Below are 72,089 nucleotides of genomic sequence, written 5' to 3'. Positions count from 1 at the left end.
AAATACACAACAACATCAACAAACAAGTCTATCTAGTATACCACAAACTACACCTCTAGCTACTATATCACACACACCACCGATATAATGGGGAAGCAAGAGAGACTCCTCTCGGACTTCTACAAAGCCTTGGCGATAGCCCCAAATCTTGCATCGTTCTAGCGGACCCGGGAGGATTTGAGAATCCTCCAAATATTTTTAATTTGTTACCCGTGTTTCATGGTTTAGACCATGAAAAACCTTACCAACATCGTAGGATTGAACAAGTCCTAACAACATTCCACCATCCTACGGTTGGTTGAACAAATTAAATTAAGGGTATTCCCTTTCACCTTAGCCCGATAAAGGCGTCTTGATTAACGCCCAAGCGCCCTAATTACGTGGACTTCGTGGGCTAAACTTGTTCAAATTGTTTATGGAACATTTTTACCCACCCCTAAAGACGGATGAGATGCTTTCCAAGATTCATTTCTTTTCGACAAAATCCTCATGAATCATTTTCGAGGCTTGGAACCGTTTCACCGATCCAGCTTATAGAGTGTCCACACCATAACTTAGCAAAAGACACGTTAGTTAGGTGCCTTTTCAAAAGGACTTCAACATCACCATAAAGAAGTCCTTGACATAATGAATGGGGGTAGTTTCTTAAGTAAAGGAGCCTCGGAGGCTTATAAATTTTTAGAGGATCAAACTAAAGCGAAATAACAAGCGGGGGTAGTGATGATATCCCGCTCCATTAGTTCTTCTTCCACGATTAAGGCTACCAAGATGTTTGAGGTTAAATCGGATCCACGAGCTTAAAACTCTTATTGAATCCCTCACTTAAAAGGTAGATGCCATATCTGTACAACAAAAAGCCAATCCGTTATGAATGTAAATTCAAATCCATGTAGTTTACGTTGGAGTCCCGAGCATCCCTAATCCCACGTCCTATAGCCTATGAACAGGCTTGTTCCATTAATAGTGAACCTAACGCCCTTGGAGACAAAATCCCAACTTCCGGTTGGAGAAATAACCAAAACGTCACACCTCGAGTACAATCATCAATATGTTAGGCCACGCAGAGCTTTAACCAAGCTCCACTCACGACAAGGGCGGTCGGGGTAATTTTAATAATTATAACAACCAAGTGCAACCTCGACAAGGTCAAGCACAAGGTCAAGGTAATTATAATAATTATAATGCTAATAGAGGTATCGTTCGGTAAATAATAACTATCAAAATCCACTGATAAATAATTCACGGAAATAGTTCGATGTAACACCACCCGTGACTACTACACCCACACAACCGGATCGTCTTGACACCTTTATACAAGTGAGCCAAAACTTTTTCAAACCATGGCTCAATCCAACCAACGGCGGCTTCAATCCGTTAACTAATTTAACCCAACGGTTGGCTCAAGATAAAGCCCAAACCAAAGGTGTGTTTCGTAACGCATAATACCTAATCCTAAAACAACAAACCACGCCTTTGAGGTAACGGATAATACTAGTAATGAATTTGAAAATGTAGGTGAGATAAATGCCATCACCACTCTCGGATTAGTGGTTGATAACAAAGTAACTATGCCTATAGTTACCCCCACCAAGACCCTCCCTACACCTGCTATATTACTAGATCTTGAAATAGAAACTGAAGAGCCTACCACTGTAGAGGTACCGGTTACAACCTGACCAAAAAGAAAAGAAAAAGCTACGGTAAAACATCCGGTGATACCATTGCTAAATATAGACAGCGAAACCACCGTTTCCACAAAAATTAGCCATGTTAACTAAGGATACAAATTATGAGGAGATTAGGGATGTTTTTAAGAATCTAACTATAAACCTTCCCTTCCTCGGAAGCTATTAAAAAGCTACCACATCATGCTAAGTTTCTTAAGGAATTGTGTACTACTAGGCGTAAGACAAATATACCAAAAGGCGCCTTTTTAACAAACAATTCCCAACCTTATCTGAACATAATGGAATTGTTAAGTACAAGGACCACAGTCGATCTCATCTGAATGCACCTTAGGAGATTCCTATCGACGACCGCTTTATTAGACACGGGGGGCTAGTGTTAACTTACTCCCATTTTATTTGTACGGACAAATAGGTCTAGACAAAATGCAACCCACTAAAATGGCGTTGCAATTAGTCGATCGGTCTATTAAGTACCACAAGGGTGTAGTCGAGAAATGTGCTTGTAAAAGTCGCGGGATTTCTACTATCCGGCTGATTTTGTAGTCCTCGATCTGAAGTCGCTAACGACTCTGTCCCGATCATTTTAGAAGCGTCCTTTCTTGGCAACCCCAATGCGCTCATTAATTGCCGTGATGGTTCAATGTCCATGTCTTTTGGCCATCTTCTTGTCGGTGAAGTCAATGTTTTAAAACAAGGACCGCGATTACCCGATTAGATCTATGGATGGAGAGGTTAGCATGATCGAGCTTTTGCTTTCGAGATTATTTCAACAACACGTTCCATGATGATCATATGCCCAAAATTCTTTCCTTTGGAAAGTCGGACTCCAACATTTTCATTCCTACACTAGTCGATACACATATTATTGATGAGGGGCCGGGATAGATGACTTTCTCAAAGATGTAGAGGGACTACCATAGTAATGTGGATATGACCAATCTAGATGAGGAATTTGATGAGTTTCTTCGAGTAGGTGAAAATTCACCCTATCAAGAACTAACTTGCACAACAACCACCTCGATGCCCCTCCTTCCACCCTTTCAAAGGAACCCCGAGTTTGCACTCGATCCTGTTGTTTCTTCTGTGCTTCATAATTTTTTAAATCCTCCTAGCAAACGGATACTTCAGAAGGACAACCTATTTGACACCTTCATTTTCAGAATTGAGGCGGTCCTACACACCTTGATGAATGAGTTCGATGCTAAAACCACATCCTCATTGTGTACAAGCCGCCTTTCTAAAACTTATCCATATCTACCATATTCTCCACAACCATTCACTTTTCCACACTTATTTACTAGAACACTCACTCATTCAAAAATGAAAAATAAGGTGCATGATAGGTTACACAATAGGGTTATCCAACTTCGTTTGGATTCCACTAGGCTGTGTCGTAGGAAATCTTGGTGTTTCATTGTATTTGGATATGTTTCCTCGGATATTTATTTATGGAATGATCCACAACTATTTCGGTTGTTGATATATGATCAACTGCATGTTCATACATATGTTTTAGATAAAGTCTCGAGTATCTGACTATAAACGACTCAATTTCTGTGTTTGGTGCATTTCCTTTCATTCCGATATATTGGTGAGTGCACCATTAAGGTAACCGGGCCTCTATGGAGTGTGTGGTACTGTAAGTACCGGATCCTAAGTCCACGGTTCACATAGTTCACGTTTTCCACTCTTGCATGTTTTCTCGGATTTTTGAGTCATGTCTCTCTATGGTGTGAATTATGTCTTTATTGCTTATTGTTTTTCCTTCTAAAACTAAAATAAAAAAATAAAAAAATAAAATAAACATAGTAATCTATGAAGTCTCTCGAATCGACTTTAAAAGACCATTATCTAAAACAAATTTTCTAAGCTTCGTTGTAAAAATTTGTTTGGGGGTCAAGTGTTGTGTTTCGTACTAAAATGTTTTATGTCCCATTAGAGTTGCTTAGGCCGTTTTATTGTATTACGATTCGGATTGACATGATCTATTCATTTAGATTTCATTCGTTAAGCATAACTTACGTCATGCACGCACTTCGAGGCGTTTTCCACTATCTCATATGTCATCCGAAGTCGGAATAGAGTGTTTTATGGATCATTGGATAGGAAATTCTCTCCTGATCATTTCCATATCTCATTCGCAAAAATCGGACATGTAACGAAGCGGGAATTTTGATTTGAAATTCGCGAAAAAAATCGAAAAATCGAAAATTTCGATTTTGGGCTTGGGCCCTTCAACCCACCAGCCCCATGGAGGCCGGCTTCAGCTCTTACATTCTCACGCAACAGTTCATCTTTTCCATCTTCCACCGCCATCAAACCACCTCCAAACCTAGAAAAATCAAAATTAAAAAGAAATACCATAAACCCACGCCAAAAATCAAATCCCAACCCCAAATCGACTTCAAACACCAATCAAAACAAACTCCACCAATTTAACCCAACAAAAACGACCAAAATTTCAAAATTTGTTCTTTACCGCCACCACTCCACCACCACCACCATTCTTTAGGTCGGTCAAGCTAATCCACCACCACCACATCATAGTTAGACCCTCACCCATTCCAAACACTAGATGGCTCAACGCCGAATCATCTGCAGGGCGGGTTTTCCTCCGGACCATTTTAAGCCCGTTTTTACGGTGAAAATGGCTAGTAGAGACTGGAGTAGTTCGTGGTACTTTCGACCGAAGACTTCTACCACGAAGACTTGGTCCGACGGTTCTACAACACCGAGGAGTTGGAGGAGAGTAGGATTTTTGTGATGGTAAGGAAGAAGAGAAGGGAGTTGACTACGGATTTGTTGGTGAGATTCTAGGCATTCGCCTAGAATCCATCCGGAGGCCACTCTACAGAGAGCCCCAGTTTGGCGGGGTAGAGCCGTTGATGGGCGTTCTCGTCATCAATGGGAGTTACAATCCAAACTCCCATTGTGTCGCCCGGGCATCCACGAGGACCAACCAAATGGCTCTGACCCGATGGATTAGTCCGGAATGTCCTAGGGAAGGTCAAGGTCGGTGACATCGGTCCGACCTGCCTCCACGTGTTATGGGTACTCCGGAGCGCAATGCGATTTCTGTATCCCCGGTTTTTTCTTTGAGCATGATCGGGGGGTCGGAAGGTCTTTGGCACCTCTCCCTCGTGCTTATTACTAAGATCATCTTTGAAGATGAAGGCAACTCCGGCTTCGAGAGGATTTACATTACCCCCCCGCAAGAACCCGCGTATCTATAGGGAGTGTGTCCAACAAGTCTGGTTGAGTCGAGGATAGAGATGAAGAGGATGGTGGAGCTGGGAATGAAGAGGAGGCCGGGGACAGCAGGGATGATTCGGGAGGAGGATGAGGAGGATGGCACTTGCTTTGATACGGATGCCTTCCGAGGTGTTGGTTCGATCTTTGGCGCATGACTATGCTACATAGGGGCATCGTTCACTCAACACTCTGTCTCGAGACCCTCCGGACTCGACAGGCGACCATTCACCACAACCGAGATCCGCACCCGGAGGAGGATGAGAGATGGGAGCGGCGAGGGCTGAGATAGAAGCCCAGCCCGGTTCAGTAGTAGATGCTAGCACGCTTCCCACCTCATCTGAGACTCGCCTCGAGGACCAGCGGCTACTAGGCATGGCGTCGTCGGCGAAGGGCGATTTCTTCTTGCCGACCTTTCGGAGCCCGGAGCCACCACTGAAGTTCAGGCTCCCTCCGCCACCAAAATGGGCGAGGGTGTTTAGAGAGGATGAGGAGTGATAGTCTGTTATTTTGTTTTATAAGTTGTTGTTTTATTTACTTTTGTTGTCTTTATTGTAATGTAACTTTTATTTCATAATGTGAATCTTGTAGTGATACTCGAATGACATTTTAATATCGGGGTTTATTTTCACTTTGAGTGCTTGTGTCATATTGACCACACCTTCCAAACTTGTTTGGGGTGGTTTGATTATTTCAAGTGTATTTTTATAAAAACCCTAGTGTTAGAATTTTCTATACTGGGAGTAAGGTGAAAATATGGTAGTTTAGGCATATCGTGATTGAGAATCATTGTAGGATGAAATCTAGATTAAATAGGTACATTCAGTCATAAAATCCAAATAAGAGATCTTGGGTTTGAATTAGAATCCGGAGACGAGTTGTTTCCGTTTTCGAGTTTTGAAATTTTAGGATTTCCGAAACTGCCGTAATTAGTTTTGGCAACTTTCCGATCCATTCTAGCAACTTTAAACCTATATAAACTTGATACAATCTATCCTCACAACTCACACTACACCTAAACTCCATCACTCACCCTTCAAACCAGCGATTCCCATCGTTTCACTTCATTTTCGCAATTCAACTTCGGATACGCCGCTGCTAGTTGAAGGCCTTTCAGCGCCTACAATTCTGTCGGAAAAATTTATCGAGGCGCCGCTTCTAGTCGAGCGACCAGCTAAGTTACTGGAAATCAAAATACAAAGATACCGCGCCGACTTCTGGACCAGAAATTTCCGGTTTAAGCGCGTAGTATCCGGATCATTCGCAGCTATTCCAAAGCGTAATTTAGAGATGACATCTCCAATATTGATACCGAACAGTCTTTGAAGATTTGTTCCAAAGCATTACTTACGGTGCTTGGTTTCAGCGAGGTGATCACATATGTTGGTGGGAACCTCTTATGGTAAGACCGGCTGAACTTTATTCTCCAAAGACTTGCATCTTATTTTTATAATAACTGCATTTTCTTTGAGAGACCGGATGGAGAACAAGTGTTCTCCATCAACATTGACGATGAACCAATGGAGATTACCGTGTTCTTGCTAGCATTTGTTCTTGGACTTGCTATGCCCGCTTGAGATACAAGACCCATGGTGCTATTGGTCGATAATATGCATGTCTACACTTATGAGTCTTTGCACGAGGCTTATGGGGCAGGCATTTTCCGTATTGAGGACCAAAGGGACTATAACGCGTTGCCCTTGGTAGCCCGTCCATGAACATAGGAACTGTTATGTTTTGGATTATGCTAAACATTTTAGGGGAATGGCGCGTTTTCTTACGTGAATGGCGCCACTTGCGCCGTTTTCCTTGCTTTTAGCCAATGGACGCCCGTTCTATGACCTTCCCAGGACTTTGATGTCTAGTTTAGCACGAGCCTATACCATGAGGCATAAGTACCTTCTTATGCCCGCTTTTAATTTCACGTATTATGCTATGTTTCTTTCCTGTTTTTGTACACGCCACGGATTGGATTAAGGTAGACACGGTCGCGACCCACCAATAGTATTATCCGATCTTTCCGTGCAATGACTTGGCATGGGTGGCGGATACAACCTCACCAGGTTGCACCCTACACCCCATCGGACCAAGTGGCACTTAATAGGTTAGCAACCATAGATGATAAATGGCGTGAAGCCCCGCAAATTATCATAGCATGGCAGATCGCGAAGGAGCCTCACTTTTTATAGAAGTAGAGGATGACGAAGATGACGAATAACAACGGAGTGGAGGTAAGTTTTAGTTTCTCATAGTGTCCGCTATGTCCCAAGCAATTTAATTATGTTAACCCCATAATGGGTGGAACTCTTATAGAGTTAAGCGTCGGTTTTATTTCCTATATTAGTATCGTTCTAACATTGTTTTGCAGATGTTTCAATTTCACGCTTTCAATGGTATTTTTCTTACCCTCTTTATTTACAATGCTTTGAGGACAAAGCATGCTTCTTGTTTGGGGGCATAGAATCACGTGTAATTAAGACATCTGTTAGGATATAGATATATATAATATGCATTTGTTTTCTAGTTAAAATTTCAAAAAATTTAAAAATATAAATAAATAAGTTTATGCTAAACACTTAGGAATATTGGTATTGTTTTCTTTTCTCCATGCTCTTAACAATCTAGAAGTCTCACATAGTTGTTGCATCGTAATAATTGTTAGAAACTTAGGTTAATCGTGGGTAATAATCTTTGCATCTATCTATAAATATATTACATGAGTATCTATGATTGTTAGCAGAAGTTTTCTCAAATCTAGGCTAGAGTACTTATTCTACAAATCCTGTGAGAATATAGCCTAAAGCCTTATATGAAGCCAAACATTTGAGAAATGACACAAGGGAGAAGTAAAATCCGGATAGAGAAATCACACGTCCACTTGCTTGATCACTAAACCATATCCTAAGTGAGAATTTAGGCCGCTTTTGGATCGATATAGCCGAAATTCAAACCTATGAATTATTTTCCGCTAGTCACCACTCTGAGCCTTTTCTTTAGCCTTCCATACACCACAATTCCTTTACCCCATACAAAACAAAACAAAATAAAAAAAAAAAAGAATAAATCAACCTACCCAATTTAGAATAAGTCCGAGAATAGAATGAGTGAAGAAAGAAGAAGAGAAAAAACCCCGTGGTAAAACAAAAATTGTTAGTTGCTTCAGAAATAAAAAGAAAAGAAGTTTCCATCCAAAGAAAAGAAAAATAGAAATAAAATAAAACTCCAAAAAAAAAAATAGAATAAAAAGGAGTCAAAAGCCAAAGAAAAGAAAAGAAAAAATATGGCTAAGGATGGAAACAAAGTATAGAAGCAAAAAGAAAATAACAAGGTTTTCTCTAAGTTACATAATAATGAAGACTCTATTATCTCAGACTTGTCCTTTGAATATCCATTTCCTTCCTTCTTAAACCATCTCCTAATCCCCGTAACACCTAATAAAGACCTCTAGCTCAATTAGGAATAGGTTAGTGTGATAGTAAGTGGCGATGTGTTTGATTGACCCCGCTTCCTTGTTGTCATGGAGATTGTAAGGTAAAGTGTGCCCACTGCATTAATCGGAGTAACGAAACTTGAGTGAAAAATCGTGAGTGTTGTTTCTTGACTATTATTGTGAGAACCTACTTAAGGACGCTTATTCCGAAGTTCTCGGAAACAACCACGCTAAACATTTGATAAGACTACTCATTGTATATATGTGTATTGTAGATGATTGATTATTATGCATATATTAACTTAGGGCTTTGACCGGGTTATTCGATGTAAATTGCTAGAGAGATGTATAGATAGTTGAGCATGAATAAGGAAACAATAGTTTTATTTTCTTAGTCGTTGAAGATAGATGAAGTTTGTGAGTACCTTCATCGGAAAACTCTCACGAGGCTATAACTCGTCCACTAGGGAATTCCTAGTGGTTTAAAGGCCTTGTTGCATATGGTCAATGCAATCGCGACTCAAACGAGAGTAGTTAGAACTCCATTTTTGGTCACTTATTCTAATTTCTCATATTTGCTTGAGGACAAGCAAAATGTTTGTTTAAGTGGTTTGATAAGAGCCCAAAACTGTAGTTTTAACCCCTTAATAATCATCTTGTTAGACCAATTATGTGAATAATAAGTAAGAGTTAACACCGATTACGCGTTTTATGCATTTCAGGCTTCAAAGTCCATTATGTGCGTAAATGTACCACTTTAGCGAGATACGAGCAAAGTCGCAGAACTTCGAAAGCCGTATCTTTGGACTCGGACCACCGAATTGGGCATACCTTATGTCAAAACGACCGGCTCGGAAAGAGCTTTGTAATGGTCCAAGCCTTGACCCAATCAGAGGAGCAGAAGTGGACGAAAAGTCTGTGGAAGTCAACTGCAGCTGAAGAGGGCCTTTTGGATTGAAAAGAATGGTTTTGGGCCCGATTCTCGCCCAACCCATGGCTCCAAGCCCATGCACGAATTTTGGATCTGGATGTATAAAAACAAAAGCTTAGCTCTTCATTAATGGTAGCTAGTTAGACCTAAATTAGGATATAGAATTATAGATCTAGTTTTATTAATTAAATTAAGTTTTAGTTCCATTTAAATTCTTGTTTTAGATTAAATCTCTGAATCATTGTTCTTGATTGATTAGATAAATAAAGTAGTATTCTTTATCTATTTCGATTTTGTCAATTCCAATTCTAGATCTAATTTCAATTCATGTCCTTAGTTCAATTTAGTCATTAAATTAGATTTCATTATTGTTCAATTAAATAAATTTCAATGCTTTATATTATGTTTAGTTTTAATATAAATGGAAATGATTATGAATGATTCAAGGCTAAACCTCCATTAGTAGGGGTTTGTGAAGCTTGATGAAAGCTTGATTCCGATTATCGTAGAATTCGTATTTTCTATTCCACTCTAGAAATGATTAGTTCACCATGAGAATGGGTTTAATTGTTCACATGCTAGTTATGATTGGTAGAAATGCCATGTATAATTAGAGATTAGGAATAACCAATTGTTAGGGCGCTTCAATTCGATTACGGAATTTATTAAATGGTTAGTGGATTAAGTTGAGTTAAGGTGGAGTCAATCCCCTCTAACTCCTTATCATAGAATCAACGTAACATTCCCTTAGTTGACTGATAAGCGACTAGTTGCATCTTGTGGGTAGTTGCATCGTAGTCTAATTCCCCTTCGTAAAACTCTCATAGACTTAAAAACGACTAGTTAGATTAGAAAACATCCATGCTAGAGCACTAGGAGTGGAACGAACTTATCTACTCCACTATATCTCATAGGATTGAGAGTAGAAAGATTTGATAAACCAAGTATTAGATCAAGTTTAGTTTTACTTGCGTTGGTAAGTTTCATCGATTTATCTCGTAGGTAAACTAGTCATTTGAGTTTATCAATCAGCTTCTGAAATAAGTGATGTTAAAAAAAAATTGTGATAATTATTACATCACATGTTAAGAAAAGTGATGTCATAATTTCTTATGACATCACTTCGCTGAAAGTGATGTAAAATTAGCAATGTCATATGTCATATTTGTTGTAGTGTGGCTCACGAGCGCAGCGCCTCAATCCCTTGACACATGGGCCAAACTCATACAAGCATTCATGATAAAGTTCTATACTTTCGTAAGAAAAACTACGAGAGATGCTTCGAAAGATTCAATTCTTTCGCCAAAGATCCCCAAGAATCATTTACTAAGCATGGAGCAGATTTATCGATCTACTTCGAATGTCCCCATCATCAACTCGACGACATTTGTCTTAGTCCGTCATTCTTTAATGGTCTCTAACCATCAAAAGGAAACATTAGATATCATGAACGGCGGTTGTTTCATGGACAAATGCACTAGTGAAGCATACACTTTTCTTGAAAAAGCCACTTAAACACCCATCAGGTAACACCGATTCTTCCATATCTTCTAAAGACACTCCTACCAAAGTTACGTCTATGTTCGAGGTCAAACCCGATCCAGAATTAAAAACTCTGATCGAGTCCCTAACCAAAAAGGTCGATGCTCTTTCAGTTCAAGTAAATGATCAAAAACCCAAACAAGTCATGGCTACTAACGCTTCCCCATGTCTTCTTTGCTTAAGTCTTGAGCACTCCGATTTTTATTGTCCTTTGACATATGAGTGCCCTCCCCAACCATCTGAAGAGGCTTGTGCTTTCAACATCCCTAATGCACCTTGGCGAGAACATCCAAATTTGGCTTGGCGTCCCCCTGCCAAACAACCAGCTCCTCCGGGTTTCAGCAACCCTCCTGTACGACCACCCACAAACTACAATTCCTACCGTCAAGGAAATCCTCCGCAATTCCAGCAAGGGAAAACTCAGTTGCCCAACACTACCAATATAGGGTACTAAAACAACCGCAGCCTTGTTCCCACTAATCAAGGTTATGGCTACTAAAATCAACCCGTAAACAATAACCATGAACTTTTTCCTGCTGCTCCAGTGGGACAATCAACTGCCGATAAAACAGCTGAAACTTTTCTGACTTATATGAATCAACAATCTCTAATCCTAGCATCTATCCAATAGTCTCTTCAGTTGTTAGCACAGGATAAAAGTCAGCAGGGTGTATTTCCTGGTCAAGCAGCTCCCAACCCTAAGCCCACAAACACTACCTTTGAACTCAACAATGCACCATGATCTAGTAATCCCAAATGTGGTGGTGAATGCTATCACCACTCTTCGCTCGCCAAACCGCCGACAATCAATCACATATATGCGGACATTGAACCGACGAAAGCCGCGGCTGACGTCCTTCCAACTCCTACCTCGCAACCTATATCGGATAAAGTTGTTCCTTCCAAATCTACAACCACGAACCTGGGGAAAGACGCCTCTGATCCATATGCGCGATTCCGCCCAAAAGCTCCGTTCCCTACCTGTTTGGCAAAGAACAAACTTAACGAACATTTCAATGAGATCCGAAAAACCTTCCAAAATTTGACCATAAACCTACCTTTTCTCGATGCACTTAAGCATTTACCCAAGCATGCCAAGTTTTTGAAGGATATGTGCACCAACAAACGACGAACAAATATTCCTCAACAAGCATTCCTCACTGAGCAGTTTCCCTCCATTATTGCTACCAATGGTTTGGTTAAATACAAAGACCCAGGTCGACCAACCATACCATTGCAATATCAAAGTATATCGCTACCACACTTTTAGACTTAGGTGCGAGTGTTAACCTACTTCTATACTACTTATTTAAGCAGTTAGGTCTTCATGAATTAAACCAACCAACATGACCTTGCAACTCGCGGATCGCTCCATCAAGTACCCAAAGGGCATAGTAGAAAACGTCATAGTAAAGGTCCAAGATTTCTACTACCACATTGATTTTGTCATTCTAGATACCGAAGTTTCCTGTGACTCAATTCCTATCAATTTAGGACGTCCATTTCTTTCAACTGCTAACACTCTCATCAATTGTCGGGATGGTTCAATGACAATGTCTTTCGGGAACCTTTCTATAGAAGTCAATGTATTTAACTTAATAAAACAGCTTCCTGATCTTGATATTGAGGGTGAGATTAGCATAGTTGATAGTCTGGCACAGGAATATTTTGCAAACTCTTTTCCCCCAGACGAGGTACACCAATTTCTTTATTTTGATAATCCCGAGTTTGACGATGACTCGTACATTAAGGATGTCCACGTATTATTAGAGTCAGTACTACTATTTAACCCTACTGCTGTGTTGCCAACTAATTAAGAATAACCGGACTCACTCTTTTCCATTGAAGAGATGGCCCCTCACGAATCCTTGATCCCAAATCTTCTAACTCCGGATTTAAAACCTCTACTCTCTGAATTGAAATACGTGTATCTTGATCCTGATGGTAGTCACCCTATAATAATTTCTTCCCATTTGACTACCGATGAAGAAGCACATTTGATTCATGTCATTCGTGTACATCGCTCCGCTATCGGTTGGTCCTTAGATGATATCAAAGAAATAGCCCCTTGTGTATGCACAATGACATCGCGGGAACCGCAACGTCGCCTTAACCCCGCCAAGAAGAAGGTGGTGAGGGAGGAAGTTTTACGTTTACTTGATGTAGGTATCATATACCCTATCTCTGATAGTGTTTGGGTTACTCCTATCCACGTTGTTCCCAAGAAGTTCGGCATTACAGTTATGCGAAATGAATATGATGAATGCATCTCCACTCGCGTCCCGGTGAAATAGACAATTTGCATTGACTATCACAAACTTAATGCTGTAACACGTAAAGATCATTTCCCTCTTCCATTCGTTGACCAAATGCTAGAACATTTAGTCGGTCATGCTTACTACTATTTTCTTGATGGCTATTATGGCTACTTCCAAATTGTCATCGATCCAGCTGATCAAGAGAAGACAACTTTCACATGTCCCTTTGGCACCTTTGCAAACAAACGAATGCCTTTTGGTCTTTGCAATGCACCGATATTTTCCAACCCCCGCATGCTTCACATTTTTAGTGATATGGTGGAATGTTATATGGAAGTCTTCATGGATGAATTTTCCATTTAAGGGAATTCCTTTGACAACCCGCCTATCCAACCTTTCTAAAGTGTTAATGCGTTGTGAAGAGAAAAAATGGTGCTTAATTTGAGAAGTGTCATTTCATGGTGACCAAAGGAATTGTTCTAGGACATATTATTTCAAAAGATGGGATAGAGGTTGATAAAGCTAATTTTTTAAATTGCTTCTCTACCTATCCCCAAATAGTTCGCCATATATCCGTGCCTTTTTAGGCCACGGTACTGGTTTTACAGCGATTCATTCAAGATTTTTCTAAAGTTGCTCGACCCTTAACCAATCTCCTACTTAAAGATGCAGTCTTCGACTTCAATTTCAATTGCAAACAAGCTTTTGAAACTCTAAAAACCGTCCTGACTACCGCTCATATCATTCAACCCCTTGATTGGTCTCAACCATTCGAACTGATGTGTGACACTAGCGACTTTGCTATTGGCGGGTGTTAGACAATGACATGATGACACACTTTCGTTGTAATTTACTACACTAGTAAAACTCTTAATGACGCTCTACCTAATTACACGACAACTGAGAAAGAGTTACTAGCTATTGTCTATGCTTTGGATAAGTTTCGCCCTTACCTGGTCGACTCTTCAACCATCGTATATACTGACCATGCCACACTTCGGTACCTACTCGCAAAAAAGGAGGCGAAACAGCGATTGTTTCACTGGATTCTTCTCTTGCAAGAATTTACCCTGAAAAATCAAAACAAGAAAGGAACCGAAAATGTCGTGGGCCACCATTTATCAAGGCCGGTTGGTGACATTGATAGTGATTCCGCACCATCTCGTGATTTCTTCCCGCACGCATTTTGTACTCCATTTTCTCCTCTCCATGGTATGCGGATATCGTTAACTACTGCCATCGAGGAAGTTCCTTCCTCTTGGTCACGCCCCGATCGTAAAAAAATTTTATCCACTATAAAATATTATTTATGGGATGACCCCTACCTCTTTAAGTATTGTTCCTACCAACTCATTCGTCGCTGCATTCCCAACTGGGAACACACCGACGTGTTATCCTTTTGCTATGAACAATCTTCCAGTGGTCATTTCAGTGGGAAGAAAACGGCGGCCAAGGTTTTACAATATGGTTTTTACTAGCCTACCCTTTTTCGCGATGCACATGAACATTGCAAAGCTTGCATTCGTTGTCAGCACCTAGGTCGCATTACCTAACGCAATATGATGCCCCTAAATCCCATTTTAATTATGGAAATTTTTGATGTTTGGGGCATTGATTTTATGGGGCCCTTCTCTATTTCTTAAGATTTTCTCTACAGTCTAGTCGTTGTAGACTATGTGTCTAAATGGATTGAGGCACTCGCATGTCGCTCAAATGACCATAAGACTGTCGTGAAATTTGTAAAAGAAAACATTTTCTCTCGTTTTGGTGTTCCCAGAGCTATCATCAATGATGGGGGTACACATTTTTGTAATAAAACTTTTGTTTTAATGAAGAAATATGGAGTTACTCACAAAGTTGTTACTCCATATCACCCACACACAAGTGGCCAAGTGGAAGTCTTCAACAAAGAGATAAAGTCCATTCCGAGAAAAACTATCAATCCTCAAGAAAAGACTAATCTCCTCCCTCAAGAAAAGACTAATCTTCTCCGCTTATCGGATGCCTTGTGGGCATACCGAACGGCATTTAAGACACCTATCGATGTCTCCTTACCGCATCATTTTTGGAAAACCTTGTCATTTGCCGCATTGAACTTGAGCATCGTGTCCCTATGGCCCATCAAAAGCCTCAATTATAATATCAACGTATGCGAGAAGCTTAAAATCAGAATTAAAACGAGCTTGAGGAGATTCGAGGATGTTTATGATCTCTCAAATCCTACAAAGCTAATATGAAAAGAGTGCACGACAAGCACATTTTGGCGAAAGATTTCAAAATTGGCCAAATAGTTTTACTTTTACAACTCCATATTACACATTTGTTTTGGTAAATTGAAAACACGATGGTCCGTCCTTTTATCAGGTCACCGTGACCCATTATGGGCAATCTCTTTGCTTAATCCATAAGATAACAATGAATTTCAAGTAAATGGACAATGCCTCAAACATTACCACAAGTTACACTCCCCAACTGTTGAACAGACTCTTCTCTAGGATTCGATCTACATAGACTAGATATTTCGTTTGGCATACTCAATCTTGTTTCTATTTCTGTAGAGGGTACGCCTTTTTGGGTAGCTGGGCCATCTTCTATTTTATGATCTCAAAAGTATTTTGAAGTGTGTGGTTGCAAGTGCCAGAGCCATAGTCCACAAAAACTCTATTTCAGAACTGAGTATAAATGTCTTTTGCAACACAAGCAAACGTTCCTACTGGTAAACGATGGGTACCAAAAAATTCCCCTCCTTCCTTTTCTTCCCTTTTATATTCTCTACCTCGCGAACTTCAGCTAATCATTTGGTATAAGTCTCACTCATCACGAATAGGTAATGGTCGTAGTACTTTTGCTCGTAAACAACGTGCGTGAAGGATGGGGTGGTGTATGCATTGTCAAACACCTTTCTGTCCAGGTCTTGACTTCCTATCCAATACTAGCCAGTATAAGGTATACTTTTTTTTTCTGACACCAGCTTAGCAGGATAAACTTCATCGCCATGCCGTTTCTCCCATAGGTTGGGATTCGTCTTGAGGATCTAACGTTAAAAGACTTGCAAACGTCTTGAGGATCTGACGTTAAAAGACTTACCTTGTATATATGTATATATGTATATATTGTTGTCTTTTAAAATTCCTTTTGCATTAAGCTGTGCACATAAAGATTCATGTTCAACCTCGGATGTTGCCTACTTAGAACACGTACAGGCAATGGATTCCACCAGGCTAACCCCTAGAATTGGTTACTTTGAGTTCCCTTTGGGGTGGTTTGAGGATAGCCATATGTAATAAGGGCAATATTATTAGATCAGATGGCGACGGTCCAGATGGTACAAATACCCGCCCCTAAAACCCATAATACATAAAGGTGAAGCCACACGGTCGGGCCGATTGGGTTTGCTCCAGAGCCGATATGACAGTTTGCCTAAGAATTTAGATGGTGACTCTTATGGACATCCAAAGTTGTTGTTCACATTAATCCCCTTTGTATAGAAATAAAACCATATAAAAAACATTGTTCATAAATAAAACATCCCTCCTTATTTTCAAAAATTCTTGTGGCCTTTGAGAATGACTCATATAATTGGATGGTATTTTTGTGCCGATTATTTCCGTAGCTCATTTATCCAATTCAAGTCCGAACGAGTCATGTGTGCGTTTTACATTTTTAAGCTTGATTTGGGCTGGAAATTTTTTTGGGCCCGACCAAATCTCGTGGATTCTAGGCCTATGTATAAACCGAGACACCTCTCCCACGCGTCACCATTTCCTCTTTCTTCCCCACAAAAAACCAGATCTCGCCCCTTCCAAATCCAAATTCGCGCGACGAGACAACCTCTAGTTAAATTTGAGTCTCAAGCGAGACCACCATAGCTTGGTTTCAATTTCCTTCCATCGCAACTTCTAATTCTTCCTCTCATCTCAAATCAATATCCATCCTCTTTCTGCGACAAATGGTCGGAAACGTGAATTTCGTGGAAAGAAATTTTAGATCCCTATTTGAAAGTGGGATGTTTGCTCCATTTTTGATACACGAATACACTTTAGAGGATGGGAGTATCTCTTGTATGCTAATGGCGGGCTGTATTCAATGGATTTGGTGTTGAAATTCTATAACAATGGCGGCTTTAATGGCGATAATTTTTGGGTCACCATCGATGACGTGCCACGCCAAGTCACACTCGCCTTGATCTCCGGGATCACGGGAATACCTCTGGTCGACCACGTGCTGACTTAGCAGCAGTTCATATATCCATAGACTTACGACCTCATGCTCGACACGCTAATCGAGGGCGAGTATAATATGGATGGGAAATGTGCGTATCAACATTCTGTGCGGCCGAACCAACTTGTCGTAACTTAATGGCTGGGTCAGAATGTCATTGGCACCTCTAAGCCATCTGACATTAACAAGATGTTTCTGCACCTACTCTGGGTTCTCCAGGAGTGAAAGGGTAACTTAGGCATTGTGACCTTCCTATTCGACATCATTACACATGCCACACTCAGGTCAACCCTCTTGCCGTTTTTGTCACGCAAGTTATGATTAATTTGGATTTCCTGTCTACCACACCCCATTAGTCCCTATGCTGCCATATGAGAATATGCATATTTTCAAGAAGTGTATATCGGGTCCCCATTGATCGAACCCACAAAGACCAATGGCACCGAACACGATAACGTGGGTTCAACTCACCCATACCCTCCACCTTTCTTTGATGAGGCTACTATGAGCAAGATGAGCCATCCCATGGATGCCTTATGCACTATGAATAGTGGCATGCAAGACATGTATACTCGCCATGTATCGATGGAACATACCATAGGCGAATTCAAGGAGGATATGACCACTCGCCACGAGTCGATGACAGACACCATGGGCGATTTTCAGCAAGAAATGCGCACTTCCATGAAATCATTTCAGGGGTCATATGTCTACTTGCCGAATCAGTTCCAAAGAAATGCTCATGGCTTAACCAAAGACCAGTTTCAAGATCAGGTGATGCATACTTTAGGCGATATCCAGGAGTAGTTAGCCTCCATGGGAGCTCATCTTGCATGCTGTCGCCAGACTCCTGGCTCTTCTTCTGCAGCCTCTGAGGATTCTCAGTAAACATTTTATTTTCCCGGTCTTGTATTTTATTTATGTCGGATATTTTATTTACATGTTTGCATTTTCATTTTCTACCCTAGTATGTTTGTTATTTCGTATATTTTCCAAATATTCTGCCTTGTCAAATATTATATCAGTTCTTATATATCTCCAATATTATATTATATATAGATAGAAACATTTTCCAAATATATCTCCAATATATATATATATATATATATATATTTGACATCACACTTAACGACGAGCTTTACTGTCCACTAATGATTTGGAAAACTGTCAGAAAACGGTATTAAAAAAGTCACCTAAACGGTCAGAAAATGGTGTAGAAACCGGCGAAGTTCCACTGTCAACATCTTCATTGAAAATGCAATACACAACTTATTTAATCCTATGGAAGGCCTTCGTTTAATTCACCAAGGCCTAATGACATTATACATACGTCAGAACATCATCATCACTAGTCTTCTTGAATTTCACGACCTGCAGACAATACAAGGTGAGGAACAAGCACAATTCTTGCATAGCCACAACCAGTGATCTTGGCAAATCACACTCTCATAATGGAGAACCAAGCCGAGATTTACCAAACACAGAGCGCCCTATTGCAACGGGCTGTTGCACGGATTGACTGCATCGAGAATCTTATAAATGGATTTCTCTCACCTAAGGATCCTCACCGTTACTTGGGCTCATGACACAAATTAGATTTTGCAAATTTATGTTCTTTGTCATTTTATTTTTAGTTTTTAGTATAGTGCAATTTTCCTATGGTAATAAATGTCATTTGTTTTTACTTAGTCATTTCCATCGTATTCTAATTTTTGGTTTATCTTCGTCTACAGGTGGTATCTTTCATCACACGTCTTCTACAAAGGCATCTCCAAAGATTATTCCTGAACAATCTTTCCATGCTTTGTTGAATTCTCCTGCATATGGACATTGATCTTAGCACTTTTCAGTGTTTTTAGAAGTTGACTTACTACGCTAAAACTTCAATAATTCCTTAGTCACTGTTTTTTTTTCTTTGAGAATGTCAATCTAGTTCGAGTAGGATTTCGTTCCAACTTCTAAGACAAGAATTTAAATGATCACAACCGAATCTACACTTTGGAGAACTAAGTGAGAAGGATTTTATAGATAGATTTTTTTTACAAAGTTATCTAAAATTTGTAAGTTTGTTTATAGTTAAATGAAAGAGAGAGAGAGATAGGGAAGGATTAATCCTCCTCATGCAAGGCCTAGCTACAAGTCTTTTAGAAACAGGTCACTACCATCTCAAATCCCTAACATAATATACCTATCTCTAAACATATCATGCTAGCATGTAGAATTGAAATGATATTTCATCTCTGAAATATCATTCCAACTCCTAGTTCTACTTTACAACAATTGATCAAATAATTGTCAATCTCTGTCATTTTGGGACAGGATGAAAAATAAAACCTAAGTCTTTTAAGTAGTGATTTTGGAATCCTAAATTTGTAGCATGATCCTCACATGAGCATCATTAACCCTCCCCTTGGGAGAGTTTTAGCTCATGATCCTAGGATTGAATTAAACTACAAGAAGATATGTGAAATGAAAAAGAAAGAGAATGAAACAAGAAAACTACAACCTGTTTACCTAAATGAAGAAGAGTTTATTAAAAACTAAAGAGAGTTCTCCCATTAACAAGTTACAAGCTTTTCTCTAAAAACTAAGAACTAAAAAAACAAAATTAAAGACATGGATGTAAATGAAAAGTAAAAGTCAAGGAAGTAAAAGCTTCCAACTCCCAAAATCAGCCCCCCTTTACATAAGAGAGCCTTTTTCTCTTCTCCCACGTGAAACACTCTCCTCTCATTTATTTTTCACTTATCCACAACTAACCCCCATTTGACACCTTTCATTTTTTTAGATAATCATCACCTAAATCCAACTAACTCATTAACTTCATGTAAGGTGTCAAATTTGCACAAATTATTTGCACCTTTGTCTTGACTTGCATGATGACTCATCAAATCTTATGGGCTCGCCCTAGTGGGTCCACGTCAAAGGTCCAAAGGGCAATCCGTCTTTTGGCATTTTTACAACTTCCCGCCTATTTGTAGAGTTCATCGCGACCGATCGGGCGGAGCAGCTCACTCGCCGCGTTCGAGTCCCGGGTTCAAGAGATATGAGCTTCGAAGTTTGATGCTTCGCACATAATCCCGTTCGACCGGATTCTCGTACTATTTGAGTCTTTGGGCTTTAGTCCTAATTTGTTGGCCTTCACATGGGCTTGATCGGAAGGCATGTGTATACTCCCTATTCCGTGCTTAAATGTTTGGCTTTATCATAATTTTTACATTAGTTGCTCCAACCTCGCAAAAGCACGAAGATGCGATTATTTCATGATTATTAAGCACAAAATTGACCGAAATGTTATGTCTCTACAGGTTTTTATAATACAGTTTTGGGTGCTTATCACACATCTTTTTAGAGACTTCATCACCCAAGTTGGTTGGACCTCCTTCATTTTGCACCACGAGCTACTCTCCGTGTTTGGCGGCTTTTATTTTTATGATCATATGGAGGATACACCTAGTGCACATGGTTTCTTTTTGAATGAATTTGCAATCTGTATTGGTAACACTAGACATCTCTTTTACGAGCCAACAGTTGTTACGACTTTGGACCTTCCCTATAATCAATAACCCCCATTCAAGACATCATACAAAACACCTTTAATCACTATTTTTGGGAAGATTTCACCGCCCTTTATGGCGATGGCCTCGCCCAAGTCATTGAACGTGAGGAACCTGGCCGATGGCTAGACAACACAATTCCCCTAGCCAGTATGACAATGAATGTTGGGACTGCCATGTTGTTTATCCTTCAGAACATCATGGGGGATTGGCATTTTTCAACTACCTCCTAATCAGCTTTGTAAGACTTTCCATGCTCTTGCTTTCAAGAATATACCGCCTTCGACATCATGAACCTAGTAATTGAGAACCTGAAAAGGGCTTGTCTTTTTCGACAGCATTATATCACTTTGCCAGTTACAGCATGCCAGATAATGAGGACATTCTTCCCACAGTTTGCGGCCACTTTTCATGACTGGGTACGAGTAGATTCTAAGTGTTCGATGAACAGGATAATTCGTTCTTTGAGATTTCGGGTCTGGCGTCGGTGCTCTTCAAGGTACCTGAGGTATGTTCGTTGCTTCCCTAATGACAAAGACATTATAGCTCATTTGGACACTTCAAGAAAGAGAAAGTGGGGCGAAGTTTGGCAAACCATGATAAACTGGCGTGGCACAAAGGAATGACATTTCGATAAAAATGAAGCTAGAATGAACATACCCCTAATTCGTAATTAGGGTAGTGTAAGTTGATGTACATATTTGTTGTTTTACTTTTTGATGAGAAAAATAAATAACCTAACAGTGTCCTTTCCCTTTTGTGTTGTATACTATATGTGGTGTTAACATAATTTTCTATTGAAGATATCAGCTTTATTTTTGCTCAAGCCTCTCAGGTATATTCTTTCTTCCTCTTGACACTTTGAGGACACAACGTCCTACTATTTGGGGGTGGTGAGAACCTTTCGCAAAAATTAAGCATTCATAGTTGTATATAGTTTTATTTTATGTCTAAATAAGTGTATTTAGTGACAAAGTTTCGTTTCCTTTTTTATGATGAAAAAATATCTAGAAATCTCACCCTAGCATTAGAATTATGACTTGTTCTTAGAAACTTTAGTTAATACATATGCAATAGTTTTTACATCTTTTCATGAGCATTCATGCACTGATTATCATTAAATGTATATAGCAGTAAGTTTTTGGTGCCTACGGTTAGATAACTTAATTTCTATATCCTATGAGAATCTAACTAAATAGCCTCAAAATATGTGATATGTGAGTAATGACTCAGAGGAGTAGTTTTTCCGAATAGAGAAGTTCACACGTCTACTTACTTGATCACTACCCAAATCCTAGGCGAGAATTTAGGCCTTCTTTGGATCGATATAGCCAAAAATTCACACCTGTAAAAAAAATTACCACTAGTCGCCCCACTGAACCTTTCATTAACCCTTTCTATTTCACCAAAAATTCATTACCCATATATTAACCACAAATAAATAAACCCACCTAGATGATGAGTATGAGAAATAGGATGATGTGCGGAAAAATGAAGAGAAAAACTTGTCACAAATCAAAATCAGTTACCTACTTCAGAAGAAAAGAAAAAGAAAAATAGAAATATGTTTTCAAAAAAATCAAAAGAAAAACCAAAGTTAGAATTTCCCCCAAAATCAAATCAAAATGGAATACAAAAGCTTAAAAAAGCTAAGTATGGAAACTCATGTTAAAAGCAGGAAAGAAAATAAGGATTTCTCTAGTATAAATATCTCAAAGACCTTATTCTCTCATATTTATCATTTTTCAATTTTCCATTCCATTTTCTTCTACATTATCACCTAAGCCCCATAACACCTAATAAAGACCTCTAGCTCCATTAGGAGTAGGGTGGTGTGATAATAAGTAGTAGATGTGAATTCTCGACCTCAGCTCCTCTGACTATCATTAAGTATGTGAGGAAACGTGTGGCCACTGCACACTAGAGTTAGCAAAACTTGAGTGGAAAAATATGAGAGAATTTGTGTTTCAATGATACCGTGAGAACCTACTTAAAGACGCTATCCAAAGGATCCAAAAACGACCCTGCTAGTACATTTCATTGAAAAGATCACTACATGCATGTTCATATGTAGATGTTTTGATTATTGTATGTATATTAACTTGAATTTCGAAAGAATTAATCCTTGTTTCCCCTGCTAGTGAGATGTATAGATATCTGATATTAATTAAGGGAACAAGCCTTTGTTACTGAGTTGTTGTAGTATAGATGAAGTTTGTGAGTATCTTTTCTGGAAAACTCTCACGAGGCTATAACTCGTCCACTTGGGAATTCCTAGTGGTTCAAGGCCTTGTTGCATATGGTCAATGCAACCGCACTCTGCGAAATGAGACTTAGTTTAGAACAACACATTTTTGGCCACTTATCGTTTTAATGTCTCTTCTTTGCTTAAAGACAAGCAAAGTGCTATTTGGGGGTGGTGTGATAAGCACCCAAAACTATAATATTAAACCCTAAGAGACATAGCATTTTGGTCATTTATGTGTTTAATAATCATGAAATAATTAATTTTCGTACTTTTGCAGGTTTTCGCAGTTAACGTAAATATGATAATAAAACATGCATCAAAGTACGGGAATACTATGCATACTTGAAGTCTTCCTACTCAGCCCCCGAAGCCCCAAACAAAGCCCCGACTAGAGCCAAAGTTTCCAAAGGGACAAAACCGGTGCAGAACGGGTCCACGTGTGAAGAAGCAGCAAACTTTCGAAGCTCACGCCTTTCAAACCTGGACACCGATTTCGGCAAGTGAACTGCCAGAGCAACCAGGGCGACGAGCTCTCTACGCAAAGACAAAAAGTTGTAAAATGTCAAAATCCGAGCCATCGACATTATGACATGGACTCCACTCGCGGGCCCACAAGGCATGATGAGTCACCGGGACGGTGGCAAGTTAAGGGCACACCTTGGTGGCACCTTTGTTTATAGAAACAAACAAAAACATTAAATGAAAGTTTTGTTTTGTATAAAAGTTTTGGAAGTTTTTACAAAGTAAAGTAAAAAACAAAGTAAAGAAAAGACAAAATAGAATTAAAAAATGGGGAAGGCTTCACATGGGAGGGGTTATATATTTGAGATATGAGAAGGGGACCTTAATTTTTTTACATTCCGGCTTTCATTTTCATTATGTATTGTTGTATTTCCCTTCCTGTAGCTTTTCATTCCAGCATCAAGTATTGTAAGTATTTGCTTTAATAAGATTTATTTTTCTTTAAATTAAGTTCCTGTTCTTTATTTACTTGTTTAGTGTATACAATAAGATCAATCAATCCATCATGACCATATGCTAAAATCCTCTCAAGGGGGAGGGTTAATGATGCTCATGTGAGGATCAGTATTGACACTTTAATGTTCCAAAATCACTACTTAGGAATTAGGTGTAGATTATGTATCCGGTCCCAAAATGATTGAGACTGTCCAAGTTTGGAGTGCTGATGCTCTAGAACAGTCTCGCGCGAGACCCAATTTACACTAGGTCCAGTCTCGTGTGAGACTCTATGGTGGCAGTTAGCTCTCTGGTTTGTCCAGCTGATGTAGAATCGAACCAGGAGCTGAAATGATATTCTAGAGATGGAATATTAGTTCAACTCCTTATGCTAGTGAGATGAGCTCAGAGATGCGTGCATCTCACTAGGGATCAATACTCAACGCCGTCTCGAGTTTGTCTATGAACTTGAGATGGATTAGAGCTGTAGTGATAAGGTAATATAACTGTTGAAACTGATTTTTGCATAAGTACAGTTAACCATTTTCCTGTATCTCTATCCATGTTTATTTTACATAGAAATCAATCGTTATTATATTACATTACTTGCATTACCGTTAATTTATCTAAACTTGAGAAATAACCTAAAATCCTACTCACTAAAAGTTGTAAATCCAGTTGTGAACCTTGCCGAGCCCTAAGGTATGGACGATCCCTTACTCGACCTATCCTACCAACCCACATGAGTAAGGTAACTTGACTAATCGGACGTTTACGGACTTTGGACTTTGGACTACAAACTGCGGACTTAAGACTTAAAGGACAAAACCTGAAATTACAATTTATCACAACTGTATATCAAAATGACTGAAGAACATTTTGGTGTACAATACTGTATATCTATATATGGATGAATCAAACGTTACAAATTTGAACGACCATTTTGATTCAACTTTGTGAGTCCATCAAACTTTACTAAATCTTGAACGCTGCTCTAGAATTAGTGAAAAATATAACTTTTTTAAGAACATAATAAAACATCTCAACATTAAATTAAATCCTCTATTCTCTTTAACTCCAAATGAGGAATTTTTAGGCATTCAATGTCCACAATAAGTAGGACAAAAAATTCCCTATTAACTAATAAAGTCGAGTCGATCTAAAAAGATTTTTAACAAAAAAAAAAAAACGAGCAATTGAAAATATCCTATATTTTCAACGGTGATAGAAACCATACACATTTAACCTTAGTAAAAAAATCAATTTAAAAATAGATATATCATTAGATTTCATGAAAAACACTTATAATGGAGATTCTAACAAAAAGGACAAAAACAAAATAACAAAAATTTCATGGAGAGCTTTCACTTTTCACCATGGGGTAGAAGCTTAGCCCTCCATGTTGGTAATAAACATGAAAGAATAATAAAAGAAGCCCAACTTTGTCAAGCAGCGAACCAAGTTATGCTTAAAGAAGCCCAACTTTGTCAAGCTATGTCTAACCACCAGCAATTGTGGAGAATAAAAAGAAAAGATAAATGGTTTGGAGAAGGCTAAATAAATTTGGCCTATTTTCACGCTCTGTATAAACTACTAGACAGAGTAAAGCTATGATTCATGAACTGCAAAACGAGGAGGGTGTGCTACTCTCTACACAAACTCAAATTCAAGAATACGCAGTGAATTCGTATACACAATTTTTTTTGAAAAATCTTGTGATTCAAGATGATGCTATACTGGAATCCATCCAGCCTTCTCTCTCAGCTATGGATGCAATGCTCTTGTCCCAAACCCCCAGTTATGAAGAAATCTAACAAGTGGTGTTTATGATGAACCCGGATAGTTCTCCAGGGCTAGATGGATTCTCAGGTTGCTTCTATCATGCTTGTTGGTCTATTATAAGGATTGACGTGTGTTTTACAATACAGTCCTTCTTTGTTGATCCAAGAATTCCTCAAGGTTTCAACTCCAATTTCTTGCCACTCATCCATAAGGAGAGAAATGCAGTCCAACTGAACCAATTCAGGCCAATCTGTTTGAGTAACTTCAACATGAAGATTATTTCTAAGATCCTCCAAGTCAGACTAAATAAGATCATTGGGGCGATCATAACTCCGCAGCAAGCAGGTTTTATTCTAGGTAGAAGTGTACACTCCAATATAGGGCTTGCATCAGAAATGGTGAATGAGCTGGACATAAAAAGATATGGAGGGAATGTGGTTATAAATATTGATACTTCTCAAGCCTTCGATACTCTATGTTGGGAATTCTTATTTCTAGTTCTCGCCCGATTTGGTTTCCCAATTAGATTCATCAACTGGATTCATTGTATTCTAAAGTCAACTAAAATGTCAATCCTTATTAATGGTGGGCCTTGTGGTTTCTTTTTAGTGGAAAGGGGTCTCAGGCAGGGAGACCCCTTATCACCTTCCTCTTTGCATTAGCTGAAGAGGTTATGAGTAAAAGTATCCTAGAATTGAGAAACAAGAGACTGGTAGGATCGATGGTGATTAACAAAGGTCACATGGGTCCTTCACACCTACTCTTTGTTTATGACATAATCCTCTTTCTTGAATAATGGTAAGATCGGAGGGCTGAGACATATTTCAGACACTGCTCATTAGATACCAACAAGCAACGGGCAATTTCTTAACAAAGCCAAATGCAAGCTCATTATGGGTGGCATTACACTTGTGCGGAGAAGGGCCATATCTGAGGAGTTCGGTATAGCAGAGGGGGCTCTTATGGAGAAATATTTGGGTGTACCATTGATGATGGGAAGAGTTACTAGAGCAGGGGTTCACATTTTGCTTGACAAAATCATATCTAAAACGGCCAATTAGAGGGGAAGACTATTGTCCTTTCAAGGGAGAAGCCTCATGATCAAGGCAGTTCTTTCTAGTATACCTATACATAACATGGCACTGTATAAGTGGCCAGCGAGCATCATTAAAGAAATGGAGTGGGCTATGAGAAACATCTTGTGGTCAGGGGATTCGAGTAAAAATAAGCAATCACAGTGAAATGGGAATAGGTTTGTAAACCAATTGAGAAAGGAGGCTTGGGGATCAAAAAGCTTAAAGAAATAAACCTTGCCATGTCTATGAAACTTGCCTAGAATTTTAAATGTGGTTCGGATGACTTTGCACAGTTTATGCGACTCAAGTACCTAACGACGGATGGTGCCCAAATTGGTTATCATAAGAACTCTTCTATATGGCCTGATATTAGGAGAGCCTTAAATGAAGTTGATTCAAGAAGCCAATGGGTCGTGGGGTCAGATAATAGGATTGATTTTTAGAGGGATAGATGGGCAGGCACGTGCTCTATCCAGGAAGCACTCCATCTTTCTGACAAGGAACTCAAAGGCTGCTCATCTAGAGTAAGCTCCATTATTGGCAACAGACGCATTTCTTGCCCACCTGCTATTCTGGAGTTGATTCAAAATGCTGGCCTAAGCATTAATGACATGAAAATAGCTGAAGAAGGTACACTAGTACGGCTACCTGACGTCCTTGTTAGCAATTCGTGAATCGAATTTTTGAAGGACAAAACATATAATACTTCCAAATGTTTGAAATTTTTGAAATATTTCGTGATTTTTTGCCTTGAAATGTATAATACGAAATTTGGCAAATTTTTCAAAAATTCGGCTCCCAAAAAAAATAAAATAAAAAATGAATGAAAATTCGGTTGCGCATTTGTTATTTTTTATGTAATTTATGTCATCACTCTTATTTTAAGTACCCAACTCTTACATTTTTAGTGATAAATTAATCCAAAAGCTTTGCTTTTATCTTTTTTGGGCAATATTTAAATTGTCATGTCATGGTGTGTGTATTTTGAAATTTGAACGATAATTTCAATCCAAGAACAAATAAATGACGGTACCTATGTGAACAATTCAATTGGTTTCAATGTTTTTGTAGCTAAATTGTTTAGATATGTTTGTTATGTTGTAAAGAATGACAACTATTATTAATATTTACTAACATAATATCACGAATTTTTGACTTCCGAATTTTTGCAACTAAACATTTAAAACATGTATTAATTAAACACCGCATAATTGCCATATTGCAAATTTTTGACCGAATATTTGATTGTACCATTTTTTTGAATCACCGAATATTCTCAAATTATTCCCGTACAGAATTTTTGCCATATCCCGAATCGCTAACAAGGCCTGACGTAAAGGGAGATTTCTCTACAGCCTCAGCTTTTGTAGCTATAAGAAATAAAGGAGTAAGGGTTTACTAGCATGGAGCTGCATGGAATCGTTTTACTCATCCCAAGCTTGCAGCTAATGCTTGGAAACTTCATAATGGAAGAGCATTGATCGATTTAGCAGTAAAGAAAAAGGGTATTCATCTAGCGTTAAAATGTAAGCTATGTGGACTGCAAGAAGAGGACTTGAATCACCTCTTGTGGCAATGCACTTTTGTCGAAAAGACTTGGAATTGGCTGGCGGGAAAGTTCAAATTCATAGTAGGCTTTAGCAACTGCAAAGAAGCAGTGAGATAGTCCCAACAAGTAAGTCCCTTTCTAAAACAGTTGTGGATGGTGGCAGTTAGTGGAGGCATGGTTGCTATTTGGAAAGTCAGAAATAGAGCACATTTTGAAGGAAGAACTCCCACACTTCAGTACTGCTTCATTCTAATTCAAAAAGAGATGCATAATGCTGCTACTCTCTCGAATGCTCGTACCCACAATTCATTACAAGACTTGGAGATTACTTGAAATTGGGGCTTGAACATGAGACCCACAACAGCTCTGAGGGTTCAGCAAGGCATCTGGCTGCTGCTGGCTCCTGGTCAGGTCAAAATCAATACCGATGGTGCTGCTAAAGGTAATCCAGGTCAGGCGGGGTATGCGTCATCCTTTAGGGATCATGATGGGAATTTTCTGCTTATTCGTGGAAATCGAAGGACTGGGTGAAGCTACAAGTTATTGGGCCGAGTGCATTTGTATTTTGGAAAGTGTGGAAATAGCTATTGAGAAGGGCTGGCTGAATGTGTGGGTAGAATCGGATGCGGCTACTGCGGTTACTCACTACAAAAAAAAGACTTTATATCACTGTTAAAAACAGTCACAAAAAGTCTTTTGTGACGGGTTTTTTTTCCCAAAACCATGACGGAGTGAGAGTCATTTATTTTTTTCCCAAAACCGTCACAAATATTGGTTCCAGACTAGCCTCTCTCTACCATAAAAAACGGTAACAATTGCTCAAAAACCGTCACAACAAATCATATCATTTGTGACGGTTTTAAATAAACGGTTATGCATTCATTCTTTTTAACGGTCATAAAACCATAAAAAAATGGTAACAACTGCTCAAAAACTGTCACAACAAATCATATCATTTGTGACAGTTTCAAATAAACTGTTATGCATTCATCCTTTTTAGCGGTCATAAAAAGTACCATTAGTCATGACGGTTTGGGTAAAACAGTGATATGTATATATATACATATCACTATCACTGTTTTACCCAAACCGTCATGACTAATGGTACTTTTTAAAAATAAAAATATATTAAAAACGTGAATATATATATAAAAACCCCCCAAAATTGGGGACCTGCAATAAACTACACACCTGAATAAACTACATATCTGAATATGATCCATTAAATTTCAAATAACACTCATATATATTGCTAATTTCATTGAAATATTCCAATCCCATTGGATAACCAATATATATTTGTACTTAATCGCAAAACGTAATGAAATAAATAACACATTTCCAATCTAATTCATATAAATATAATCAGCCTAATCCAAATCCAAATGAAAAAATAACCTAATCTCGTCAAATTTGATCACCCACATATATGTCTTCAGCCTTATGGTTCATCTTCATCTTGAGGATAGTTCTTAATACATTCTTGGATGAACGTAACAAAATCCATTCGAACTTCATTTATCTCCTTGTCGGTGAAGGCTTTTTATTGCTAAGATTTTTTATCCGAATATAAGAAACAACAAGTTTAATATTTTGCAAAATAGAGAATAAAAAAAAGTTAAAAACATAGTTGCTAAAGATATCAAAAGCATAAATTAAGTTAAAATGTGAGAGGTATTTTATTTACTTTCAATGGAAAAGGAGAAGGATCGCTTATTATGTCTCGCATAAAGCGCATTGCATGAATACCACATTGTTTACCATCTGGTTGCAGAGGGCCCTGCAAAAATATCAAATTGAATTAAGGGGTGAATTACTTATTAGGGGCAAAACTGTATTTTCACAACAAATTAGTTCTAAATAGAAAAAAACACAATCGGAGGCAAGGGTTTCACAATAAGAATTGCAAGGCCTGCATCAACCGATTCTTTGTAAGTTCTTATCCTTCGATGAACCTGTTTCGTCTCTTCAGAAACGTGTGGACAATCTTGTCAAGGCTGTAAGCCCTAGAGCTCAAGGTAGTGGTGTGGCTAGCTAAAGTTGTACAGGCTCTGGATAAAGCTTTGATTGTGGGAGACGTCAGAGAGGCTTATAGTTATCTCTTCAAGGATCTTTGTGACAGTGCTGGTAAGGAAGTCTGGATTGCTGAAGTTAGTCCTTGCTTACGAGCATCCTTGAAGTGGATAGGTACAGTCAGCTTGTCATTTGTGTGTTCTATTTTTTTTTCCTTTATGAGTGGGCAACCTGTGATTTTAGAGACTGTCGGACTACTCTTCCTCCTAGACTAAAACTCACTGGCAGAAAAGACTATTCACAAATATATACTGCAGTTCTGCTTTTGAAGCTGCAGATGGAAGCTATGCTTGGTTCTGCGCCTTCCAAGGAAAGCATACATGGGGGAACCGAAAAAGTTCCCAAAGGTGCCAGCCAGTAATGTTATGTGATCCTCTCTTGATTCAGGAGACAGGGAAGACTTTTGGTAGTGAATAGTTATCTTATTTCGTGTGTCCCTTGTCTTTCTCTATACCGGAAGAAAGCGTCAGGTAAGCGATCCTCACATTTCCTGTTCTGCAAGGAATAAACCAACTAGAGAAGTACCTAACCTAAGGATGGATCATGTTTACTCTTTCTGGTCTCCGAGTCATTCAAGAGTTCTACGAAGGGTTCTTGGCTAGGGTGTTATCAATAACCTGCATGTAATTTATTAGCTCAATCTACAGGGATAGCAGGTTTGAAAGGGTCCTACGTAGCGATTTTGACCAGTGGTCTATGTAATGTAGATCGGGTGGATTAGTTTCCTCTCGTTTTGAGAGGCATATTCCACAGGCGTCAAAGTGCGTTGATCGTATATTGGTTTGACGCTTAGGCAGGAACTCTTGTCATCCTTACTTTTGGTAAGGAAGAACCCCTGCTGAATCGCAGATGTATTTGGTGTTAAGACACACAACCAGGTTGTGCAAGTCCCTTTCCCTGGTCGGTCCGATTGGATGAATATCTCGTGCCGAGGTATGAAACTACTAGGAGATATCTCACTACTGTGGAAAAGGCTGCTATAGTTCGAGAACACAGAGGTGATGAGCCGAGAAGCTCCACACAAGTAGCTGTTAAGGCAGTATTAGTGGTACAACGAACCACTCATTCAATCTACTGTGAGTTGCAGAGTTGACCTTGTTCAGTCAAGTACCTGAGGGCAGTCATCTTAGCTTAGAAGAGATGGCGTGCTCTCCGGCTTGGGTATGGAGAGCATATGTGGTAAAGGGGAAGCATAGAGAGATAAAGTGAGACTTTTACTGTTGTAGTATGGAGATAACATGTTTAAACACTTAGTCATGCCAACTGATAACTCGGAAGGGGAGACTACAATAGCTAAGGATGACATGCAACCAAGAACAGATGATGCAAGGGAATCCACCTAGAATCTTACAAGATAAATTCTCGCAAGCTCTATTGTATGATCAACCTACTGGAATCTCAGAAAAAAGGAAACCACAAATCAACAAAATCCACACAAACTAAACTTGGCCTTCTGCCACAAGTCCAACCTCCCCAGGCACAACCTCTTTGCTTGGAATCCACCAGTACATGGATACTAGCCTCTTTAGGACTTTCAAGAAACTAAGACAGGAAAACAATAGCTTGCATGCATGTACAAACAAAAGCAAAATAAAATTACAAAGAAATACATACCAGAAATTCAGGTGTAAGTCTACTTTTTACAAAAGTATCCCAATCTTCTTGACTGATTACTTTTCTATACAACTTTGGTATTTTCTTGAGTCGCTTTGGTTTATTCTTAAATGGTAAGATGTACCATCTAGTAAGACGAGACTTGAGTGCTTTCCACAACCTGCCCATCGCACTTGTACGAATAGATCTTTCGTTTGTGTCCAACTTAAATTTTTCCTATTTGTAAGTAGCATATTAGTTAATCATGTAAACAAAATGAAATTAGCTTATAAAGCATTAGATTAATGTACCTTCGAAGAGATCCACAAAATTTTCTTTAATGTTGGTGATACATCTTTCCAATTAGTTATTCTAATCCTTACTCTTACCCTCACCAAGTAGCCTCCATAACTACCGATGTCAGTTCCACCTTGACTAATTGGTTGCCCAGATTCATTATAAACAACTCCTTGATATTCACCCTTTTTCAATTTTTTTAATTTTACACACTTTGCCGCTCTTCTGACTTTCCTTTTTTTTTGCTTAAACCTTTTGCTACTGCCTCGTCAACTTCCATATCTTTTGAGCCCGACCGCTTCTCTAAGTCTGAATGGCCTTCAAAGCCATCTTCTAAGTCTGAATGCTCTTGTGAACCATCTTTGGAGTTCGAATGTTCTTCTGAACCATCTTCCGAGTCTGAATTCTCTTCGAAATCTGAATACTCTTGTGATTCCGAATGCTCTTCTTGATCCATGAGTATACCTATATATATATATATATATATACAACCCGGCTCCTAAAAGGACCTTAAATAAGAACATTAAATAAGTACCAAATCTAAAACACCCACAACTTCACCTACAAAATGATTTAAACCCTAATCTTTTGTGCATATGATCTACTAACCATAAAGAACATATCCACAAAAATTCAACTCGTTTGATATCCTCTAACTTAGATAAAATTGTTTTCCACTTTTGAAAATATATATAAAGGTCCAGAAATGTCTAGTTTTTGCAATCATCTTTTGCTAGTGTTAAATATTGTCAAACGAGTTGAATTTTTGTAAAGATGTTCTTTATGGCTAGTAGATCATATGCATAAAAGATTATGTTTTAAATCATTTTGTAGGTGAAGTTGTGGGTGCTTTAGATTTAGAACTTATTTAAAGTCCTTTTAGGAGCCGGGCTATATATATATATAAAGCTTCCATATATAAAACTTCCACCAAGTAGAAGGTATGTAATTGTTTAGAAATGTAAACAACACTAGTCATCTCAGTTTAGCTGTAAGTTTAACACAAAAACTTGAAGCATTCTTAAAACCTGATAAAAAAAACAACAAAAAAAAAGAAAAAGAAAAGAAAAGTCCCATAATGACTAGTAAGAAGTCTTATTTAACTTAAAGAAAAACTCATTCGGGCTCGACCCAAATCCCTTCACAATTTTCACGAGCATAAGGCAATGACAATTCATTAGCTAAATCAAAGGAGTCAATAGTTGGCAGCGCCTTGTCTGTAATGGAATCATCATCGAACCCAGCATCATCGTTCTTATTGCGATAGTCTCTTTCAGGAGTTGCAAGGACAACTGACCATCCCAAATTTAGTTAGTCAGTCACATAAAAAACTTGCTTGGCTTGGGATGCTAAAATAAAAGGGTCGGACTTGTGGCCAATTTACCAAGTTGCACAGATGTGAAACCCAATTCATCAACCTTAATGACTCTCTTGCTGTCAACCCAATCACACTTGAAAATAGGAATCTCGAAGGTCAAGTAATCCAACACCCATACTTCCGTAAGCACACCATAAAAGCACATATCCGAAATTACAGGATTCTTGTCCTTGGCACTAGAAATCTCCACTACACTAACTCCACTATTTTGGTTGACTAGTTTAGCTTCTCGATCCTTTGTGTGATAGCGAAAACCCTTAACTTCATATACGGAATATTTTAGCACATCTAGACTAGGTCCCATAGCCAAAAACTGCAACGTGTCGGAGACTTTGTTATTTGGTATGTCTTGCTCTTCCTCAACCTGGTTCTCAAACAATGTTAAGAATAGTGCTTTAATTTTTTAAGTAACAATGGAATGTTAACAAAACATACCTTTTGGCGAAGCCAATTAATAAAGGTGTGATTATGCTCAGCTTTTATCCATTTTGCACCCTTGCGATGATTTTGAAGCCTTAGGTAGTCTATATGCTTCCCTCTTATGTTAAGAATTAAAAGAATACAAGTATTAACTACCAGCTCCCTTATGGAAACGTTGGAGATAAACATCTAGTTAAATTGAACTATTGTGCATTTATCTACTTACTTGATATAAGCCTGAACTTCTTTCATGTTTCCCAACACATAAAGATGTGCTTGTTGCCAGGACTTCTCATCAACTTCAACCCCCCAATCGGTCTTCCACTGCAAATTGTTTCTCCATCTTCCAAATCATTGTCTGTCATGTTTCTTGTGGAAGGAACTCCAATTTCATCTACTTCACTCAAGAATTCAGCACAAAACTCAACAGCTTCTTCTACAATATAATTCTCTGCCATACATCCTTCTGGACGGTTTTGATTCCTAACATATCCCTTTAACACCATCATGTACATAGAAAGTTTTTTAAAGCTTTAAACCTTTGATACGTGCATTGTGAGACATTTAATAAATAAATTCAAAAAATCATTCACTTACCTCTCAAAGGGATACATCCATCGGAAAAAAAAAAAAAAACTGGACCACCTAGCTCAACCTCCCTTACAAGATGAACTATCAAATGCACCATGATGTCGAAGAATGATGGTGGGAAAAACTTTTCTAACAAACACAAAGTTACCACCAAATCTTTCTGAATATTATCCAATTTCGACACATCCACTATTTTTGTGCAAAGACCATTAAAGAAGAAGCATAACCAAATAATGGTATACCTCACATGCTTTGGCAACACCGATCGTATCGCCACAAGAAGAAGTTGTTGCATTAGTCGGTGGCAATCATGAGATTTAAGACCATATAATTTCAAATCTTTCATTGAAACACAAGATTTGAAATTAGAACAATATCCATCTGGGACCTTCGGTTCAAACAGTGTGTTGCAAACTTCCTCTTTCTCTTCTCTAGATAATGTATAACATGATGGCGGTAGGTAGAATCTTGTCCCTCTCTTCTCTGGTGCTAGTTCTTCCCTTAAGTGCATCTCTACAAGGTCAAGTCGGCTTTGAAGTGAATCCTTTGTTTTCAATGGAATGTTAAGCAAAGTCCCAATGATGCTATCACACACATTTTTCTCAATATGCATGACATCCAAGTTATGCCTTAAAAGCAAATGTGTCCAGTAAGGCAACTCAAAAAATATAGATATCTTTTTCCAGCGACCTTCCTCACGATTTTTGTGTACACCGTCATTTTTCCTCCGCTTTGGTGTTTTTGTATCCTTAGAACTTATTTGCTCCTTTCCCATTTTTCTTTTCTTTGAACCTTTGAACCTAATTCGCGCCTTCTCCTTCTTTGATTTTTTTGACTTTCTAGCACTTTCTGGTGGCTTTCCCCATTAGTTTTTGAAATGCTCAACTTTTGTGAAGATTTGCACCCCGTTCAATGATTCTGGACTTGATCGCAGCTCTTGCTTACCATTAAATGGTCTTTTCTCCTTTCAGTACCGATGGTTTTCTGGAAGCCATCTCCTGTGCGCTTGGTATACATTTTTCTTGCCGTGTTTCAATCTAATAGAATCTATATTTTCGCCGCATACTGGACAAGCAAGATACCCCTTAACAGTACAACCAGCTAAGTTTCCAAAGGCGGGAAAATCACTAATTGTCCACAATAGCACAGCCCTAAGTATAAAGGATTCTTGCTTATAGGCATCATATACCTCAACACCGGGCTGCCATAACAACTGAAGATCTTCAATCAAAGGTGCAAGATAAACATCAATGTTGTTACCAGGTTGGTGCGGACCTGATATCAACTATGTTAACATTAAGAACTTTCTCTTCATGCACAACCATATATGGTGGCAGGTTGTAAGTCGCCAATATAACAGACTAACAACTATGCCTACTGCTAAGATAATTGTGTGGATTGAAGCCATCGGTTGAAAGTGCAAACCGAAGACTTCTCGAATCAGCTGCAAACTCTGGCCAAGATTGATCGATGTGTCTCCATGCTTGGGAATCAACTGGGTGACTTATTTGACCATCAACTACCTCTCTTTCATTCGCATGCCATACCAAATTCTTCGCCGTTTCAACAAATTGAAACATTTTTTTAAGTCTAGGGATTATTGGGAAATACCATAGTACTTTTGCTGGAGCACTATAATTTTGGTCAGGATTATTCTTTTTCACCTTATACCTTGACGCTCCACATGTAGGACAAGTAGTTCTATCATTATTTATTAAACCTCTATAGAGAATACAATCATTGGGACATGCGTGAATCTTCTCATGCTTTATTCCAAAAATTTAATAGACAAAGTTTCCTTCGCCTCTCTCATGGTCAAAGGTATCCTTAAACAGAGCCAACACCATAGAGAAGCTTTTATCAGACCACCCACTCATTGCCTTCACATTGCAAAGCTTAACCAGAGATGATAACTTGGTGTATTTTTTACACCCGTCGTACAAAGGTAAATCAGCTTCTTCAATCAGTTCACAAAGTTTTTCAGGGTTCCCCATGAAAGTCTCCTGAGTGGCCTTAAACATTTTTGCGATATTTGCGGCCTCATCTAGTCCACCCTCATCAAAACCTTCCTTTGACTCCCTACTCGATGCTGACTCCTTTGGAGAATCTTCCCTATGCCACACCCATGTGCAATACGTTTGTTCAATCCTTTTCGTTCTCAGATGACGTCCCACCTCCACTATATCAAATTCATACATATTCCCACATTAAATGCATGGACAGGGTATACAATTCTTACGTTTTGCATTATGAAAAGCAAATGTAAGAAATTGTTTAACGCCTTCTACATATTTAGTAGAAAATATATCTCTCGACATCCATGACTTGTCCATCTCAGGCTACCAAAACAAAATACGATAAGTCTTTATCGTCGACAAACAAGCAAATACAAAGATAGAGTTAACTGAAAAAGATAGTCTAGTTTAAAATGAAAAAACAAAAAATCATGTTAGATAACCATTTGTGAAACCCTGTATAGCCCCTAAAGTAAACCTTCTTTTCATAAACAAAAAAAAACACTAATGACCACCTCAAATCAAGAATAAAGCACAAATTGTAAAAAAAAAAATCAAATCAAATGAAAACCCATACCTTACTTGATTTAACTAGATATTGTTGTTTGAGAGAGGTGTGAACACGTAGAAATCCTAATCACAATCAATTGAAATTCCCCTGTTCCAAAAAAAATATTGGTATAGAACTCAAAAACCAAAACTTTTTACTGCAACAAGTTCAAAATCGAAGAGAGATAAAATACTAACATTGTCTGTCTTCAATTACCGCACTGAATTTTAGAGAGGTAATAAATTTTAGATCAAGAATGAGTGAAGAGAGAGTCGCAAGGAATTGATTTAGGTTGAGAGAGTCGTGAGGAATTGATTTAGGTTGAGAGAGTGAAGATAGAGTCGCGAAGTGTTTTTTTTTATTGGTTCTGTACCTATGAAAGTTTGAAGGAAGCTCGCGAAAGTGTTTTTTTTTTCGTGTTTGTATACTTAGAGAATTTGAAAAGTTTAAACGAAGCAGGAGTTGAGTGAACGTGGGTGTGTCGTGTTTCTTGTTTTTAGTGGAGCTGTGGGCGTGGACCAAAAACTACCTAGGTCATATAATGGGTCAAACGGTCACTTAAGAGTCGGATAATACGTAACTATTTTAGTGAAATAGTCACAAATAGTTCTCCACACATATACACCTTTTTTAGAAAAAAATTTTGTGACCGTTTCAAAACGCACGTCACTAAAAACTTTTTAAAACAGTCACAAAAACCCTTTTCTGCCATTTGTAACCGTTTCGAACAGAACAGTCACAAATACCATTTTAAAATAGTCACAAAAAGCCTTTTTTCTACTAGTGACTGCCTTCACCTCTAATTCAATGTCGAGGCAGATGAGGTACAGATGGCATACTTGCATGAAGAGACTTCATCTTTTCTACCTATCTCACATATGGAGGGAAAGGAATACAGTGGTGGATGCCATAGCCAAAAAAGCCTCAAACCTAGATAAAGATCTGTTAATTGTTTGTAATGAGAAACCCCCATGGATTTATAAATGGGAAGTGCCTTACCAAACCTTTATGAGATTTGTTTGAACCAAGTAGATTAGGGGGAGTGATGTCCTTTTAATGTACTTGTATAATAATTTACTTTTAATAGAATTTTTAACTTATTTAGCAAAAAGTAATAATAAAAGACATGCAAGAGATTGAATGAATTGAAACCGCCTTTATTGCTTCGATGTTGATCTTTGGAAAATTACACACTCTAGAGCACTCTTCCTCACTAATTAAATGCATGAACTACAAAGATAAATTTCTACTAATTGAATACTAGAATGGGATGCTTCAATGCCAATTCTCCTCTCTATTTATAACTTCCACAAACGAGATCTTGGTGCATAATATCTTCACATGAAATGGAAATAATCTTTGTGATATGAGACGAAAATAGAGGAAAGATATATTATCAATTGGTTGGCTCATGAAAGAAATTGAATAAATAGGAAATATTAATTGGTACTCAAATAAAAGAGAAAATGGAATGATGTGGTAATCAATTGGGAGCTCCCTTTCCAAGTTTTCTTTAGATATTAGCTAGGAGTTAAGGTACGAAAACATGTAAAAGCTTTCTCAGTGTACCGAGCTTGATCATGGTTGGACGTTAGTCCAGACCACAAAATTTTGTAACTATCATATGTTATTAATATATTTTTACTTACCAAGCAAAAAAAAATGGTGTGGCTTTGAATTAGGAATAATGGAGTGATTGGCAACAACATGGTGAGGATATGGGAGAATATATAAGGTGATTTGAATATAAAGTATTAAGGAATGATTTGATATAATGAAATCAAGAGAATAAATAATGAATGAAAATAGGGATATATTAATGTGGTAAAAAATGGTAAGAATATATGGTGGTGTAGTAGGTGCAATTATCCTATCTTGATAGCATTTCATAATTTCAATTCTCTAACATTGTCTTCCATTCTTGATAACACAATTTATTCCATGGGCTTTCACTTATGGATTATTTAAATGAGCATCTTTCGCTCAAGGGCTCGGGCTTTGATTGGGATTTGGCCAATATCTTTATTTTCTACAAAAATATTAAACCAAATTAATACAACTTATTTTGCATGAGAATTTTCAAAAAGACACATGCACTGCACATATGTAAAAAATCCATTATGACAAAAAAAAAAATGTGCATAATGTCATGGAATAAATAGAATGTATGGTTTTACATTAAAATTATGTAATTAATTAAACATAAATGATATTACAAAGTGCCTATAAATTTAGGCATTTATCAGTTCCATTTTTTTTATGAACATAGTGGACGTGGTTTTCGTATGGGTCGAAGTTGTTGTGGAAAAAAAAATGCGATAACCAAGTCACAACAGACATGCAACCTCGATTTTAAACGTAAGAAGTCTTTCGAAATGCGAAAGTGGGAGTTTTGGGGTTTTCTCTGATTAGCTTAACCAAACAATTTTTTTTTTTTGACAAGTCTACATTTATCGGCACACCCGTTTCTAAGAGAAGAGGCTTACGAATTTGCTACTAATCTAAAATTCAAGTTTTGGGTATGAGATTGTTTGGTGGGCAAGTGGGATCAGAGTGGGTTCCATTTTTTTTATGAAAAGAGTTGATGTTGTCTTTATAGTGGTCGAAGTCGTTGAGGAAAAATGACGTGATGACCAAGTTGCAACAAATATCTAACCTCAATTTTGAAACGTAAGAAGAGTACTAGTCTTGTGAAATGCGAAAGTGAGAGTTTGGGGGTTTTTCTCTATCACTTGATCAATGATTTTTATTTATTTATTTATTTTTTAAATATCTACGCCTATTGGCACACCCCGTTTCTAAAAAAGAAGACCCAAGTTATTACAAATTTGGCACTAATCTAAAAATCAAGTTTTGGATATGGGATTGTTCGGTGGTGAGTGGGAGTGGGAGTGGCTTCTAACTTTTGACAAAAAGAGGGGATGTGGTGTTTGTAGGGGTCGAAGTCGTTGAGGAAAAATGACGTGATGACCAAGTTGCAACAAATATCTAACCTCAATTTTGAAACGTAAGAAGAGTACTAGTCTTGTGAAATGCGAAAGTGAGAGTTTGGGGGTTTTTCTCTATCACTTGATCAACGATTTTTATTTATTTATTTATTTTTAAATATCTACGCCTATTGGCACACCCCGTTTCTAAAAAAGAAGACCCAAGTTATTACAAATTTGGCACTAATCTAAAAGTCAAGTTTTGGATATGGAATTGTTAGGTGGTGAGTGTGAGTGGGAGTGGGTTCTAACTTTTGACAAAAAGAGTGGATGTGGTGTTTGTAGGGGTCGAAATCGTTATGGAAAAAGGACGACAATGACCAAGTTGTAACCTCAATTTCCAAACGTAAGAAGAGTCTTATGAAATAAAATATGGTCATCTCGTCCTCACATCATTCACATGCATGAACTCATCATATCCTTAACCATTTAGAGCCCCCAAATTTGTAAATTTCAGAGTTTATTATAGTGCGAAAAGTGAGTTTTTGTGTTTTCTCTTTCTAGAATTTCTAGAGGACAACTGAAATCCCTTTTCACTAGCTTGATTAACGAAATAAGAAAATAGGTCTTAAGAGAAAACAATCCTTTTAGAGGTAATGTGGGTACAATGGCACATATCTATGATTATGAGTCTGAGTTTGAGTCCAGACCACTATATACTTATATACATAATAATGATAAAGTTAGTAACTTGTTGGGTTTAAAATCCATCTGCCACTCCCGACCCATTGGCGAGTAGCTAAGAAGAAGGAATTGTTTTTTAATTTAATTAAAAAAATAAAATAAAATAAAAATCATTTGCATGATAAATAAATTAGTGTGATGCTAGGTAGGGCAGGAGAGATATTTTTTGTTTTGTTTTATTTGTTTAATTGGTGGGATCCATAATAGAGTTAAAAAAAATAAAAAATAAAAAAACGACAAAAATTGCAAACACCATGATAGTTGCACAGCTTAGTGGTGTCAAATGGGCTAGGCCGGGCTGGCCCGGCCCTCAAATAATGAAGCCCTCATGCATTGAGGGTAGGCTACTCTATCCTCATTTACTTCGGCGGGTCGGTCGGGTCGGTCGCCGGTGTTTAAATCTCGAAAACTTTTACCCGCCGGCTCAACCCTCTCGGTAGAAAGCGAAAGCGCCGGGCTTGAGGCCAAACGTGGGGCGGATCTTATGTTATACATTTGATTTACAAAATAAATTTAAAACATTAGTTAAAATGATAAAATCGAATGCACTTCACATTAAACCTTCAAACTACTAAAAAAACTTATTAAAGTTGTATTAGTCAATTAAGATCAATTAAATTCATTTCATAAAATATTATAATGAAATTATAAGGTTGGTAAACTTAATAGATAAACGTTTTTTTAAGTGATTTTTAGCATATTAATGTTAAAATAAAATATATTGTAAAATTTTTTATTAAAATATATGTAATAAATGTTGAGGGCCTAATGAGGGTCGGGCTTAAGGGAGGGCTTAAGTTTCGAAGTCTAGGCCCTTACCCTCCCCTCAAAGGCTTGAGGGCCGGGTCGGCCCATCCCACGAATGTGTGAGGGCTTCATTTTGAGGGCTTTTTCGGCCCATGGGCCGGGTCGGGCGTGCTAAGGGTTTGAGGGCCATTTTGACACCCCTAGCACAGCTAGCTCCAATGGGCCGCATTATATACGTAGTTTAGATGTCTCTTGAACCCGACCCTAAAGGCCTAAACATATTGACCAGCTAAACAATTAGCCGAAATGTCAATAGCAATATATCTAGCGGACCTACTAAATTTGTACGATAATTCAAAGACTCCGTGTATTATACGTACTAGCCTCTATTCACACATATTTTCTCTTGGTATTTGTTATTGACAGACCCCATATTGTGTTAGGCAGACTCCAACAAAAAAAACAATTATTCCAAGTGTGTCATTGGTCCCAAAAAATCTAAAAAAAAACAATTATTACAAGTATGTCATTGGTCCCAAAAAAGTTGAATTTGAAAACCCCAAACTTAAACGGTCCGGCTAGGTCATTTGGACTAAGTCCCAAATGACTTGGCCACACCGTTTGGGACTTAGTCCAAACGACCCGGCCACACCGGCCAAGAGCCCAAAAACAATTTTAAATTTTTTCAAAGTTCAAATCTCAAACTCAACGTACACCGCCCTGACGACCGAGTCCAAAATGATGTGGCCATGCCGTTTCAAATTTTACTTAAAAAAAATACCGTTTGAACTTAGAAAAATCCCCAACGATATGACCACATCATCGTTTGGACTAAGTCTCCATCGATATGGCCACACCATTTGACTTAAATCCAAAAATGTAAGCCATGTCGTTTTAAGGATTTGAACTTCAAAAAAATATAAAATTATTTTTTTTGGGCTTTTAATCGGTGTGGGTTTGGTCGTTTGGACTAAGTCCCAAACACGCTTCTAAGTCGTTTGGGACTTAATCCAAAACGACTAATTTGCGCCGAGGTCGTTTGGACTAAAAATCCCAAACGGTGTGGCCAAATCGTTTGGGATTTAATCAAACGGCCCCAAATTTTAAATAAAGTTTAAATTTGGGGTTTCGAATTTAATTTTTTGGAGACCAATGACATACTTGTAATAATTGTTTTTTTTTTAGATTTTTTGAAACCAATAAAACACTTGTAATAATTGTTTTATTTTTGGGAGTCTGCCTAACACAAATTGGGGTCGGCAATAATAAGACTCTTTTTCTTTCTCAAAATATGGATGGGTCCTCTGATGTGATGGTCAAACATCTTCTATGGACAGATTACCGTTTTGCTTACAAAAACAAATCTAGAATTTAGAAAATTACCATTTTGCAACTTTTAAAAGTCAAAAAATAATAAAAAATCACAAAATGAAGAAATTGCCATCGTGAAATCACAAAATAATGATTTTACCATCGTAACAAAAACAAAATTTACTATTACACAAAACAGTAAATTTGTGTCCGAGACAGAAAATGTCATTTATGATGTTAAAAAACACTTTATAACACCTGTCAAACATTGATGGTCCATTTTTAACAAAAAAAAAATATATTAAGCAAAATTATTTATTCCTCCTACCTCATATTTTTTTAATATAATAAAATAGTAAGATTTGACTTAATCTTTCTCCTATTTATAGTCTTCTTTTCGCAGAGGAGGATACCATCATTGTAAGCTTTTTGTGAGCTCCAATGTTTTGGTACGTGTTATTTATGAATTCTGAACGTCTCCACACTCTATATCTATGTCCTAATTATTCTATTTGATTTCCACATAAATCTAAACAACAACTAGTTACTTGGATCCATTCCTTCGACGTTGTCTCAGATTCCAAATTTAAATTTTTTGTAAGTGGCAATCATCCCCCTCCCCCAACAGTTTATCAGTGTATATTTGTGTCTTAATGTGAGCTTAACAATAACTTTCCATAGATCTCTCGCTGATAACATAGTAAGTGACTAAGTGGTGACTTACCTATACACATTTATTGGAACGAAGTTCTTCAAAGTTTCTAGTAAACATGGACACCCAGGTGGTACATACACTTTTGGTTTATTTTATTGTATTGACATATTTTATTGTATTGACATAAGTTAACAATATAATTGTTTTCGAGTAGGGAGCGACTGTCACACACGACTCAACACAAATTTTTTTTCAGAATTCAGTTGTAATTGGCTGGTGAGGAGAGAAAAGAGAGAATTTACCTCATTATTTTAATACAATACACCAATCAGAATGGACGTCGGAGGTTTTTTTGTGCCGGACCATATGGGTTGATAGAAATTCTTTTCTTCACATCTTTTGATTGCTATTTTGTAGAGTTCGTATGGCTTTACGTACACTGTTAGTTGTGAATTGTGATGTACTAGTTTCTTATTATGTTTGCATTTTTAGATTGTTTTGGTCATGAATAGTATGTTACTTTTTTGTGCCAGTCCTATTACCCATCATTCACTTAGATGCTTTCGGCAGTTCAGTTCCCACATATCTTGGTCTTTTTTTTTTATAAAGATACATATCTTGGTATTGATGCTTATTAATAGGATTAAACTTGTACATTATTTGTTGTTTTGTTATGAGATCTTTGTATATATAAATTTTGAGTTTGAAGAGGTGGGTGCTTGATTAGTTGATTTGAGGTAGCCAGGTAGGGAAATGTTTATTTTTAATTTTTTGGGTCTTTCGTTTAAAGATACGGTAATAACTAATAAACACATGCTTTTTTCCAAGTTTATTATTTTTTCTAAGTTTATTCGTTTGGCATGGCTTAACCTATTTTGTGAAATAACTAAATTATGGAGTGTTTTTTGTACTGTCTATTCATATTTTGCAGGTAAACAAAGAAGAATTAATGAGTTTAATCATGCCAGATTCATATATGGAATGGTCATTGGCTTCTGTAGTATGGTGTGGCCTTTGTTTAGCAGTTATGTTGCTTCTACTTGCAACAATTATGAAAAAGGCTAGAATTGGTGCAAACCAACTTCCTCCTGGGCCACCAGGATGGCCAGTTTTTGGAAACATGTTTGAATTGGGTGCAATGCCACACGTTTCCTTATCCAGCCTTGGTCGAAAATATGGTCCTGTCTTTTGGCTTCGATTAGGTACAGTGAACACTACGGTGGTATCATCAGCTGAAGCAGCTATGGAAATGTTCAAGAACCATGACCTCAATTTTTCCGGGCGAAATGTCAATGAAGCCATGAGGGCCTGTTCTTATAACCAAGGCTCGATGGTTTTCGGCCAACACGGGCCATACTGGCGCATGTTGAGACGTATCTGTACCACAGAGCTCTTCACAAATAATCGAATCAATGAAACGGAGCACATACGTAAGAAGTGTATAGACAACATGTTAAGGTGGATGTGGGATGAATCTCAGAAGAAAGGCAGCATAGAGCTTGCGCGGTTTGTCTCCCATATGAGCGTTAATGTCATTGGTAATGTCATGCTTTCTGAAGACCTGGTTGATCCACAGTCCAAAAAAGGGGATGAATTTTTCAAATCGATTTCTAGAATTATAGAGTCGATTGGAAAGCCTAATGTGGCTGATTTCTTTCCCTTTTTGCAATGGCTTGACCCACAGCGTATAAAGAAAAATATGACACGAGATATGGGGAATGCACTTGACTTTGCTTGTCGTTTTGTTAAGCAACGAATTCTAGATAGACAAAACAAGAAAAAGAGCACAAAGGCAGATTTCCTCAATGTGATGTTAGACTTTGAAGGCAATCAGAAAGACGGTGAACCTGCAGATATCTCAGAGAAGAACATCAACATAATGATACTGGTAAGGACAGCTCAAATCAGAGGCCTTCACAGTATGCACTTACACATTTTACATGTCACATGTATTGTAACCAAATTCGGCATTTTTTTTGAAAAAAACGCGTTTAAAACCCGAGATATTGGCAAGGCGACTTGTTCCAGTTTAAAACCCGGCTTTTTTAAAGAAACGCATTTTAAACTTAAAAAACATTTAAAACCCAATATTTTCACAATCTCCCTTTTAAAACTTTATTTATTTATTTATTTATTTTTAATCTAAAAGAAAACGCGATAAGAAAAAAGGGTTTTGAAGTTTACCTTTTTAAAGAATGGGCATTAGATTGACTTATTGAGACAGCTCTATTTTGCTTTGGACTATTAATAATTGGAAATTTTAAAGTTATTAACTTATTAGTAGTACTTGATTATGCCATTATGGTTGGTAATTAGTAGTATCTTATTTAGAGTCGTGTTTGAATCTAAAACTTCTAATATTTGCATGAGTAATGATAATTTGATATTTTCATGTATTTGAATTTTTTTTCATTTGTATTATTATTAATTTTATTTTATGCGCCTATTCTTTTTTCCACTCTCATAAAAAATCAAACTCCTTATCTATTATATTCTTTATCATCGGTTTTTATCGTTTCTTTTACGTATTATACGTTTTAGACCCGTTTTACCGTTTTAAACCCGTTTTTTATGCCTTACGTTTTTTTTTTTACGTTTTTTTTCCGATACGTTCCGTTTAAAACACAAACTAAGTTTTTTTCGAGGACACTGTTTTAAACCCATATCGTACTTGGTGGCAATGGTCACATGTACAGAGCACCCTGTTCATGTACTATTCTGCTCATATACCTCTAACTAGTTGCCTGGATGATGTAGGAATTATTTGGAGCCTCTACAGAGTCAACCACTGGCACTATAGAGTGGGCGATGACAGAGCTCCTTCGCAACCCAGGTGTAATGAGAAAGGTTCAGGAAGAGCTAGACCAAGTCGTGGGTCAGAACAAATGTATCGAAGAGAGTAATATAGGAGACCTACACTATTTGAAGGCTGTATTGAAGGAAACACTGAGGTTGCATCCACCAGCACCTTTACTAGTACCTCATAGAGCCATGGAAGATACCAAATTCATGTCATATTCAATACCTAAGGACACACAGATTCTTGTAAACGTTTGGGCAATAGGAAGAGATCCAGTTTCCTGGGATGATCCTTTGTCCTTTAAGCCGGAAAGGTTCTTTAGGTCTAACACCGATTATAAGGGACACCATTTTCAGTTTATCCCATTTGGAGCAGGTCGACGGATGTGTGTAGGTCTACCGCTGGCACATCACATGCTTCACCTTGCCCTAGGTTCATTAGTTCATTCTTTTGAATGGGCTCTTGAGGATGGTATTACACCAGAAAAGATGGATATGAGGGAGAGGTTCGGTATAGCATTGAGAAAGGCTGATCCGCTGAAGGTAGTACTGAAACTTCGTGTGGTGCAGGAAAATCATGATACAGTCAATTAGATGAAACCACAGACTTCGAACTTCAGTCTTCCAGATTGTACTTGGTCAGTTGCACATTTCCTTGTAGTAATATTTTTAGTAAATGCCATGTAATAATCTGGATAGTTTGTTGGATTTTATTGAATCTCTAAAGATGTCCCACATGATGTACCGTGTCATGTATAATTGATAGTTTACAAAACATGGGCTTATATGATGAAACATTCAAATCCATATAAATATTTTGGCAATTAGAAGTTGTTTCTAATTATAGTCTAATTTTTATGGGAAATTAGAATCATTGTCCAATTAAGAAAACTGTCATCTCCCCCCTTTTCTCTATACATACACATACCTCATAGTTGTGTATTATGTCAAGAAAACAGATTAGAATTAGAGAAGAGTTAGGGTGAGAAATAAGTTCTCTTTCACCGTTCTACACGTTTCATTTATCTAAAGCTGTGGATTAAGATATGTCTATTTACGTTTAATATTTGATTTATTATTGTTATAATATTGGTGAGTTTATGCGATTCAAGATCTTTGGTTTAAGTTTAATTTATGTTTACAATTGGTATCAGTCACTTTGTTGCGAATTGTATGTTTCTCCCATATAAAGTTTGAATTTTTTTGATTAAAAATTTGGATTAACTAGTATTACCCCCACTAGATGAGCCAATTAGGATTCCCCCACTAGATGAGGAAATTAGGGTCCCCCCAATACACACACACAAAAAAAAGTCAACCTGGCTCATCTATTGGGAGACCCTAATTTCCCATCTAGTGGGAGAAAATCCTAATTGGCTTCTATAGGGGAATACTCGTTACTCGTTAACCCTAAATTTTTTTCTATGTAACTTGATTTAATCTTAATTTATGATATAGTACGCTGGGTACGTATTGTTGTTTCTCTTGCACATAATTAATTTTAATCGATTAAAGAACTCGTCTTGTTTTTTCTCTTTGCTGTTAAGGATTAGTCGTGCGTGGTTAATGATCAATAAACAACCCATCTCTCTTGAAACTTATTATGATTCAAGCTTAATGTATATGATGACTGCATTATGATTTTATTTGAACCGATCATGTTTGCAACCAATTTTAACTTGTTATTCACCGGATTCCTCCGCGTAAGTGATGATTTGTGCCGGATGTGGTGACTGTTAGGCTTCCGGAATGATGTGGGTTTGGTTATAATCGATGATGGGTTTGTTTGATTGATTAATTATAGTTTATGTTGATTTCAAGGTTATTAAAGGGTTGTATTATGATTGGTCGGAGCTTGGGGTTTTTAATACCCAGCAAGGTTCTGTTCGTGGCCTTTGTTGTTTGTTTGTTTCCCACTATAATAATTATTGCATAGTGAACTTTTGATCATGTACATTATGAAAGTACACACGATAGTTATTCCGCTGCATGTTTAGTTTTCATTATGATTATGTATGTTAATCAATGTCATTTAACGATTTGGTACTCACAAATTAAGCTGTATTGGTAGCTGCCACAGTGGCCCAATATTAAAATATTGTAAATACTTCATTGTATTATTGTTAGTGATATTGTATAATGCTATTTATGATAATGATTAAAGATTGATTATAATATAATGAAGTTACACAAATTGATATATAACTGATCGTTTGGTAGTCACCACAGTGACCCATCACTGAGAAGTTTTAAATATCATTAACGTTATATATAGTTCTAATTAATGTTGGGTGAAAATGTGTATTAAAGAGTGAGATATGAAATTGACTGCCGACAGGTACTAAACCTATCTAATTTTGACGTACTTAATGACTTAGCCCTAAATTTAAGTGAACATTTTGTATGTTGTGATACACACCCACAGGTGGTTTCACAATTATAATGTACGTTTATCATCATAATGTTATGGAGTGAACATTTCGTGTGTTGTAGTACTCAGCCACAGATGGTATTGCAATGACACTATTATGTTCACCATTAGATTTTAATCTCAATTATAGTTATTTGTGTTAATAATCAAAGCTTTTAATGTATAAGCATTGTTTTGTTTTTAAAGTCCCAATTCATATACTATAAAGTTTTACTTGTCAAAACCTAAGGTGTCGAATATTCATATTACGTATAAGTTGGTGTTCACCACAGTAATTCCAACTTTGTCCATGAATATTGACTTAAAATATTAACTTTATGTATATTTTGATATTCACCACAGTGAACCAACTATGTTCTTGAATGTTGTTATAATAGTGACAATAATTGTTGTCTGTTTATTTGGTTATTTTGAGTTACCCACTAGTAGACCACACATGTAAGCTTGAATAAACATTAAGGGGTAATATGCATTTTTTGATTAAATAAGTATAGGATATCCACAGATACCATACTTGTTTGATTATCGAATAGGGACTTTATTATTATGCATCTTAAAGTTAGAGTTGAACGTAGCTAAAGGACTGTCGTGTCTTCTTAGTTGTGGCATGAAGAATGTATAAATCTTCAGAGAAAAAGTTTATAGAAAGATTAGCATATATGATGTGATTCATTCGAATCTAAATTTGGTAATCTCATATGTGTGTGGAGTGTATTATAGAAAACAAACCAACACACAAGAAATAAAAGCCACAATAAGTATCAACATTTATATACTTTTTGCCACTTCGTATTTCATTGTGAGATACATCTCACATGAAGATGACAATTCACATAAAGATTATGTTCCTATCTTACATAATGAATCTCTACCAGCGTGAGTCATTAAGATTTACATTATTGAGATTGTAAGCAACTAAACAAACAAGTGAAGATTGTTAAACCAAATTGAAGTGGTGAAAATTAAGATAAAGGTCAATGTCCTAGACTAATAATTGTTGAAGTTTTAGAAAAGCGTTGTTTTTGTGATAAATACACAATACTTAGAACACCACAATATAATAATATTGTTGAAAGACATAATCGTACTTTATAGGACATGGTTATTATTAGGTTAAGTTAGTCTAATTACCCTAGTTGTTATAGATATTTAAAGTTATAAAGACGTAGTATTGCGTATAAACTGAACTCGCTTTTCAATAAGACAATTCCAAAGACTCTTTTGAGTAGTTATGGAATAAACCTAGTTCAAGTTACCTACATTTTTGGAGATACAAACAGAGTTTGAGCTCATAAATTATCCACATAAAAGTATATTGGATTTTAGAAAATTTACTGGTAACTTTATGAGTAACTATCTTGAAAAATCCAAAGGGTACATAGATTTGACTTACCTAACCATAATACGAGAATAGTAGAAACCGGTAACGTTAGATCCTTTGACAATGGTGAAATCAGTGGGAGTGACATATCATGATATGTGTCTATTAAAGAAAAACGATGACTTAATCATGAAATGTGGAAAGTAAATAAACTTTAACGTAAGTCTAGATACTTGTAGCTTCTACAATAATTGTTGTTCCTCATGATATTGATTTATTCAATATGAATGAACAATTGTTGTAAGATCAAACACTCCATAATGGGATTCTCATCAATGAAGCGTTCGTAAAAAAACCACAAAGAATGGTATTTGGAAAATCTTATATAGCATAAATAAAGATCTACAATTCTGAATGACTTTGTGGTATATCTAGAAGAATCTGATTATGATCTAGGGTCTCGGTTTCATTTCTATGACCCAAGGTAAATATTTATTCTACTAATTATATTGACACCATAAAAGAAAGTTAAAATCAATGGAACATAATGGAGATAAGGATATTGTCACATTGCCTAAAGGATACAGGAAAGTCAACTATAAATGCATCTTGAAGATAGAGTGTGACTATAAAGGCAATAGTAAAAGGCATAACCAGACTCGATTGCTCCAAAGATTCCACCGTAAAGAAAGGTGTTGATTATGTAATGAGATACCATCTCTTGTATCCTACAAGGTATAGAATCATTATGGCTTTTGTGACTCATTATGATTTGGAGCTTCACTAAATGAATGCCAAAATCGCTTTTCTGTATGTAACTTCATAATGAAAAGAACACATAGTTTGCAAACTTAAGAGTCATATTATGGACTTAATAAATGAGCTTCCCAATGATGATATTTTAAGTTGAACAATATCATTAGTCTCTTCATTTTTAAAGGAAGCACTATTGATTAGTGTGTATACATGAAGATCAGTGGGAGCATATTTTTCGATCATGTATGTTATGGCGTTTTGTTAGCTAGTAGTGATCTTGGTTTAATTGCATAAAAATAGATAATTTTTCTCTTAAAGAACTTTGAAATGAAAGATATTGACGGACAAACATATGTGATTGAAATCAAATTTTTTGAGATCAATGGTAATAATTGTTAGCGTTGTCTCATGACACATATCTTAATAAAGTTCTAGAGATATTATCTATATATATTAAGTTTTTTCAACAACTGATGCATTTTAAAGTAATATTTGTCTATTAGCTCACATTTATAATGATGAATCACTTAATCATGATTGAATGTTCAAACTCAGATTATGTTAATTCCCTTTTATAGTAAATTTGAGTTTTGTTACTATATTTATGAACGGGCAAGTTTGTGGAATAATGTGAAACAAATTATCTTGCTACTTCTGACCTTACCTATTTTTTGTGTATGTAGATGAGATGGTATATGGATGATGTAGATAGATGATGGTCGTTGAACAAAATAGAAGCGTATCAAAACCTAATTATCCCTCAATAAGTAAAGGATGAGTAGGGTATTGTTCCACTTTTAAGTGTATGTTTATATAAAGGACATGACTAGAAAGGGGGTTTAAGGGATTAAAAACTATGATTGTAGAGACTTTAGATTCTAATGCTAAACTAAACTAAATTAACTAAACTATTGAGAATTTATAAGAAAAGAAATTCAAGAGATTAGAATCCACCAATACTTTTGATTCAATGACCTTTTGCTTCATGGTTGTTCTCACAAGTAGACTACAATTAGGCAATCGAGCGAGTGCCGATGCCCTCTTGGACGAAACATTGTTAACGAATAACTCTACTTAAGGTTGTTCCTATGTTTTTGCTACTAGTATCTTCTTTCCTTTTATGTGAGCTTGGGCAGCTATTCAATGAATCACCATCTAAGGCAAACACAAGAAATACTTCCCTTATTCTAAAACACTACACAACTAGAAGAAAAGTAGAGAATAATAGTATAATATTCAATTACAATAAATAAAACCCTATTCTAGCATTATATTCAATTGCAATAAATAAAAGCATGTCACTAGCAAATATTCAATTGCAATAAATACAACCCTAAACTAGCATGATATTCGATTGCAATAAATAAAAACCTTAATCTATACTTCCATCCCCTGGTCTAGGCAATGGAACTAATAACTAGAAACATAAAGAACTAACCTGATTGAAGAACACCATGAACCAGAAGAATCATTAAACCTTAAGCATCGGCTTTATCTTCTCCCTTGAAAGAGAAGATTAGCCTTCCATAAAGAAGGAAGAACACGAAGAAGAAGAGTCGAAGAACATAAGACTAGAAAGACTAATTTATTAAGACTCTGCTAGTTAAAACCGATATTTTATTATTAATCTCTCTCTGCCTCAAGTTATGGAGACAAGAGTATAAGTGAATTGGCAAATTACACGAGGCACTTAGGTCTTCTATTTATAGAGGTTACAATGAGCTCTAGAAGCAATCCAAACCGTCATTTGTTTCCTAATACAAATAGACTTCTTTCAGAGTCCAACTTCATCTCCAAAATTGAGAAGGAATTGGCTACAGTGTCGATCCATGCATCTAGACACACTATTCATGCGTCTCAGTCATGATCAATGCATCTGGACGCTCGATCCATGCATCCCAGATGTGTAAGTCTATTTTGTCTCTTCTGCTCTATCCCTCTATCCTCTTTTGCGGGCTTTGGTCCAAGCAATGAATCTTTTGGCCTTGGGCTTCCAAATAGGCTTTAAAATAGGTCCAATTCGCATCTTTAATAGCTCCAATTCCTTGGCCTTCTCCATGATTGTCCACGGGCTTCCCATGTGATCCTTAATGCTCTGAATTTCTCTGTTTTACCCTTTTTTCTCTAATATTCAACAAAACTCTCTTTTTCACCTGTAGAATCTTAAAACACAACTTATAAACACTATTAGTTCACTAAGATGGCTAAACAAGAGGCATAATCGAGGGTTAAATAGCACTTTTTGAGCACTTATCACAACTCCCAACTAGCCTTTTGCTAGTCTCTTAACAAATAAGATAAAAAAAAATAGATAAGTGATTAAAATCATATCCTAATAACAAAAAAAAAAATCCTAACTCACTTTCGCAGGCATCGCGATTGCATTTACCATATGCAACAAGGCTTTAAACCTTTAAGTTCCCCAAAAAGGACGAGTTATAGTCTCGTGATGGTTTTCAGGTGATATACCCACAAAATCAATCAATAACATGTTCAAGAATGATAGTATTTTTCAGAGAGAGAAATTCCTTACCCACTTAGTGCTTACTCCAACAGACGGTCTCCATTGCTAACTACATCACTGTAAAGACTCATAAATTATGATGAGAGATAGTAAGAATTGACAAAATTCTCAATCAAAGCTTATGTGTGTACTTAGTCAATCTCCTATACTCTCCTATCCAAGAAACGGAATCCCTAGTTTACCTTTAGACAGATAATCTCGACTTTCAATCCTCACTGGTCATACTCTCATAAAAGAATCTCTCAGAAGATAGTCTACTATTTTACCTCATGTATGTGGGGAAAAGAATAATGAATACGAACATCCCACATACTACCTTGAAAAACAGACTTCTAGAAGACAGTAGTCTCATGGAAAGAATGTCAATCACATATGAAGTGTCGAGTCCTTCACTTTAGCATCCTCTCACCTATTCTAGACTTTGTACCATACTGTAGTGATAAGTCATGGGTTGTAACTTGACTTGGGTATTGGTTTATGAAGGAAAGGTAAAAAGGATTCTAAGGTTGTTTCTGAAAACACTAAGGGTTTTCCTTCATTCTTTGGAAGATTTCTTTAAATTCTGTATTGTAGAGAAAGTTCTTCCTTTGTCTTAGCTTTTCCATCCATTATGTTCAACTTTTTTTTTTTTTTTTTTAAACTCAGTGGTATATCGTTGATTAGTACTGGATATACTTGTTTTCCACTAGCTTCTTTCACTTAGAACAGAATGATGGTCTTCATTGTATCTATATAGTATTTCCTTGTAATCTTCCTTTTGTGCTATTTCTTCCTCTTTGTGCCCCTCGTATTCTCAGAAACATATGGGTATGGCTGATAAAGATTTTGGCTATACTCTTTGTCTGGAGTTGGGTAAAGGGTAAAGGGTTTTATGAAAGAAAATGGCTTATTGTAAGGCTCAAAAGGGTCCTACTAGGTGGGATAAAGGCTGAATGGGTTCACTACTTGACTTATCAGTATGATACTCTGTTTCGAATAAACTATAAGACCTAATGGTTATCTCCCTAGTTGACGTCACTTCATGATTAACCAAATCAACGAATAATGAGACTATATTACAACGACATAAAGAACTGAAAGATGTTGATTCACTAAGACTCGGATTTTTCGTAAGAACTCTCCAAAGAATGAGTATAAAGCTCAAGTCTCACGGGCTAAGTCTAAAAATTCTACTTCCAGTTTACTAGGGGTTTAAATCTCTCTTCTAGCAAAAGTACACAAAACTGACCAAGTATTTTGGTGGTGGTGCCTTGATAAAGAATTCTATTAACAAGAACTATGTTCGAGCATAATAAATAGTCTAAGTGGTAATGAAATCAATAATATCAACTATCTATCAAACTCAACACTAAGCAGTATAGAATCTATATCCCAGACTCATTATTAAAATTCATTTTTCTCATGCTACTGATATAGAAAAAACAAAAATATTTTTATTTTTGAAAACTAATTTTCGAAATTCATTTCTCAAGTACACCCTCCCCCAACTTAGCATATGCATTGTCCTCAATGTATAGAAATTAACTAAATGAAATGAATGAGAAAAAGGGAAGATGTTACCATTGATGCCAAAAATCAAAATTAATTCCAAAAATAAGAATATTTCCTTTTACCAAGATTTTTTTTTTTTTTTTTTTAGGTCTTTTTAAATCAGATCCCTAAGACTATATATCATGCATTATCAATTTGGAGTGAGGAGATCAGATTTTCTTGCCCAAATCTGACGAATGTTTGGAGGACGATGAGGTCTCACCTTGTGGGTTGTCAAAAATACTCCTTGATATGCCGGAAAGATTGCTGGTGAAGTTGCTTCTCTACCTTGAACTATTTCAGGTCTGATGATTGTGTGATAGGCCTTGTGGTTCCTCTGTGTAGAAGATTGACGAAAATCTTTCTTTTTAACAGGACAATAGTATCTGATGTGCCCTTTACCACCACAATAATGATAATAGATATCTGGCTGACTACGCTCAAGGTGGGCAGTAGATTGGTTCACATACTTCTCTCGTTCAGATAATGATGGTGTAGAAGAAGCTTCAGTAGTGCAATTCTTCTTATCAATATGGTCCACTTTCTGCTTCAGAAGACTCATTTCAGTATCTAGATTCTGTTGTCTTTCCAAAACTTCTTTAAGTTGATTCTCTAGTAACTGATTTTTCTGGGAAGAAGTCTGTTGTTCATCCTTAAATGTAGAGTTCATCTTCTCAAGATATGATACTCTCTCTGCCAATTTTTCATTCTGCTCACTTAAATCCTGAATTTTCTGTAGAGATTCCAAGAACATGGCTAGCAACGCCTCTGTGGTGGGGTTATCAGGTTCATCACAGTTTTCTCTAGATTGAGCACTCTCAATTATATCTTCGAATGGGAAGGATTCTTGTATCATGCTATCAAGGAAGTACACCTCTCCACCTTCGTTTTCATCACAATCCTTATGCAACAGGTGAAAGATATTTATGTCCATGGACATCTTACCAAAGTTGATCTTCATTTCACCATTGTGACAATTTATCAAAGCTTTTGCGGTAGCGAGGAAAGGTTGGCCTAGAATAATTGGAATTTTATCAAAGGCCTCCTTGGTGTCTATCACAATGAAATCCACTAGATAGTAGAAATCGGCTACTTGAACAAGAACATCCTCAACTATGCCTCTAGGGATCTTGGTAGAACGGTCAGCTAACTTCAATTCGACTTTTGTAGGCTTTAGGTTCTCTAGGCCCAACGCTTGGTACACATGATATGGCAAGAGATTAACACTAGCACCAAGGTCTAAAATAGCATTACCCGTGAATTTTTCTCCTATCTTGCATGATATTGTAGGACTTCCTGGATCATTGAGCTTGACTGGAGCTTGCTGATGGATAATAGATGTTGTTTGTCCAGCTAGAAACGCTCGCTTTGGAACATGAGTACTTCTCTTTATGTTGCCTGCATCTTTCAAGAATTTGGCATATGATGGCAACTGCTTGATCGCTTTGAGAAAGGGGATGTTGATGTTATCTTTCTCAAATGCCTCCTTCATCTCTAATAATTGTTTGTCCTTTTTGCTTTGAGCAAAAAATAAAGGAAAAGGTGCCTTTGGTACAAACACATCAGCATGTGTTTGCTCTTCTTTCTCTTTGGCATTCTTGCATATCTTGTCTTGTTCATCTTGACAATTAGGAGTGGAAAGGATTTACCCCACTTCCTTTCGAGCTTCATTTGAAATCTTGACCGATTGCTCTGTAGCAATATCATCATGAGAGGGTACGTCAACCTTGTTGTCTATCTTCAATCTTGATCTGAGAGTAGTAATTGAGCTGACCTGATCATGGAGGTGATCAGTATTAGAAGTTGTCCCAATGTGGCATACATCTTCACTCCTCGAAATCGGTTCCAATAAGCTAGGTTGAGTGGCTTGTGTCTTTATAGACAAAGCAGTAGTGAGTTGGTCAACCTTAGCCTCTAGAGACTCCATTCTAGAACATTGACTTGCACGAGATTCTTTGGAGATTGAAATGAGATCCGTGCAAAGCTCTAGAACACTTTCAAACTTCTGATTTTTCTGTGATAGCAAAGTAATAGCATTCTCCAGGTTGGCAGGTGCGGCATAATTTCTCCTAGGATCAGGCACTAACTCTCCACTTGTATTGGAATTCTGCTGAGAGTATAATTGTTGTTGAGGAACCAATTGTGAAGCTTGACTTGTTTGTGGAATATAACTTTGATCTTGAAAACCTGGGGGTCCAGCGTTCTGTCTCCAATAATTATCTTGAAAGTTATTACCACCTTGGTTGGGCCTCTGAAATGAGTTCACATTATACTCTCTAACTGATGCATGTTGATAGTAACCAGGACATTCTAGAGTTGCATGAGAAGTGTCCGAACAGACTTCGTAGTATTGGCTAGCTTGCATGATTGGGAGAGATTTAGCTTGAGACTTGTTGATCTTGGAGGGATTCATGGAGAACTTGTTGAATTTCTTACTCAGAGTTTCAATGCTGGTGGCCAGGCTGGCCAATGTAGACTTTAGTTCTTGATCTGCTTGTTCATGTGCTTGGTAACCAAATTGCTTTGGCTCCCCCTCCATGCTAGCGACATCCTCGTTGCTAGTAGTCCATTGTTGTGTTTCTTCAGCTAAATTCTCAAGAAAGTTGTAAGCTTCCTCTCCATCCATTAATGTAAACTTGCCTTTGTGCATTGACTATATCATCTGCTTGTTCATAGTAAAAAGTCCTCGAAAGAAAAAATGAGCTAGTGTGCTCTTATCATAACCATGATGTGGATATGAAACTAGCAGATTATTAAATTTCTCCCAGCTTTGATGATATTCTTCAATCACCTTCCCTTTGAAATTGTTGATGGCTTGCTGCATGGCATCTGTCTTCTGGGGTGGGTAGAACTTATTCATAAACTTTGTTCTCAACTTCTCCCAGTTATCTATTGAATTGATCGGCTGTGCAGTTAACCATTCGGAGGCTTTACCTTCGAGTGAGAGAAAAAAAAGAATCAACTTGATACTCTCATCTTTGATATTCTGGTTCTTGAAAGTTCTGAGGACTGATAGAAATTTGTTCATGTGAACATATGGCTGAACATTGTCTGAACCATTGAACTTTGGAAGCATAGACATTACTGATGCTCTAAGTTCAAACTGGTTAGATTCTGTCTCTGGAAAAACAATACTTCTGGCGGGTGGGTCTCCAATGATTGGCGAATAGAAATCGCTCAGCTTCTTCCTCCGATGTGCTTGCATAGGTGGGATAGCTTCAGGATTATTCAGGTCCACAACACCTCCATCATTATGTGCGGCCATTATATCAATCTAGTCTAGTATTCTTGCTATGCGAAGATGATGAAAAACTATCCTACTATGCTTGAATGCAATTAAACTAATGTGTAACTATTCTAAATTATACTAATATGCAAAACTACTTTCCTCAACTGGGTTGGGCTTTGCTGCTAGTATCTCGTCCATTGTCTAAAACTGTCTCTTCTAGGGTTATGGTTAATCACTTGGATTGCTTAAGTACCACGGCCCACAGACGATAGTCTGTTTGTCAAGATTCAGACAAGAAATACTAGAGTTTAATGTTTCGCTGTGTTGGCTTACAACTTCAATTGTTGAAAAGGTCCTAAATGCAATTATACTAGAAAGCAATAAAACTAAACTACGATGCAACTATACTAAGAATGAAGTAAAAAGAATGAAGATTCGACTAACCAGGATGGTAGATCTTGTCTTCGAGATGTCCTTCAAGCTTCTTTCTTTCCCAAAAGGATGGATGATGCGGCTAAAATTACCTCAAGATCAAAAATTCTAATCTTGAAAAAAAATGGTAAACATAAATAACTTAAAACGGCAGCGGCGCCATTTGACCTTGCCTCTTTTTTGTGTATGTAGATGAGATGGTATATGGATGATGTAGATAGATGATGGTCGTTGAACAAAATAGAAGCGTATCAAAACCTAATTATCCCTCAATAAGTAAATGATGAGTAGGGTATTGTTCCACTTTTAAGTGTATGTTTATATAAAGGACATGACTAGAAAGGGGGTTTAAGGGATTAAAAACTATGATTGTAGAGACTTTAGATTCTAATGCTAAACTAAACTAAATTAACTAAACTATTGAGAATTTATAAGAAAAGAAATTCAAGATATTAGAATCCACCAATACTTTTGATTCAATGACCTTTTGCTTCATGGTTGTTCTCACAAGTAGACTACAATTAGGCAATCGAGCGAGTGCCGATGCCCACTTGGACGAAACATTGTTAACGAATAACTCTACTTAAGGTTGTTTCTATGTTTTTGCTACTAGTATCTTCTTTCCTTTTATGTGAGCTTGGGCAGCTATTCAATGAATCACCATCTAAGGCAAACACAAGAAATACTTCCCTTATTCTAAAACACTAATAAAGCTGAGTTCATGGTTTGCTTTGATGTAATGCCCGTATTTAAAATATGTATTTATTTATTTCGTAATTAATTTATTTATTTCTTTAAAATTTGCTGGACTGGATTTGGGATATGTGGGCCTAATTTCTGGGACCGAGTCTGTGTTGGGCTTAGGTTTCAAACCCAGATATATATATTAATTTTTTTTTTTTTAAGAATAGAGTTTTTTAGATAAAAATAAAATAAAATGGAGGCGGAGGCGGAGATAAAAGGTCGGTTGCTAGAGTGTTAGAGCGCGACGATTCGGATGATAAGGATTCGTGGAGCTTTTGATTAAAGTGAATAGTTATTTTTACTATTTCACCGAATCTATAGTTTTCCGTGTATCGGTGTATACAGACATATTTCTCTGTCTAAGGTTTCTGCCTATTGTTACTGCTCATTATCCTATTTGTATTTGGCATCCTGTTGTATTGTTAAACTCTGTTGAATTGTTAAACTATGTTGAAAACTCTGAAATCGGAATTTGAACTGTTGAAGCTCGAAAGAGCGTCAATGGCGGCGCGAGCCAAACCAACGTTTGTCCTGTATATGGTTTGAAACTGCTATACTGTTGTTGTGTGGGTTGATTTTACTTTGATTTGGTTGATGTCGGGGGACGTCGGGATTGAAATTTGGGTGTGCTGTTGGAGCTTGAGAGGGCGTTAATGGCGTCGCAACAAATTGTCCGGATTATTATTTGAACTCTTATTGTTTTGTTGTAGTATGGTTGGTTGCAGTGAGGGATTGAGTGCTGGAAAGTGGGGAGGTGCTGTTGAAGCTCGAAGGTCCATTAATGGCGTCAAAACGCGATTTTGGAAGGGTACTGGAATTTCAATTGGGTGGTATCGGCAAGTTGGGTTTTTCGGGATGAGTCCAACCGCTGGGATGAGGGGGCGGTACAGAGGAGAATACAGTGGTGGCTGGTGGTGGAAGAGGCTGCAAGTGCTGGAGCTGGTGAGGTGAGGGAGACGACTGTTTGGTTCATGGGCCTTGGGCCAAAATCTATTTGGTTTGGGCCGGTTTCAGTTTTTGGGTTTAGATTTTAGTCTTGGGCCGGACTAAGTTAGTGGTTTGGGCCATTTTCAATTACCTTTCTTTGGGCCGAATCACTTAATTGTTTGGGGCCAGTTTCTAATATTGTTTGGGGCAATCCATAGGACTTAAAATAGATCCAATGGGGTCTTTAAATATTTGGACTTTTTGGTGGTTTTGGGCTTTGAGCGTGGACTTTTTACTGTTTAATTGTGCTACGTTTTATGTTGTAAATTGTATGGACAAGTCCAATGATAGAATATTGCGAAAGCTTGTATAAATTGGTTTGTCATTATCTAATTAAGATTTGACGTGAGTAGTGTGTAAATCATATAATATATTGGCACGTAACAAGAGGGGACTTCTTATATACGTTTTTATGATAATTAAATTATATACGGACTTAGATTCATGGACTTTAGTATTGGGCTTTGATGGTGAATTGAGTTCACATAAATATATTGAATGAATACATTACATGATTGATTACTATTATAAGTTGCTACTTAAATGAATTGTAGTATTTACGAAGGCTGGAGATATTCCATATGGGGTAGTGCAATATATGATTGGCACGTGAAATAAAAATATATTTGAGTTTTGATATAGAGATGCTTGGATATCGTGCAATGAATAGTATTGACATGTGATAATATGGACTTTATTATAACGAAAAATATTGAGCTTCAGTACAATTAAGTATATTGGCATCGAGATAGAATAAGAATTATTATGAGACATGAATGTATGACACCTGAATAAATTACGTAATGAAAATCCTAGAACCTAGCTACCACAACTCATGTGATTTGGCCCTTGTGATGGGCGTATGTGATAATGTTGGCCTTTCTGGCGTTTCAGTGAATCTGAATGGCCTTCCGGGCGTAATAATTTGATTGGCCCTTCTGGCGTATCCAAATAGTGGTTTGATCATTCCGTTCGCAGAATTAGAACGAGACGCGCGATATTTTTATGTCGAATAGTGGCAGTACTCACATAATGGCTTTCGTGTGAGGGTTACCTGGTATGCGATATCCCGCTTAAGGTAGCTACGCATGGAGTGGTTCATTATGTGAGGGGAGGCATGTGGATGTACATGTTCGGTGTTGGGTAGCGATTGTGGTAGCCAGGGAAACTAGGTAAGACATAGATACGACGTGATTTTAGAGACACGCAAAGAAAGCCTTAAATAATATAATTATGGTAATAGGTCGGTTAATGATATATCTTTTAAGTATATGATTGTATATAGTTTGCAGAAGGGTGGGTCAAACTAATTACTTGTGCAGAGACGACCCACTCTGTAATTGAGCATGAAATGCGGTAAGTATAGAATATGCTTGGCTGGTTATTAGTTTAGTTAGAACCTAAGGCGCCTCAATGGAGGAACTACTGGCCTTATTCATTATGTATATGGTTTGTTGTGTGGTTAGTGGGAAGTTATGGCGCCTCAGTGGAGGAACTACCTGCCTAAATTATTGTACTTAAGGATGTTGTATTATTCGTTGGAAGTTAAGGCGCCTCGGTGGATGAACTAACTGCCTTATTTATTGTGTAAATATATGTATAAGTATATGTTGTATTTTAGGGCTACTCACACCAGCATTGTTTATAATGCTGACCCGATTTGCATGTTTGCTTATCGGGTGTGTTCATTGAATGAACATAGTTGATAAGTCTTGGTAGGATTAGTGCTGAAAAAGGTTGGTTACTGCTTGTGGTTTGCATTAGCGTCGCATTCAGGATATGTTTTGTTTTCCCTTAAGGTGTAATAGATTTTAGTTGAGACAAATGTTGTTTTGTATTTTCAGTTGTAATTATAATTAAAGAGGGTTGAAAGGAGATTTGTAATTTAATCCTATTTGTGAGTTCTTCGGAAATGAAGAGGACTTTTGTTTATTTGAAAAATTTTATTGGTTTTTAACTATCCGTGTATTTAAACTGATTATGGGTTTTTGGGAGTTGAGAGTACATCACACCTCGAAAATCGAAGAGTCGGGAACAAATATTATTTTTTCTGAATTCTGTCGAAATTCGGGGTGTGACAGTTTGGTATCAGAGCATTTGGTTAGCTTAGACTTAGGTGAGTCTAATTGATTCTCAGATCGTGGTTTATGGGTAGTGTTTAGGAAGTACTATGCGCAAAACTATAAATAAAGAGAGTCAATATTTTTCTTGATTTGTTTGTATGTGTAATGTGTATATTTATATTAGTTACTCTTGTGGAGTGCATATGAAATGCATTTATTTTTCCTTATCATATGAGGAGTAGTTATATTTGTTATATGTTAATTATTAACGGATTTGATCAAAATGATGTGTGTTGCTATAATGTTGTTTTGTTGTTGGTGATCATTTTCACATGGATTATTGATTAAGTGCGATAACATTTCTGTGAACTTTTTATTTGAGTGTTATATTATTACCTAAGAAACAAAGTGATATTTTAATCTATATTGAATGCGCTGTATCAATTGATGACTTTGTGCCGTACTAAGTAAGGAACTAATTGCCTCTGTGTTGGAGGAACTATCTCGCCTCACTTGCACACTTTAATGGGGGAATAATGTTTTCAAGTATAAGAGATTAATTTGTTAGATGTGATTAGTTAAAAATAGAAAGAAAAATAAAATAAAATATACATGTATTCCTTTTGAGATGTGTATACTTGCGTATACACGCTTTCTTATATTATTATGTATAGATGAACTATTACTGTGTATATATGATGATAATATTGTTTCACCAATAAGACATGCATGTGTAGGTTGTTTTCTTAATGATGCGTTATTAATGATTAATCAAACTAGTCGTGATAATTGGTAGTCGTAAACCATAATTGGATTAATTGTTCTTAATTAATATATTGAACTTTGTTCATGCCGATATAAATTGTTGTTGCTGATATATTATAAGTGGGTTTATATTATCCTAAAGAATTTTAAAATTCATGTTATACGGTAGCAAGTCTTATTTTAATTGTCATTGTATATGGAGATTAATTTTTGAATCTTTTCACCGTTTAAAATAATTAGTAATAATAATATAGCAATGAGCGTCGAGTATTTATTCTTAATTGTTTTGTTTCAGTCTATATGATTTGGATAGATGAATATGAAAAATTATTTTTTTTAGAATAAGTGTTATATTTGATCCAGTTGCATTCCTGAATTATGATTTTGATAGTCTTTCTAAATCTAATATTTCTGATTTCTATAGTTTTAAATGATTCATTTTTGTTTACTTAAATGAGAGTATTTTATATTGGATTGTTTATCTTCATCTCATGGTGATGAATTATAATTGCATAAACTTGAATTACAGTTTCTTAATATTTTGTTTGATAATGCAAATAAATAATATTTGTAGATACAATAAAATAATGGAATAAAAGGGTTTCTGATAGCATGACTAAAGTAAATATAAAGTTTTATTGTTTGAGGTGATTATTATCCTATGACATATGGCATTTCAATAGATTTCACATGCATAATAATTAGTGCAATTCATCCGCTCTCTATAACTTTTGTCGACTAATTAATTTTATTCTTGTGTGATTAAAATGTATTAGTGTGTCGAAGTTTTCTTACACTTTTAGATCCATGGTTTATCATAGTGAGCAGTCATGAAATAAACTACAAATTATATGCATTTTGTTGTTCCAATTTTACTTATGAAATACGTAGTAGGTCAATTGCTTAGAGAGTCATCCATGCTAATAAGAGAACTTGATTTGTTTGTTTAGTAAGAAAAAAAAATAGTCTACTAGTTGATATATGCATGAGAAGAAATTGATGTAAAAAATTAAAAATTAAAATAAAATGGATAAGAGTGTTTTAATGCGTTATTGATTCATATTATTGTTTGTATTTTTAATTAGAGGTTTCCTTTTCGAATTGACTCATATGGAATGGGAGTACACTTAATTAAAATATTTGAGATTTTTTATTGTAGTTTCAATGACATGAGTGATTTTTGTTTTAAGTCTATTAGGACACTAATATTCTTTTGTGCATGATAATGGAAAAAAAAAAATTCATAATATTTTATGCAGGGATGAACTTATCCCATATTATTAATTAGTTTAATTAGAATAGAATTTTTTGTAGAGGTTGCTACATGTTAAGAAACTGCATGCTAATGAGAAATGATATATTTATCTTGTATTTAAGTGACAGTAATAATTTGTTTTAATATAGACAATTAAACTATAATAGATTTTGTAATGGCATGAGGACATATATTCTAGAATTATTTAAAAATAATTAATACCAACATTATCTTGCTTAAGTTTAATCTACGTACATTCTTGTGTATGTTCTAAGTTAATAACCAACGTTATTTGTTCGTATAGATTTACTTCCGAATCTCAGGACGAGATTCTTTTGATATGTGTATAGCTGTAACGCTCGTATTTAAAATACGTATTTATTTAATTAGTAATTTATTTATTTATTTATTTAAAATTTGCTGGACTGGATTTGGGATATGTGGGCCTGATTTCTGGGCCCGAGTCTGTGTTGGGCTTAGGTTTCAAACCCAGATATATATATTAATATTTTTTTTTTCAGAGAATAGGGTTTTTTAGATAAAAATAAAATAAAATGGAGGTGGAGATAAAATGTCGCTTGCTAGAGTGTTGGAGCGTGACGATTCGGACAATAAGGATTCGTGGAGCTTTTGATTAAAGTGAGTAGTTATTTTTACTATTTCACCGAATCTATAGTTTTTCGTGTATCGGTGTATACAGACATATTTCTCTGTCTAAGGTTTCTGCCTATTGTTACTGCTCATTATCCTGTTTGTATTTGGCGTCCTATTGTATTGTTAAACTCTGTTGAATTGTTAAACTATATTGAAAACTTTGAAATCGGACTTTGAACTGTTGAAGCTCGAAAGAGCGTCAATGGCGGCGCGAGCCAAACCAACGTTTGTTATGTATATGGTTTGAAACTGCTATACTGTTGTTGTGTGGGTTGATTTTATTTTGATTTGGTTGATGTCAGGGGACGTCGGGATTGAAATTTGGGTGTGTTGTTGGAGCTTGAGAGGGCGTTAATGGCGTCGCAAGAAATCGTCCAGATTATTGTTTGAACTTTTATTGTTTTGTTGTGGTATGGTTGGTTGTAGCGAGGGATTGAGTGCTGGAGAGTGGGGAGGTGCTGTTGAAGCTCGAAGGTCCATTAATGGCATCAAAACGCGATTTTGGAAGGGTACTGGAATTTCAATTGGGTGGTATCGGCAGGTTGGGTTTTTCGGGAGGAGTCCAACCGCTGGGATGAGGGGGCTGTACAGAGGAGAATACGGTGGTGGCTGGTGGTGGAAGAGGCTGCTAGCGTTGGAGCGGGTGAGGTGAGGGTGACGACTGCTTGGTTCGTGGGCCTTGGGTCGAAATCTATTTGGTTTGGGCCGGTTTCAGTTTTTGGGTTTATATTTTAGTCTTGGGCCGAACTAAGTTAGTTAGTGGTTTGGGCCATTTTCAATTACCTTTCTTTGGGCCGAATCACTTAATTGTTTGGGGCCAGTTTCTAATATTGTTTGGGGCAGTCCATGGGACTTAAAATAGATCTAATGGGGTCTTTAAATATTTGGACTTTTTGGTGGTTTTGGGCTTTGAGCGTAGACTTTTTACTGTTTAATTGTGCTACGTTTTATGTTGTAAATTGTATGGACAAGTCCAATGATAGAATATTGCGAAAGCCTGTATAAATTGGTTTGTCATTATCTAATTAAGATTTGACGTGAGTAGTGTGTAAAGCATAAAATATATTGGCACGTAACAAGAGGGGAATTCTTATATACGTTTTTATGAGAATTAAATTATATACGGACTTAGATTCATGGACTTTAGTATTGGGCTTTGATGGTGAATTGAGTTCACATAAATATATTGAATGAATACATTACATGATTGATTACTATTATAAGTTGCTACTTAAATGAATTGTAGTATTTACGAAGGCTGGAGATATTCCATATGGGGTAGTGCAATATATGATTGGCACGTGAAATAAAAATATATTTGAGTTTTGATATAGAGATGTTTGGATATCGTGCAATGAATAGTATTGGCAGGTGATAATGTGGATTTTATTATAACGAAAAATATTGAGCTTCAGTACAATTAAGTATACTGGCATGAGATAGAATAAGAATTATTATGAAACATGAATGTATGACACCTGAATAAATTACGTAACGAAAATCCTAGAACCTAGCTACCACAACTCATGTGATTTGGCCCTTGTGATGGGCGTATGTGATATGATTGGCCTTTCTGGCATTTCAGTGAATCTGAATGGTCCTCTGGGCGTAAGTAATTTGATTGGACCTTCTGGCGTAGCCGAATAGTGGCTTGATCATTCCGTTCGCAGAATTAGAACGAGACGCGCGATATTTTTATGTCGAATAGTGGCAGTACTCACATAATGGCTTTCGTGTGAGGGTTACTTGGTATGCGATATCCCGTTTAGGGTAGCTACGCATGGAGTGGTTCATTATGTGAGGGGAGGCATGTGGATGTACATGTTCGGTGTTGGGTAGCGATTGTGGTAGCCAGGGAAACTAGGTAAGACATAGATACGACGTGATTTTAGAGACACGCAAAGAAAGCCTTAAATAATATAATTATGGTAATAGGTTGGTTAATGATATATCTTTAAATATATGATTGTATATAGTTTTGCAGAAGGGTGGGTCAAACTAATTACTTGTGCAGAGACGACCCACTCTGTAATTGAGCATGAAATGCGGTAAGTATAGAATATGTTTGGCTGGTTATTAGTTTAGTTAGAACCTAAGGCGCCTCAATGAAGGAACTACTGGCCTTATTCATTATGCATATGGTTTGTTGTGTGGTTAGTGGGAAGTTAAGGCGCCTCAGTGGAGGAACTACTTGCCTAACTTATTGTACTTAAGGATGTTATATTATTCGTTGGAGGTTAAGGCGCCTCGGTGGAGGAACTAACTGCCTTATTTATTGTGTAAATATATGTATAAGTATATGTTATATTTTAGGGCTACTCACACCAGCATTGTTTATAATGTTGACCCGATTTGCATGTTTGTTTATCGGGTGTGTTCATTAAATGAACATAGTTGATAAGTCTTGGCAGGATTAGTGCTGAAGAAGGTTGGTTGCTGCTTGTGGTTTGCATTAGCGTCGCATTCAGGATATGTTTTGTTTTTCCTTAAGGTGTAATAGATTTTAGTTGAGACAAATGTTGTTTTATATTTTCAGTTGTAATTATAATTAAAAAGGGTTGAAAGGAGATTTGTAATTTAATCCTATTTGTGAGTTCTTGGGAAATGAAGAGGACTTTTGTTTATTTAAAAAAATTTATTGGTTTTTAATTATCCGCGCATTTAAACTGATTATGGATTTTTGGGAGTTAAGAGTGCATCACACCTCGAAAATCGAAAAGTCGGGAACAAATATTATTTTTCCGAATTCTGTCGAAATTCGGGGTGTGACATTTGATACCACAATTTATGATGTATAGTGTGCATATTATCTTAGAACTTGGAGTTAACATTATTCCAAGTTGTTGAGAACTTAATTAATTTGCGCCTATTTCTCCAAGAATGACAAGCCATTATTGAGGTGCTAAACTGGTGAACTTGGAGGGAACATATGAAATGCAAAAACAAAAAGTGTCTATGGATGATAATAACACTTACTTAAGAATTAGTGTGTCCTTAACCATTTGGTTACTATAAAAAACGATTATAGATTATGTCGACAATACAAGTATTTGATACAACTAATGAAGTTATGATGGTTATATAGATACATTGATGATATATGTTTATTCTATTAGACACTTTAAGAGCTTAATTTTGTGTTTTTGTCAACTCTGTTTTATTAGTGGGAGTTTGTACACATTATGAATGAAACGAGTTATCACTGTTGGACATTTTAGGCAATTATACATTGACCTACACTTCTTACTTATGCGTTATGTTAAACAAGTTACTATTGATGTAGTACATGGAAGGAATGGTGTCACAAGCATGCAAAAATGACACATGACAGACCACTGTGACTCGCATTAGTAGATTGCTTGACAATGACATTATGATGGCCAAATTAATAAGAAAATTGGATTAGATGCATTTTCTAAAAATTGTGTATGCATGTCAGTTATTTTAAGTTAAACCCATGATGAGTCATTTTACAAAACTATTATAAATTATATATTTTCGACAACACTTGTCATGTGGGCCAAGTGGGAGACTGTTGGATTTTATTGAATCCCTAAAGATTTCCCACATGATGGACACATGTAATGTATAATTAACGGTTTACAAAACATGGGTTTATATGATGAATTATCCAAATCCATATGAATATTTTGGCAATTAGAAGTTGTTTCTAAACTATTTAATGACTATTGCCCCCTAATAGTCCTCTACTACCTATGTATGCTCTATTTTAGATATTGAATAAAAATATCTTTAACTATATATATATATATTGATGGATTTAGAAAAATATGGGGGTCTGATGAACAGTACTTTGGTGTATGTCCCATGGGCAATTTGGTAATTTCACTATTTTTTTGGGCATTTTTAGGGGCAAAATCGTAATTTTGCTCTTTTAAAAAAATTAGTTTTTTCTCTTATTGTGTCATAGGTGGGTCCTCATGTTTGAAAAAAAAAAAAAAAAAAAAAAAAAAAAAAACTATATATATATGGTGTCTGGTGCGTGTTTTATCTGTCTTGAGATAAGGAGTTTAGATACGTATGATGAAAATCAACGGTGACTCAGAGTTTGTGTTCTAACACTTTCTACTTTTCCTACACGTGTTATCTAAACTCCTTTTTTTAACATCGACACCTGCAAGACTTGGTTTTCCTCTCCTGCACTTCTCTACTTCAGTCACTACTTCTCACTTCTCTCCTTCAGTCCTTCTTCAATCGCCCCGAATTAGTTGTACCAACCATCCTTTTCAATCATTCCATACCAACTCCACGTTTATACAACTATAACCCGTTATAGATAGGGGCACTCAAATATTGGAGAATGGAAGATATGAGAATACATTATTATTCTAGAATGGTAGATTAGGACATTCTAGAATAGTGGAGATCATAAATTGATTTGATTGTGATCTTGTTATTCTAGTTTCCTTATTAGGTTTATTGGCTATCTATATAAACCCATTTAAGGGATTGATGTAATCATTCTATTTACAATAATAAAATCCAATTATCAATTTCTTTATGGTATCAAGAGCCTAAATTCTCTAACAGAGTAGTGGTTCGATCTTGGAGAAAATTTTCCGGCAGATAGGCGCCGCCACTTGTCTGCCCATTTTTTGTCCACCATTTTTTTCATTTTTTTCCCCGTTAATATAATGCTCCATGCATCAATATTTACTTCTAATAAATGCCAAAAGCCTAAACCACCACCGTCTCTCCAATGAATTAACAACAATCCCCATTGAGTCAATTACATGTTGTTTCTCATCAAATCTATTGTTGTCACTGTGTCCGAGTATTAAACCCAACCAAACAAAATTTCTACTGTGGAAAACACAGTTTTAGGATTTGAGTGAAAGCCACGGGTTGTTAGGCTTTATCAACAAGTTAGTACCCATGTCTAATGAAGAAATCAATGCCTCCAATGGGAAGAGGACCGTGAATCCAGATCTTGCATCATGGATTCAGACTGAGGATTACAATATCAACAAACAAGCATAAACTAGTGTAGAGACTATGTAAAGAACACACTCACACAAGAAGAGGATTTATCATGGTTCGGCAATGTGCCTACATCCACACAGCGAGATTAATGATTTACTAGATGAACAAGATAGAGGATTACAAAGAGGAGCTCTCACTCACTCACTTAGAATGATCTATCTTACTCACAAAGAATGCTCTCACAAATTGTAAGTACCCTCCGTTCTACACTACAGTACACGTGTCCACACACCAGATCGTACTCCATCAGCTCGTACCAATCCATCAGAGCATACCAAAAGAACCAAACCCAGGTCGTCCCCAGCATCAGTTACAGCCATTTCTGGAAGCAAATCAACTAGCGCAATCCTAGAGCTCAGTCAACGCAACAATCAAAGAGACATTTACTTTGCAACATCAGAGTCATGGCAAATCACCAAGATAGCACACAAGGTGGATCTACACTTCATAACGGCCTAGAGTAAATAAGGAAAGTCAACTCAAACATCTATAAGTAGAGAGAGATGAACTACGGAAGGCTTGATTCGAGTTTACCCCAAGAAACTTTATACGTGGGCAACTCTTATCCCAAGAAGAGTGCAGCCATTCCCTATCAAACAAATCATCAGGTTGTTGTCCCCTAAATACCAAACATCTACATTGGCGTCGTCTGCCGATTCGTTTCCTTAAGAAAGAACACACACTCTTTTCTCAAGCCCACGAACCTGGTCAGAAAAACCACCATGGACCCCTCACTTCAGATGTTAGCAAATCAGATGAAGACGCTCCAGGAGGCCTTCATCACATTACAACAAGAAAACCAAACGATGTGCGAGCAAGCAACCTCAAACTCCAATAACGGCACTCCAGACGCAGTGGAGAACAATGCCGTCATAGCTTTCACCACCACCACCAATCAAAGGTTAGAAGATTTCGCACAAAGGTTGGAGAAGTCAAACAACAAGACAAGCACAATCCAGATCGCTCAGAAGATACTCCAGACGTACAAGGCGTCACCATTCACAACAGAGATTAGGGACAAGCAACCTCCTTCAGAGTTCATCCAACCAAAGTTCCCGATGTACGACGGTAGATCGTGTCCAGGCCAGTACGTAGCTCGTTTCAGCCAAACCCTCACACTCTACAGCGCTCCAGAGTACAACTACCTAAAGTGCAAGCTCTTTCCAGCCAGCCTGAAGGACGGAGCTTTAGAATGGCTCTACACACTCACTCCTGACTCAATCAGCAACTTCGACAATCTAGCTGAGACGTTCGCAACAGAGTTCGTCCACAACAGGAAGAAACAAGCCGACCTAGACTCCTTGTTTCAACTAAAGCAAGCACATGGCGAGACGATCCGCGTGTTCCTAGGACATTTCAAGAAGGAGATCCTCTCAATGGAGCCAGGCTTAAAGGATAGCTTTGCAACTTCTGCATTTACCAACGCTCTCCTGGATGACTCCGACCTAGCAGGATCTCTGATGCACAACAAACCAGAACGTTTGGACGACCTGTACCACAAAATTGACAAGTACATCAAGTGCGAAGAATGGCTGGCCCAGCGCAAGGGCAAAGAAGTTCTCGCAGTAAGTGACAAGCGATAACCCAAAGAAAACAAACATTACTCGGGCAGCAACAACAGCAACAGCAACAACAACAAGGGCTCCAGCTCCCACAAGCCCTCTTACACAAAAAGGGAATTCTCCAACTTCTCTAGGACGCCGTGCCAGATCCTGAAGAAGATATATATATCACCATACTTCAAACCCAACATCAACAAGGTGATTGCCATACCAGGACGTCCATACTGCCATTTTCACAAGCTCC

The 72,089-nt window shown here is 37.0% G+C and overlaps 1 protein-coding gene and 1 long non-coding RNA gene across 5 annotated transcripts; one reads left to right on the top strand and one right to left on the bottom strand.

Annotated features, from left to right (window-relative positions):
• Positions 1 to 30,059: 30,059 nt before the first annotated feature.
• LOC147482635 (uncharacterized) lies at positions 30,060 to 37,980 on the bottom strand. Its single transcript, XR_015205912.1, has 3 exons — positions 37,603 to 37,980; positions 37,433 to 37,513; positions 30,060 to 30,268 (listed from the first exon to the last, which is right to left on the bottom strand). It is a non-coding gene; the product is annotated as an uncharacterized LOC147482635 (long non-coding RNA).
• A 5,476-nt stretch (positions 37,981 to 43,456) lies between these two features.
• LOC147482634 (cytochrome P450 76A2-like) lies at positions 43,457 to 47,412 on the top strand. 4 transcript variants are annotated; one of them, XM_086580038.1, is made up of 3 exons: positions 43,457 to 43,583; positions 44,721 to 45,677; positions 46,547 to 47,412. In XM_086580038.1, the coding sequence occupies exons 2-3, from the start codon at positions 44,739 to 44,741 to the stop codon at positions 47,180 to 47,182; spliced, it is 1,575 nt and encodes a 524-aa protein (XP_086436164.1). In that variant the 5' UTR covers positions 43,457 to 43,583; positions 44,721 to 44,738; the 3' UTR covers positions 47,183 to 47,412. The 4 variants fall into 4 exon arrangements, with proteins under 4 accessions (XP_086436164.1, XP_086436163.1, XP_086436162.1 ...); XM_086580037.1 differs by having other exon boundaries at positions 43,546 to 43,731; XM_086580036.1 differs by having other exon boundaries at positions 43,546 to 43,916.
• Positions 47,413 to 72,089: the final 24,677 nt, after the last annotated feature.

Source organism: Coptis chinensis, chromosome 8 (assembly GCF_015680905.1).
Source record: "Coptis chinensis isolate HL-2020 chromosome 8, ASM1568090v1, whole genome shotgun sequence".
Taxonomy (NCBI): Eukaryota; Viridiplantae; Streptophyta; class Magnoliopsida; order Ranunculales; family Ranunculaceae; genus Coptis; species Coptis chinensis.
The sequence above is the reverse complement of the archived record's forward strand: the minus strand, read 5'-3'. Positions and strand labels throughout refer to the sequence as shown.

What these genes read in the sequence shown, in the direction of transcription:
- LOC147482634 (XM_086580036.1), top strand. An exon ending in ACATCAACATAATGATACTG is followed by an intron (nt 45,678 to 46,546) that starts GTAAGGACAGCT and finishes TGGATGATGTAG; the next exon opens with GAATTATTTGGAGCCTCTAC.